This window comes from Salvia hispanica, chromosome 1, assembly GCF_023119035.1.
Source record: "Salvia hispanica cultivar TCC Black 2014 chromosome 1, UniMelb_Shisp_WGS_1.0, whole genome shotgun sequence".
In the NCBI taxonomy this organism is placed as follows: Eukaryota; Viridiplantae; Streptophyta; class Magnoliopsida; order Lamiales; family Lamiaceae; genus Salvia; species Salvia hispanica.
The window spans coordinates 8,755,502-8,827,590 of NC_062965.1; the positions used below are offsets into that span (position 1 = coordinate 8,755,502).

The 72,089-nt window shown below is 38.8% G+C and overlaps 5 protein-coding genes and 1 pseudogene across 6 annotated transcripts; 3 read left to right on the forward strand and 3 right to left on the reverse strand.

The window, feature by feature from the left end:
- The first annotated feature begins 5,717 nt into the window (after positions 1 to 5,717).
- LOC125186581 (DUF724 domain-containing protein 9-like) lies at positions 5,718 to 7,670 on the forward strand. The gene has a single exon (XM_048082975.1). The coding sequence runs from the start codon at positions 5,718 to 5,720 to the stop codon at positions 7,668 to 7,670; it is 1,953 nt and encodes a 650-aa protein (XP_047938932.1).
- A 926-nt stretch (positions 7,671 to 8,596) lies between these two features.
- On the reverse strand, positions 8,597 to 12,418 carry LOC125201618 (zinc finger CCCH domain-containing protein 58-like). Its single transcript, XM_048099802.1, has 7 exons — positions 12,119 to 12,418; positions 11,858 to 12,003; positions 11,388 to 11,453; positions 10,508 to 10,627; positions 10,059 to 10,391; positions 9,659 to 9,976; positions 8,597 to 9,467 (listed from the first exon to the last, which is right to left on the reverse strand). The coding sequence occupies exons 1-7, from the start codon at positions 12,210 to 12,212 to the stop codon at positions 9,069 to 9,071; spliced, it is 1,476 nt and encodes a 491-aa protein (XP_047955759.1). The 5' UTR covers positions 12,213 to 12,418; the 3' UTR covers positions 8,597 to 9,068.
- A 17,301-nt stretch (positions 12,419 to 29,719) lies between these two features.
- On the forward strand, positions 29,720 to 39,375 carry LOC125200821 (annotated as a pseudogene).
- Positions 39,376 to 39,947: 572 nt separating this feature from the next.
- On the reverse strand, positions 39,948 to 44,608 carry LOC125200819 (sucrose nonfermenting 4-like protein). 2 transcript variants are annotated; one of them, XM_048098598.1, is made up of 14 exons: positions 44,395 to 44,608; positions 44,162 to 44,307; positions 43,948 to 44,032; positions 43,393 to 43,584; positions 43,114 to 43,248; positions 42,976 to 43,035; positions 42,695 to 42,784; positions 42,279 to 42,413; positions 41,753 to 41,897; positions 41,473 to 41,646; positions 40,893 to 40,956; positions 40,732 to 40,801; positions 40,405 to 40,519; positions 39,948 to 40,254 (listed from the first exon to the last, which is right to left on the reverse strand). In XM_048098598.1, exons 2-14 carry the CDS (start codon positions 44,257 to 44,259, stop codon positions 40,160 to 40,162), a joined length of 1,458 nt encoding a protein of 485 aa, XP_047954555.1. In that variant the 5' UTR covers positions 44,260 to 44,307; positions 44,395 to 44,608; the 3' UTR covers positions 39,948 to 40,159. The 2 variants fall into 2 exon arrangements, with proteins under 2 accessions (XP_047954555.1, XP_047954554.1); XM_048098597.1 differs by having other exon boundaries at positions 44,162 to 44,608.
- Positions 44,609 to 52,921: 8,313 nt separating this feature from the next.
- Positions 52,922 to 54,156, forward strand: LOC125186590. The gene has a single exon (XM_048082985.1). It carries the CDS (start codon positions 52,927 to 52,929, stop codon positions 54,154 to 54,156), a length of 1,230 nt encoding a protein of 409 aa, XP_047938942.1. The 5' UTR covers positions 52,922 to 52,926.
- A 15,528-nt stretch (positions 54,157 to 69,684) lies between these two features.
- LOC125200699 (omega-hydroxypalmitate O-feruloyl transferase-like) lies at positions 69,685 to 71,808 on the reverse strand. The gene is made up of 2 exons (XM_048098440.1): positions 71,359 to 71,808; positions 69,685 to 70,672 (listed from the first exon to the last, which is right to left on the reverse strand). Exons 1-2 carry the CDS (start codon positions 71,806 to 71,808, stop codon positions 69,770 to 69,772), a joined length of 1,353 nt encoding a protein of 450 aa, XP_047954397.1. The 3' UTR covers positions 69,685 to 69,769.
- Between the last annotated feature and the right edge of the window lie 281 nt (positions 71,809 to 72,089).

Below are 72,089 nucleotides of genomic sequence, written 5' to 3' on the forward strand. Positions count from 1 at the left end.
TGGCTAATTTGAGCTTCAAACAGTCAATATTTAATTTTTACAAAAAAGATTCAATATCTTTTTAGTTGTATTCTCCATTGTTACATAAGAAAGTTCGAAATAAAAATGCAATTTGCTAATTTGATGGTGAAGAGTGGTGATTTTTTTTTTCTATGGCCCCGTTTGGCACACGAAATTGGAATTGAATTAGAATTGGAATTCTATGGAATTGAATTGGAATTCAATTCCAAATCTTATGTTTGGTAAAATGAGAATTGATATGAAATTGAATTGACATGTTTGATAAATATAAACATAGTGCACACACACTACACACATTTCACATATTTCACACACTACACACATTACACACACTTCACACACTACACACACTACACACACCTCACATACACCACACACACTACACACATTCCCACACTACACAAATTTCACACACTGCACACATTTCACAAATTTCACACACTTCACACACTTCGCACACTACACACATTTCACACACTATATACATTTCACACACATTTCACACACTACACACATTTCATATACTACACAAAATTCATACACTATACAAATTTCACACACAACACACGCTACACACATTTCTAGAATTTCAAACACTACACACATTTCACACACTACATACACTACACATATCTCACACACTAAACAAATTTCACACGTTTCACACACGTCACACACTACACAAATTTTACACATTTCACACACTGCACACACTGCACACCTTTCACACACTACACAAATTTCACATATTTCACACACTACACACACTGCACACTACACACACTTCATACACTACACAAATTTCACACACTACACAAATTTCACACACAACACACACTACACACATTTCTAGAATTTAAAACACTACACACATTTCACACACTACATACACTACACATATCTCACACACTAAACAAATTTCACACGTTTCACACGCGTCACACACTATACAAATTTTACACATTTCACACACTACACACACTCCACACATTTCACACACTACACAAATTTCACATATATCACACACTGCACACATTCCATACACTACACACACTTCACACACTTCATACACTTCACACACTTTGCACACTACACACACTTCATACACTACACACATTTCACAAACATCACACACTACACACATTTCACACACTACACACATTTCACACATTTCACACACTACACAAATTTCACACACTACACACATTTCACACATTTCACACACCACACATTTCACAAATTACACACACTACACACACTTCATACACTACACACATATCACACACTTCGCACACTGCACACATTTCACACACTACACAAATTTCACACACAACACAGAGTACACAAATTTCACACACTACACACATTTTTAGAATTTCACACACTACACACACTTCTCACATTTCATACACTACATATATTTCACACACTACACAAATTTTACACATTTCACACACTACACACATTTCACACACTACACACATTTGACACACTACACAAATTTCCCACACTACACACATTTCACAAATTACACACACTACACACACTTCATACACTACACACATTTCACACTTTGCACACATTGCACACAGTACACACATTTCACACACTTACACACACTACACACATTTCAAACACTACACATATTTCACACACTACACACTTTTAGAATTTCACACACTACACACACTTCTCACATTTCATACACTACAAAATTTGAACACATTTCACACACGTCACACACTACACAAATTTTACACATTTAACATACTACACACATTTCACACACTTCACACACTACACACATTTCATACACTACCCACATTTCACAAACCTCACGCGCTACAAAAATTTCACAAATTTCACATACTACACACACTACACACATTTCACACACTACACACAGAACACACTACACTACACACAGAACACACACTTCACACACTTCATACACAACACACACTTCGCACACTAAACACATTTCACACACGGTACACATTTCACACAATAACACACACTACACACATTTCATATCCTACACAAATTTCACACACTACACACGCTACACAAATTTCACACACAACACACACTACACACATTACTAGAATTTCACACACTACACACATTTCACACACTACACACACTTCATACACTACACATCTCACACACTAAAAAAATTTCACACATTTCACACACGTCACACTACACAAATTTTACACATTTCACCCACATTTCACACACTACACACATTTCACACATTTCACACACTACACAAATTTCCCACACTACACACATTTCACAAATTACACACACTACACACGCTTCATACACTACACACATTTCACACACTTCGCACACTGCACACATTTCACACAGTACACACATTTCACACACTTACACACACTACACACATTTCACATACTACACATATTTCACACACTACACACGTTTTTAGAATTTCACACACTACACACACTTCTCACATTTTATACACTACATATATTTCACAAACTACAAAAATTTTACACATTTCACACACGTCACACACTACACAAATTTTACACATTTCACACACTGCACACATTTCATACACTACCCACATTTCACAAACCTCACACACTACACAAATTTCACAAATTTCACATACTACACACACTACACACTACACACATTACACACATTTCACACACTACACACATTTCACACACTACAACACATAGAACACACACTTAACACACTTCACACACTTCATACATTACACACATTTCACACACTGCACACACTACACAAGTTTTGCATATTTGACACACTATACACACTATACACATTTCACACACTATACACACTATACACATTTCACACACTACACACAATTCACACACCACAAAAATTACACACACTATACACATTTCACAAATTTCACACACTACACACACTTCATACATTACACACATTTCACACACTTCGCACACTACACACATTTCACACACTATACACATTTCACACACTTACACACATTACACACACTGCACTAATTTCACACACAACACACACTACACAAATTTCACACACTATACACATTTCTAGAATTTCACACACTACACATATTTCACATACTACACGCACTCCACACACTTCATACCCTACACATATTTCACACACTACAACATATTTCACACACTACACAAATTTCACCCATTTCACACACTACACATATTTCACACACTTCACACACTACACACACTACCTACGCTTCACACACTACGCACACTTCACACACTTCACACACCACACACACTTCATACACTACACACATTTCACACACTTCACACACCACACACACTTCATACACCACACACATTTCACACACTTCACACACTACACAAATTTTACACATTTCACACACTACACACATTTCACACACTTCACACACTTCACACACTACGCATATTTCACACACTTCGCACATTATACACATTTCACACAGTACATACATTTCACACGCTACACACATTGGAAAGTGAGTTGAAGGAGAAAAATAATGTGTTAAAAGTGTCTTGGAGTATAGAAAAGTGGAGTCAGTTTAACTATACTTGGGATATGTTTATGTTTAAGTCACTTTTTAGCCATATATTCCTCACCTACCAAAGAGTCTACATTACAACCAAAATGAAAGACCTTTCGGACTTTTGAAGCTTAATCACATCTAGTAGAGAAGGGATTAGATTTTGAGCAAGCTTATGGTAGACTTTGCATGATGTATGATTTGAGTGCTAGATACTTTACCTTTATACACTTTGAGAGTGAGAGAAAGAACACTTCTCATCTTTGGAAGTTTGCCACATGTGAGTGCTTGAATTCAAGGTGTTCCACGAGTTAGTAATGAAAGTGCACTAATAAGTCTTGCTTGATTTGATTGCGTTAATTCATGCTTAATCTATTCTTTCATCTTTTGAGGCAATTATGACGTCTAGTCCTTGTGCATTCCGTGCGTCTATACTTGTGTCTTTATTGTTTTGTTCGAGGACAAACAAAATGTAAGTTTGAGGGAGTTGATACGCTCGGATTTTGCACGGTTTTAAGGCCATTATTTGGTCCGTTTTGAGTGTCTGTGTTGCATTACATGTCCATTATTTGCATATTTTGTCTATTTTGGTATTTTGACGTGTTTTGTGAAAAGTGTGCAACATAGAGCACAAAAGGGGCATAAAAAGGTGAATTTCTGGAAGATGGAACTGAAGGGACGCCCAGCGGCCCACTGGAACAAACGCAGCGGTCGCTGCAAAGACTCCAGAGGGATCTGACTCTCTCCAGCGGTCGCTAGACCCTTGCCAGCGACCGCTGGGAAAACGTGGCGCACGACAGCTGTGTTCAAACTCAATTTTTTGACGATCCTGAAATCCGATCAGGGTGTTCTATATGCCATTCTCTTCGTCTTTGAAAGAGATTTCCAATGGTATTTAGATCATCTCAATCAGAGTTCTGTGGAGAAAGTTATGATCATTCTACAAAAGTCGCGCAAAGCTGTCAAATGCTAGCGGGAATTTAGGCGGAAATTCGGAGAAGGAAATAAGATATTACCTTGTGAAGACAAATCTTTTCCTTACATTATAGGGAACGAAATTTACCTTCTCCAAACCTTTTTCATGCCTATAAATACCCATAACCTAATTCATATTATTCACCAATCTTAGAGCCTTAATTCCATCCCCTACCTTATACATAAATTCCTCCATCATCTACAAGGAGCATAGAATTCAATGGAGATCAAGCAAGAGCAAGATTAATTCTTCCGGGTTTTATCTATTTTTTGTTTTATTGAACATGTCTTATTTTGCTTATATTTATTTAGATTATCTGGATAGCTAAATTCATAGAATCCTAGGGGATGAGAGTAATTGACTCTATGTAGTTCTTTTTGATTTGTTTAATGTTCAGAACTCGTTTTACTTTAATTATTCCTTGGTTTATATTTAACTGCTTGATTGTTACTTTGATTATTGTTAATCTCTTATCGGTGATTTATGTAGTATGTGAAATATGTGTAGTGTGTGAAATGTGTAGTGCGGGAGATGTGTGAAATTTGTAGTGCGGGAGATGTGTGAAATTTGTGTGTTGTATGCAGTTTGTGAAATTTGTTAGTGTGTGAAGTGTGTGAAATTTGTGTAGTGTGTGTGAAATGTGTGTAGTGCATGAAATGTGTGTAATGGGTAGTGAAGCTATCTAATTTTATGACTATTTGAAATTCCAATTTTTTACTTTTGATTTGGAATCCAAATCATGGAATTGAAAATTTTAGAATTATAATTCAATTCCAATTCTATACTACATTTTTGTGATACATTGAGTAATAAAATTAACTTTGTCTGAAATAATTAGTGGAAAGTTTTAATTTAAAATTCTTTGTACAACTTTGAAACATTGATGAAACTTTTTATATATATAATATAATAGGAAGTAATGATGTTAGTAGGGACTTAACCAAATGTATTAATTTAAAATACTAATGTAACTTTTTATACTAAACATGTAAAATTAATAATTTTTATACTAAATTAAAACAATGATAAAATTTTTGTATGAAATATTTAATTACCCCAAAAACCCATCGGAATTTATTTCTCATCTTTCCATACGAAAGAAGTTCAACACCTCCTTATTTGTTCTTTTGCTTTATTCTCTAATAAAACCTAAAAATGGGAGAAGCACGCAGCGGCGGCCACCAATTTCCGGTGGGTTCCGTTGTTGAAGTGCTGGATAAAGAGGCAGGCGTGCGTTTAGTTTGCACTGTGGTCCCTCCGCCCAGAAACATCGAGCCCCAAAATGAGGGGAAGCTTTATGTCAGGTACAGATATCTCCCGGTGCGCAGAGGCTGCGCGGGACGCCTGCGCGAGTTCGTCCACGTGTCGTCCGTGCGCCCGACGCCCCCTCCGCACAAGCCGAGCAAGCGCTTCCAGCTGAACGACGTCGTCGAAGCGTACTACACTGGCGGCTGGTGGAAGGGCGTCGTCTCTTCCGTGTCGGACGGCGGCGAGAAGCTCGTGGTGACGTTTGAAAACCCGCCTGAGCAGCTCCGGTTTGCGCCGTCGAATCTGCGGCCGCTCTGGGATTGGGTCGATGGGGTTTGGACCTGGCCTCAGAGAAAGGGGGAAAATGGCGCCTTGAAGGTGGGAGAGAAGGTGGAAGTTTCGATTGATTTTGATTTGGATTTGGATTTGGGTTCGGATTTTGATTTTAGGGCTGCTTGGTTTCCCTCTGTGATTGTGAGGGATTTGGGGAATGGGGTTTATTCGGTGAAATTGAAGGATAAAAATGTTAAATGTGTTGGTATTAGGCCTTCCCCTCCGGTTCTAGATGATGGGGAATTTAGGGTTGGTGAGAAAGTGGATGCGTTCTTCGATTGTGGGTGGTGGACTGGATTTATTATTAAGAAGGTTAAGATGAATGAGTACATTGTGCTTTTTGAGGACACGGATAATGCTATGTTATTGAATCGCTCGGAATTGAGGCCGCATTTGGAATGGAAGGACGGGAAATGGCTCATTCATCATGATGGCGCCGCCTCTTCCACAACAAAGTCTAAAAGGAAAAGAAAATCGAGTTTTTCTTCTTTGAAAAGGCACAAGCCCCAAACTGAATATGATCGCGATGTGCAGCGATTGATCGATGAAGATTCTAGGGCTCCAAATGAAGAAACAAAGCACATAGATAAAGACGGTGATGATATTGAATATTATCGTGATGTGCTGCGATTGATCAATGAAGATTCTAGGGCTCCAAATGAAGAAACAAAGCACATTGATAAAGACGGTGATGATGTTGAATATGATCACGATGTGCAGCAATTGAACGGTGAAGATTCTATGGCTCCAAATGAAGAAACAGAGCACATTGATAAAGATGGTGATGATGTTGCATATGATCACGATGTGCAGCAATTGAACGGTGAAGATTCTATTTCTAGGGCTCCAAATGAAGAAACAGAGCACATTGATAAAGACGATGATGATCTTGCATATGATCACGATGTGCAGCAATTGAATGGTGAAGATTCTATTTCTAGGGCTCCAAATGAGGATAGTGTGCAGAAACTTCCGTTTGTGAAACGCAACGCTATTTGGAAATCCAAAGAGTGGACAGAGGTGCTGCAGAGGATGCCACATTTTGAGCCGCTGCGCGCCTTCAGGGAGAACCAGCGGGAGGGGTTGGCGATAGCGTGTATGGTGACCTTCACGAACGTGGTGGAGGCGAGCCACAGGTTGAAGTTAACAGACGCCAAGAGTGAGATGGACGACATCCAGGAGACGCTGGTGGACTTGGAAGACTATGGTTTTCACGTTGGGGAGGTGAGGGAGCGGGTGACCAAGTTGTTGATGGCCAAGGAGGAGGCGGAGAGGCTGGATGTTGAGGCTAAGGGGATCTTGAAGCAGATTGAGGCGCGGAGTGAGAGGAGGGAAAGGATTGAGGGGGAGATGCGGGAGATGAACATGCATATTGGGAGGCTGCAGGAGCGGCTTAAGGTGGCGGAGGTGGAGGAGGAGAAGGAAGTGGAGGAGATCGGGCATTTGCAGGCTAGGTTGGAGAAGAATCAGAAGCAGGTAGAGAGTTTGAGGTCTGATTTTGAAGCCTCTGTTAGCAATGGCGATTGATGATTTGAACTAAGTGTTGATGTGTTTTGTAACTGCTGTTAAGCTTTGTGTTTGTAGAGAGATGGAGATGAAATGAGGTGCAGATAATTGGATATATGCTGAAATGAAATCTATGGTTAAATTGTACTCCATATTTTAATTTTCATTATATTCTTGGAATCTCTAGAGGCCTATAACTATTCGAATTGATGCTTTCTTGAGAAGTAGGAGAGCAGCTGTAATTGATCCAAAATTGATGCTTTCTTTGATTGTACATCTTTGAGCATCTTCTTGAGTGCCAACAAAAACTGCTGGAACAGATGGGGTGCAGCCTCCATCTCCCTCCCATGCTTCTGCTTGTCTAGCTCGTAGACGAGCCGTTTTATGGCGTGGCACATGCAGCAGGTGCTCTTGCTGAAGATCACCACAGCATTCTTTGCACCCAGTTTTACCACATTTGTCTCCATAAACACTTAGTATGTTTTTGAAGTTAAAACTATTTCAAAATTTGACATTATATCTTGAGATTTTTTGGTTTGTTTGTTTGGTGGTGATGATGGTTTTGGTGCTAGTGTATATATAGAGGTGGGAAAAGTTTTGCGTGTGTTGATTTGTTTAATGCACATATTTGGATTTTGAGGAATTTGGAAAAGGTCAAAATTCCTTGATATCAAGCTCTGGATATGTAACACTCTACTAGCATTATTTCGTCCAAAACATCTTACTCCAAATAGCGTGTGAACATCTTGCTCGAGGCTTTATGATCAATTTTTGCTATACGAATTATTATTCGATATCTTTGTGTATATTCAATCCTTGAATATGTCCTTCCTCTTCCCCCTTCTTACATTCCATCCTTAGCTGTATCTCAGGCCTTGCTATGTGTAGTCGACAAAATGAAAACTATTTGGTATGCAAAATTAAACAACATCAAAAAACAAGATGAATAAAATAAACAACTTCTTCAATATTTATTAGTTGTGAATCATAATTTATTAAAGCATCCGGAGTTTATCATAACTACAGGTCTTACATAATAAAGGCAAGTATACAAATTTTCCCTGTAATTAATCTGATAAATATCAAATTCTTCCACCAAAAATCCCCACAAAAAAAGGGGGGATATCAAGATCACCCTCACGTTATTATTCATCCCAAATTGGTATGGTTCCTCCTAATAATGGAATGACAAAGAGGTGTGAGTACAACAGAATCCGGTGGAGAACGGGGGTATCACGTATTCTCTGGGAAACAAGTTCTCGAGAAAGCAGCACGAATAGACACATCATGCTCCAAATTTGAGCCATGACAAGAATTACCTAGAGGGAAGACCAGTTCGGTGGTTTTCCAAAACCGAACCATCTGTTTTATGGAAGATACTTGAACAGTATTATCGGGATAAAACATATTCAGTTTCATTCAACTTGAGATTTTAGCTTCGCCTTCTTGGTTAGAGCTACTACCACCAATTGAAGAGGTAATGCCCTGCTCAGAATGATGAATGCCAAATTCAGGAATCGCCCCGCTTCTAGAGAATGTTGAGCCAATTGAAGCGCTTGAGCTGTTCGCAGATGACAAATTTGATGAGGCATCTGTGCTGAAACCCGAGAGAAGTTCAGGCCTCAAGTCCAAGGAAGATGATGATGATGGGGCCAAAGTCGCGTTAGTAGATCCAACAGGGTAAGGCGCTACTGGCATATCAGTCAGAGAAGATGCAGATGTACTGTAACTCAAAGCTCTCATTGGGTGATCAAATTTGCACGAGGGCCCAAATTTGCATACTCCATTTTGAGCATAGTGGGAGCAAAGGGGTGCGCCCTAAGAACAAACCAAATAAATTTTGAGAAACATTATGTACAAGGACACAACAGAATGTAGTATTACCGAGATGCGACATGAAGCAAATAGTAGAATTGATAACAACACGTTGCAAGCAAATGGCTGGTCTTATTATTCTATAAGCATACGCTATAATCAATTCTGAGATGCGAGGAGGATCAAACACTTACAGGGCGCATTGGAAGGCCCATGGGACTGAGTAGAACAAATGATTTTTGTGTACTCCACTCTGGTGGATGATGATATTTACACGTCAAGCCAAATTTACAATCCCCAGTCCTCAAATAATACTGGCATTCTGGTTGACCGGGCCTGTCAGGAAAAGTATGTTCCTTCTGGCTGCTGCTGGAGGGACCAGCCAAAGAAGTACCGGAAAGATGTGCCCCCATGTATGTAGTTGTTGAAGGAGGTAACTGTGGTATCCCATAAACTGGGCCTGCACCGATGGTAGGTTGAGTACTTTGCAGGGCGCCAGGGCTAACTTGTGCCTATATCATTTATATCTACAATTTAGTAAAAGACCACGACATATCTACAAGAATCTGTAAAACAGAAGTCAAAGGGACGTACCGAATATGGATTCCAGCCAGGAACTGGAACACCGCCAGGCGTGAGGAGCACAGGAGCATAACTTCCAGGAACATATGATCCTGGAAGCATGGTTGGCCTAGGAACAGGCCAGTTTCCATGAAGAACCCCATATTGTTGAGAAGATTGAACTGAAGGAGACTGCACAGTTGGATACAGTGTAGGTGTAGGCATAATTGCTGGACCAGCCAAAGGCCTGGGGCCAGCACTAGGGGTGGGCATCTGTATCCCAGCTGGCTGTGGATGATGAAATTTACATGTTACACCAAACTTGCATTGCCCGGTTTTAATATAATATAAGCATTCCTTTTCTCCCTGCAACGAAGAACACCCTATGAGACAACTGAGTGATTTGAGACAGACGTTTAAGTGAACTATAAAAAGAATACAGTAAACAGCGTAAACAAGCATTGCAGTTATTGAACAGAGACCTGTCGCAATGGATAACCATAAAAATTGAGTGTGAGTGGAGATGAAGATCCAGCTCCATGCTTTGGGTGGTGATATTTGCAAGATGCACCAAATTTACACATTCCCGTCCGCATGTAGTACTACAATCATGACCTCAATAGATAGCATAAAGTTTAAAGATCAAGAATTATACAAATTAGCAATAATTGGTGATAATAATGAGAGTTCTTAGAAACAATTAGATGATGTGCTCTTTTTGCTTAAAATGGTGGGTTAAGATTCATCATAGAGTAGCTGTAATGCCATGAAGAATAGAGTTTGCGCTTCTGTGAGTTAGCATGCCGTGTCAGTATATGATATTTTAGAATAGACTCCAGCAAGCAATATCTGACAATAAGCAGCCCCAGCACCATGGATCACTGGTAAACTAAAAACGTTTCATCGAGAACTAGGAAAAAGGTGAATCACATTAGGAGCAAGATCTAGCACATGCACATGTGGTACTTTCAACAAGATTCGATCCTGTACACTAGAGCTCAACATATTTAAACAGACAGAAGCAGCAAGATTTAGTTAATATGGAGTACATGATACATAGACTTACTGAACTTTACATCATTCAGTAATCAACGAGTTCCACAAACCACATCAGACATACAAGACAAAATGGACAACCACCAAAAACTTGCCTTTTTCCATAAGCCAAGAAGCAGGTGAGATTATGATTGGCCTGTAGTGTAGTTACTATATCCATTTTCCACTTTCCACAAAATCAAGTACTAACTATTAATGTCATGAGAAATAATACACAAAAATTAGATGCTAAGCACATTGTACTGCTGAGCATAAAATGTGCACAGATTCATCAGGGCAGAGTCAAGATTATATGCAATTGTATACCTGACAGACAGGTTCACCATGGCGTTCCGGGTACTCACCTCCAGTAGCCCTTAAATCACCCATTACCTAGAGTCATGTGAAAAGAAAAATCTTAGTTTATGCATGTTTACAAAGTGATATTATCACCCAACATCATAAACAATTTCCTCTGCCAATTTAATCAAAACGGCAAGATTCAACTTGGCCCTAGTTTCTATAACCACGAATGCAGCTCAATAAATGGCTGTTCATTCGATGTGATCATCAAATTTCTTCCAAAGATTCTGTTTCCATTGCATCAAACCACTGAACCAACCAACTCCCAAAAGAGGAACAAGAAATCGCATATCCCCATTGATACTAGTCTGATATCTACGAATAAATGAATAAACAAGCCACCGAATTCCCCTCTTTAACATCATGATCAAACCAGTCGTGCATCAAAAAAGGTTTAAAATCCAACTCCAAGGCTAACAATTGAGGGCTTTTACCGCACTACGGTCACGCGGATGATTGAACCGGCAGCGATTGCCATAGCCACAGATTCCAGTTCTTAAGTAATAGATACAATCGGGCTCATCGGGCCTCTCAGGGTAAGATTCGGAACCGTCACCGAGGCCTAATCTCCACATAGGCTCTGCATTAACAAAATCAAACCTCAAATCAATCAGCATTATCCAAACTCGGAGCTAAAGTGAGTAAATTCCACACAAATTTAAGCGAAATTCAAACGAAATTCACATGTAACTCGCCTTCCAGCCCGATTTCGCCCCCCGGCCTCGTCCATTCCGCCGCAGGATCCACCGACCTCGGCTCCATTGCCTGCGTCTCGCTATACCTATCCATGTACACACACTCTCTCTCTCTCTCGAACTGACTAAATTATATACACTGTATAATGATTTATACTGAAGCAGTACACCATGTACTTGTATACATACGATATATATAACGTAATTTTGTACACAAAAGCTAGGCTTGATGTGTGATGGTGTGAAACGGAGGTTGTTTGATGAAGAAGAGGGGTTTGGTGGTTTTAGAGAGAGAGTGAGAGAATGACGAGAGAGAGAATGGGTTTATTTTTCAACACAGCACCCTTTTATATCTTCACACTCGTGTAATTAATTTTTTTATTCAGATGTAGAAACTCATATTCTATTCTTCTATTTTATTTTTTTTTGCTCATTGTTTCGTGGTAGTGTTAGTTTTCTTAGGCGTGAGAGAGTTGCCTTGTGTCGGTGGAGCTAAATGTTGAATATAATTATATGAACTGTGTTAAGCGAACGGCATAAAGTGGATTCAAATGTTAGGCAAAATAATATAAACTGGACTAAGCGAACGGCATAAAGTGGCTTAAAATGTTAATACAGTACACCTTGCTTCCTCCAAATATAGTGCAATTAATGGATAATAAGAGTTTTATGGTAATACTATTAAGAGGCGGCTAGCCGATTCGCGGCGTTGGCCGATCGGCTAGCCGAATCATTGCAATCGGCCAGCGTCGAATCGGCTAGAAAATCGGCGTGGGCTAGCAGGTCGAGGGGCGCTGGCCGCCATTGTGGCGTGCCGATCGGCCAGCGATCGGCCAGCGCCTATTTTCTTTTTCGCTTTTTTTTTTTTTTTTTTTTGAAAACCTATATATACGCGATTTTAGTTTCATTTTCATTTGCACCACTTGTTTTAACGAGTTTTCTCTCTCTCTAACTTTCTGCACAAGAGCATCATCGAGGGATGAGTCACGCGGGTGGTAGTGGTGGGGATGCTGAGGAGTACGAACGGCAAATGAACGAGGCTATGGAGGCCTACATGAACCGCGAGATGGAGCGGTACATGCGAAGGGTGGAACAGCAGGCGGTCCCTCGCCCTCCACCGGTTGTCCACCGCCGAGCAGTGATTGATCGGGATCACGTAGCTGCACATCAGCGGCTATATGACGACTACTTCGCTCCGAACCCGCGGTTTCCCGGCAACCATGTTCGGGCGGCGTTTTAGAATGCGCGAGGGAGTTGTTTATGCGTATCGTTGACGCTTTGGAGCGTCGATATCTTTATTTCCGTTTCAGGCACGATGCGGCTGGTAGACCCGGCCACACCCCTATCCAAAAGTGCACGGGCGGCAATCAGACAGTTGGCCTACGGAGGCGCGGCGGACATGTGGGATGAGTACCTCCACATCGGTGAGACGACTTCTCTGCAATGTCTGAAGTATTTCTGTCGGGGCGTGATAAACATTTTCGGTGAGCAGTACCTTCGAAGCCCTACTCCTCAAGATTGTCGGAATTTGATGCAGATGCACGGGGAGCAACATGGGTTTCCCGGGGTGTTAGGAAGCATAGATTGTATGCATTGAGAGTGGAAGAACTGTCCGACTGCCTGGAAGGGGGCCTACACGACCGGCTACAAGGGAAAGAATCCCACGATGATCCTCGAGGCCGTAGCTGATTACCGGCTGTGGATCTGGCATGCGTATTTTGGGGTAGCCGGGTCGAACAACGACCTCAACGTCCTCAACTCGTCGCCCCTCTTCAACGAGAAGTGTCAGGGCATCGGTCCAGCCGTCTCATTTGTGGCCAACGGCAACCGGCATGATATGGGCTACTACTTGGCGGATGGGATATACCCTAGGTGGCCCGTCTTTGTGAAGACGATCAGGCACGCAAGTGATGAAAGGAAGGCCTACTTTGTGGAACGACAGGAGTCGGCGCGCAAGGATGTGGAGCGCGCATTTGGTGTGCTCCGGTCTCGATGGGCGGCAATTAAGGGTCCAACGCGTTTGTGAGATGTCAAATGCGTTTCCCACATAATGTACGCTTGCATTATCATGCACAACATGATCGTCGAAGACGAAGGCGTACAACTGACTAGTTGGGCCAATGACGATGAAGCCGGCCCAAGCCACGGAACGGCCACCCCTAGCGTACGACGTGGGGTACCTCTCGATGAAGTCGGCCGCCTCAAGGAATTTGCCGACATGCGCCAAGTGGATGCTCATATTCAACTCCAAAAGGATATAATTGAAGAATTGTGGGCACGGAGGACTGCACGGCGATAGTTTTTTTTCTTTATTATGTAATTTTTTTTTTTATCTATGTACCTTTTTTAATGCAATTAATGAATTTTCTCATATATGTCTCGTAAATTTAATTCCGTAATTTAATCGTAATTTTAATTCCGTAAATGTAGTATTTTTGAATTATTTTTATTGCGGCTGGCCTATGGCTGGCCTATATCTGATGTGGCAGGTGGATTTTTAGTGCTGCTGACGTGGCAGGGAGAGAGAGTGGCTGGCCTATGGCTGACCGATTTATATTGTGGAGGCTCTAAATAAAGTATTAGAGAAAGACGTGAAGTGGTTAAAAACTGTTAGTAATAAAGTAGAATACAAAAATATTTAAAAGTTAGGAGTAACATAAATCGAAAGTAACTTTTCATAAATATTTACAAGTTAGTAATAAAAATTGATAGTAACTTTTTATTTTTACTAATGAATCAAATTTTAATGGACATACAAAAATAAAAATATAGAACTACTTTTCATTTATAAAGGGAACGTTTTTGTAATTTGAGAGTATGATTTAAGTCTTATAGAGAAGAACGGGTGGGGATAGACGCAAGAGGCGTCAGTTTCCAGCGGCAGGATTGTTGTTCTATGTTGCAGTTTGGGTTTCAGGAGTTTGAAAAAAACAATATCTTACATAGAAAAAAAAAAAAAGACTAAGAAACTAAATTTTGATTTTTTATTTCTTGAATGAATTGATAATGACAAAGTTTCTATAGGAAAATTAAAATATAAAGCACTAAACGGCATAATACAATCCAAATAAAGAAAAAGAAATTACACAAAAATAAACTAAAATTGAAATACTAATTAAAACTTTAAACCGTATTGTAAAAGATAAGCCGAGTCGATGAGTCATCTTTCCACAAGATGAGATATACCTCGGTGGTGCTCTCGGACTAACGTGTCGTCCCCAAAGATAAAACGGCTTTGTCTCTGAAGTAGCAGTCTCTGAAGTAGCAGCATCACTAGCAACAGAGCTCCGACGAACTGAAAGATGGCGAGGGCAGAGCTTCGACAGAAGAAAAATGCTTAGAGGGACAGAGAGAGTTTTTGCTATAAGTGTAGAGATTTCAAGTGTATCTCGAAATGTCTTAGTGTAGAGAATGCAAGACTATGCATCTCTTTTATAGGCAATGGGGAGATATAGAGTCAATTCTGCCATTAAGGCGGATTGGTAACAGTAGGCAGTTAATATATTACTCCCTCCGTCCAGCAATAGTAGTCCCATTTCTCCAAGGCACGGGTTTTAAGAAAATTTTGGAGTGTGTAATAAATGGTGTATTATAGTGGAATTTGGGACCCAACTCAAATGTGTTAAACATTTTTGCTTCATCTTGCATTCAAGATTGAAAAAGAAGCTGCCAAATTTTTTTTTTCTGCATTGCATACCATTTCAATGAACAAACACATAATGGAATTTTTAATTTCAAGCTGCCAATATATTCATGGACATAAATTAAAAACTGAATTTAAAAAAATCCTCAACTTAAACAAAATGTTTTCCATTACTATCAAAATGAGTGGAAATCTGCTCCAAATCTGAACCAAAATTTCAAATCAACCACCATCCATGGCATAGCTTTCAGATCTGTTATTTTCCATCCGAAATCCGAATCTTAACCCATAGAAGGGGGTTAGGGTTTCAGAGTGTACTGGAGAAGAGGAGGAGGCGGCATTTGGGAGGAGGAGGAGGAGGAGGCGACGGCGGCAATTGGGAGGAGGAGGAGGAGGAGGAGGCGGCGGCGACGGTGGCGATTGGGAGGAGAAGGCGGCGGCGGCGATTAGGAGGAGGAGGAGGAGGCGGCGGCGATTGGGATAGTGAGACGAGAGTGAGAGAGAATGAGGGAGAGAATGATGGTGAGAGAGTGAAATTAAAGTTGGGTGGGGGGATGTTTTTTTATGGCAATTGTGTAAATTAGTGAGAAGGAGGAGGGTAATTAAATTGTCCAAATATGGTAAGTAGAACCGGGACTCCTATTCCCGGACGTCCCAAAACAGAAAAACGGGACTTCTATTGCTGGACGGAGGGAGTATTTCTCACTCACTGGGAATTGGTTTAGATAAAATGCATATACCACAATCATATACTCGAAGCATAGATCGATTATAAATAATTTGAAATCTAAAATATTTTGTCACTTGTACAACCTGGTCAATTTGTGTTGACCGGACTACGATTCTGAAAGGAGGCAGGTTTGTCATACACTTCAGTTTTGTGCACGCGTGGTGCGTTAACTTGGTCAGGAGGGTGCCTAGCTAGACCTAGTCTCGTCGTTGATTATGACTTAAACTAGGCCATAACTTAATGTGACATGCGAAAATAGACAAACATTACCTATTTGTGCACCTGAAATGAAAAGTGGCATACTGAAATTTACTAAAACTAATCTAATCAAAAGGTAAAAGAAACAAGGGACCACTACCCTAACTAACTACCTAGTTGATGCACTTTTTATTAGCACTAAAAATACCTGCAAGTATACACGGTAGATTTAATATAGCTAAAGGTCAGTATTGGGATATCGAACACGGGGAATATAATTGCAACTGGCTATCATGTACTAAACGTCAAATACTATCTAGAGAAACAAGAGTTTCGGTGTGAAATTTATAAAACTAGACATAAAGTAAAACAATAAAAGCAAAGAAGATAGAATTAGGAAAATAGAGGAATTTCAAGGATAATGATTTCACTAACTCTTAAGTTATTCTAATTAGTTCTATGTTCATCCGACTCAAATTTTACCACGATCTCTCCCTATCATGCATCAATACTCATGTCACAATTATTGTCTGAACATATAAGATAAACCAATCAAAGCTATCACCGATCAAAGATTGGCAATAATCAAGGTAACGGCCAATTAGTCGAACAAAAGTACAAGAAAAATCAAGTGGAAACGAGTTCTGAACATTAAACATAAAAAGAACTATATAAAAGTCAAATACTATCAAACCTCAAAATTCTATTGTTTAGCAATCCATAGCCAGATGAACTAAAACAATAATTAAAGTACGAGACATGAAATAAACAAACAAAACCCAAGGATGAATCTTGAAGTCTCCATGCTCCTCTTGCCTTGCTTCAATCTCCAAGAATGATGGAAGAATTAGGTTATGGAGTAGAGAAGGAGGATGGAGGGGGAGGCTATGGAAGGGTTGAATTCTATGAATGAGGTTACCCCATATAAGCTTGAGAAGGATTTAAATTTAGTAATAAGTTTCCTCCAAATATTAGGAAAGATGTAATTTTCGTTCCCCATAGTAGAAGGAAAAGATTTGGCTTCACAAGGTAATATCTTCTTTCATTCTTCAAATTTCCGCCTAGACTGCAGCTGGCAGCTTTGCGCGACTTTGGTAGAATGGCCATAACTTTCTCCACAGAACTCCGATTGAGGTGATTCTTATATCATCTTGAATCTGTTTTCAATACGAAGAGAATGGTGTGTAGAACGCTCCGATCGGATTTCAGGATCGCCGGTAAATTGAGTTTGAAGACAGCTGTCGCGCGCCGCATTTTTGTGGCGGGCTGCCACACCTTGGCCGGCGGTCGCCGCGCGTTGTCCAGAAGCTTCTGACTCCTTGCGGCGGTCGCCACGCACTTCCCGGCGGTCGCCGGGTGTGTCTTTGTCTCCGCTAAGTGTTGTGATTTTTAGGGTACAATTTAAGTACACAAAACAAGTAATAAATCCCTAAAAATACTACCTCTGCAAGTATACAGACGTGCAATGCAGTATAAAAGGTGTCGAACCCACAGGGAGGAGATTAATTGCTAAAACTAGTTAATCCTACTAAAAAGCAGTAAAATAGTTTAATTTTGGGTTTTTTGATCTAGAGGCGAGTGAAGGACGAAACGAGAAGGAAAAAATACAAGAGAATCACGATAAAGAGGGAAGACTACTTCTAGCTTGTTTCGGGTTGCTTGTTCACATGAATCCTAAAGTCTAATTACTTTCCATTATTTATCGGGATCGTGTTGATTTTACGCTCTCACGCAGCTGATCACTGATCGTGCAATTTTACACCTAGGATAAGCTGCTCACGTCTCCTAGGCTCTACTCACCAACCCATCACTCCTACAGTCGCATAGTAAGCTCGCGATTGGCTTCTAAGAACGTTCAACACACAAGATCCACCCAGGACTATCCCCTGATCAGTTTTAGCCTAGGGTTCCTTATCTATGTTAGCTCCCTACTCCAAGTTAAAGAGACATTGAAGTTAAGGCCATTACCGGATTAAGTTTCCTAGAAAAATCCAACACGGATTGAAATAAAGACATAGATAAGAACCAAAATATGGAAATCAATCAAAACACAATCATATATTCATATTTACAAGCTTCCCTAACTAACTAGGAGTAATCCCTAAAATCTAACCACTCATGGTGGGCAACAATACAAAAAAACAAGTAAATGCTATCATATGGGCAAGATTAGAGCAGAATTAGCCTCAAGCTTCTTCTTCTTCCTCCCAAAAATGAACTCCAAGCCTCTTTCTCTCTCTAAGAATCGCCTCTAGCCGCCAAAAGATGCATTAGAAGTCGTGCCCTAGCTATTTAAATAGTTAGGGCCCGAAAAACAGGCCCAGTAGCATTTTCCCGGTCGGGCAATCTGCACCTTGAAAAACGCCTAATCGGGCGTTTTTTCATACTCTCGATCAGGTCGCGCGTTTTGACGCCCGGTCGCGCGTTTTGCACAGGTCGCGTGTTTGCACTACATTGCGCAGTTTTCGTAAAAAAGCCGTATCTTCTTCATCCGGACTCCGATTGAGGCGTGCGAGGTATCCACGCGAAGCTCTTTCGAAAGTGAATGGGATGGTGGACTTGTAGAACCATTTTAAGTTAATCTTGCAGGACTGATTACTGATCAGATTCAGACCTTTGTTTTCTTCCCCCTCTCTCTTATGGATTGGTCTTTTGTCCTACAATATATCAAAATGAGTCTATTTTTCACCTAAAAATGTGTGTTAAGACAATACAATAAAGGACTACAATTTGATTCACATCACTAAGCACGGTCGCCGGAAGTGTTGCGGCGGTCGCCGGACGCCACCTGAAGCTCTCCAGATTTCCTACTTCGCGTTTTAACTCCCTTTTTTTGTTCAAATATGCACATTTCTCACAAAACATGTCAAAATACCAAAATAGATAAAATATGCAAATAATGGACATGTAATGCAACTTTGATATTAAAAACGGACCACAAAATGGCCTTAAAATAGTGCAAAATGCGAGCGTATCACTAGTGCAGAAAAGCTGAAAAGTAACAAGGACGAAAAGCATAAAGCATATTTTGGTCCCATGTCTGATTTGGACATTTTCTACTTCATCAAGCTAAACTTAATAAAATCGAACAACTTTCATGGCTGAATCTCGAAGCTCGGAAACGTAAAAAAAATGCAAGATCTAACTCGGGAACACAACGGAACTAGATTCTCTCATATCTGAACAAACTGACTAACAGACAAGGATTTTCTTAACAGATAGCTAGAGATCATGCAACTAAACCGAGGAAGACATGCAAATACGTGAAAACAGTAGATCTATTTATAACAAGGCATAAACAAAAAGAGCAGGTAAATCTAAACCAAGATCGACTCAACATAAACCAAAGAAAGCATGTCTTGACTGCTGCTGCGTCGACTAAAATGGAAATGGCATGGCTGGATTCCTACTATTTATAGGGCAGTTATTGGAATCATGGATTAAATGTGTCCGGTCAATGGACTTTAACCAAATAAATGTGATGAGACATTTAATTTTTTTTTTAAATTAAATAATACAGCATCGATCTACGTTCCACTTAGATGATCGTAGTATATTCACTTTTTCAAATCCGATTCCCGGTGAGTGAGAAATAGTGGATTAAAGTTGGACACGATTGAGCTTTATTTAAAGCTTGGAGTCTTGAGTGTAGGGAGCAATCAACTAGTGTTAGTTGTCCCACATTGGAAGTGAGAGCCTCCTTTTGAGGTGTATAAATTAAGTAATCTACTACACTTAATAACTTCTAGTGGATCAAGTCTTTTTGGACCGTCATGATCAAGCTGGCGGACTCCAGGTGACCTGATCAAGCTGGCAAAGTCTAGCGATGTGATCAGGCTGGAGCTGGCACAGACCAGTGAACTGATCAAGCTTATTGCAGACTTGATCAAGTTGATACTTACTTCAGGATGTACATGTCCAGATACATCCGGGATTCAAAATCCGTAACATTTTGTAACCCCCGACGGTTACAGACTCTGTCTTTATGATCCATGATGACAACCATCAAGGTTGTTGACCTCTGCATGTGGATTGAGCCTATAAATAGGCTAGTCATTCTAGCATTGAGAACAACGAACACTAGAATTCACAAGCATTTGCATCATAAGCTCTCTCCTCTCTCTGCATTGTTTTTATGTCAAGAGCTCTGCACTCTCCTCCATCCAGTTTGCCGGAGCTTTGTTGATTGCGGTGCTGCTTCATCAGAGACGTAAGCCGTTTCATCTTTTGGAACGACACGCCAATCCGAGAGCACTATCGGAGCGTATCTCGTTTTGCGGAAAGAGGCCTCCTCGACTCGGCTTGTTTCCACTATTTTACGGTTTATTGTTTCAATTTCTACGTTGTAATTTCGTTTTAGTTTAGTTTCCTTTATTCTTTATTTTGGATTGTATTACGCCCGACTAGTGTTTATCTCTTATAATCCCAGAATCCCCAACAATCGTAAGAAGAGATACGACTTGCCTTTGAAGGGATTTGGACCTATAAACTGAAACTAAAACTTTCGAAACTTAACACCTTTGCTGGAGATGTCGACTGAATCCAACACTGTTGCTGCCACCACTCCGGCCACCACCATCACTGCCACCCCTTCCACCATGTCGACCACTGCTCTGGTCAACACGTCGTCGATTCCGACGATGATTCCAACCCTTGGGTTCACCTCGTCATCAACAAACTCATGGGGGTTCTCGAACCCCTTCCTCACTGGTGGATCCACCTCGAGTGGATCTGTTGGTTCCACTTTTAGTGGATCCTTTAGCGGATCGAGTGCGAGGCCTTCGGGTCTCACACGAGTGTTGGGACCTTCGGGTCCGGTACGACCATGGCGGGCTCTGCACCCAACAAGAATGGTGGGGGCTCTATGCCCAACCACAATGTTGGCTCCTTCGGGGGCAACGGAATTGGTTCCTATCATGGACCAAGCGCGGCACCATTGACACCAAGAATGATGCCACCTGCCGAAAAGCCACCAAAGTTGGAGGATCTGACTTCAAAAGGTGGTACCAAAAGATGTTGTTCTACTTGACAACATTGGGCGTCGCCAACTTCATCACGGAAAACGAGCCGCCCACGCCAATAGATCAAGAAACGAGGCTTGAGATCATGGCAGACTATGAAGCTTGGCGCAAATGAGATTATCTTTGTAAAAATTTCATTCTAAGCGCATTAGATGATAGCTTGTACAATGTATTCTCTGCTGTAACCACATCAAAAGAGATGTGTGAAAGTCTAGAAAAGAAGTACAGTATCGACAATGCTGCAGGTACTGAACATGTTGTAGTATCCAAATTTATGGACTACAAAATGGTCGACTCTCGACCAGGTCATGGAACAAGTTCAAGAGTTCCAAATGATCATCCACAGACTCGTGGCTGAAGGGATGACCTTGCCCGGCAACTTTGTACGGTGCATACTTATTGAGAAGCTTCCTCCTAGTTGGAAGGACTTCATACACTACCTCAAGCACAACCGAATAAGGATGACTCTTGAAGACTTGATCGTGAAACTGCGCATTGAAGCGGATGTGCACAGAATTGATCAAAAGGCTAAAGGTCCACTTGAGGACAAAGCCAACTTGTTGGAGCGGGACGGTCCCTCCAACAAACGCCCTCGCCCAAGTCGTCCCAATGAGAAGGACAAGGGGAAGGAAAAGCAGCCTTCAGAGAAATTTCAAGGCGAGTGCTACAAGTGTGGCAAAATTCCCCACTTTGACAAAGACTGCCGCAGCAAGATGAATAAGCCGACAGCACACGTAGTTGAGAAGAAGTTCAAGGACTGGGATGAAGATGACCTCATTGTCGTGGTCACTGAAGAGGTTAACCGTGTTGATAACAAGGGAGGCTGGTACATCGACATCGCCGCTACTGCTCATGTCTGCCTCCTACACTGCTGTTGAAGGGCGAAAGATCAATATGGGGAATCAAGCATCGTCCAAAGTCCTCGGCATTGGAAACGTGATTCTCGTGATGACGTCTGGTGTCACAATAACTTTGAATGATGTGATGCATGTCCCGGACATCCGCATGGACCTTGTGTCAGGATCAATACTAGTTAATAAGGGGTTTAAACTTGTATTTGAGTCTGATAGGTTTGCATTGTACTCCCTCCGTCCCATGCTACTCGCACTTTTAATTTTAGGCCGTAAATTTGAGATTGATTTTTTTGTGTAATTAAATTAGAATTTTAAGTGTAATGAGACGTCACTTAATAAAGGACCTCTTAACTTAAACTAACATATTTATTAAATGCATTAATTCTAACTTAAACTATAAATAATGTAAGGAGTTTGTGACGTGCCGAAAAGTAAAAGTGCAAGTAACATGGGACGAAGGGAGTATAAGTTTGGGAAATCCCTCAAAAAAGGTTATGTAACGAATGTACGTGATTTAAGGATAGTGCAAACTAGAGGTGGTAAAAAGTACTTTATCACTTTTATAGATGATTGTATGAGATATTGCTACGTTTATCTTTTAAGAAGTAAAGATGAAGCAATTGAAGCATTCAAAAATTATAAGAACGAGGTTGAGAAGTAACTTGGTTGTAAAATCAAAGCGATTCGAAGTGATAGAGGAGGCGAGTATGTAGCCCCTTTTGAGGAATTATGCAACGCAAGTGGTATAATTCATCAAACAACTGCTCCACATTCACCACAATCTAATGGTGTTGCAGAACGCAAAAATCAAACTCTAAAAGAGATGATGAATGCGTTGCTACTAAGTTTAGGATTACCCCATAACATGTGGGGGGAGGCTATCATGACACCCAACTATATCCTAAACAAAATCTCACTCAAAGGAAAGGACATCACTCCTTATGAGTTGTGGAAATGAATGAAACCATCCTACAAATACCTCAAAGTGTGGGGTGTTTGGCGAAGGTGATGTTTCCCCCGCCCAAAGAAGTTACAACTGACCCTAAAACAGTTGATTGTATCTTCATGCACTAAACAGTAGTGCATATAGATTTGTTGTTCACGAGTCTGAAATATCGACTATAACAGTAGGAACAACAATGGAGTCAAGGAATGCAGCATTTCTCGAAAATACATTTCCTTGCAAGGACAAAAAAGAAGTTACAATCAATTTTGAGAAGAGAATTGAAGATGATGCCACTAGTTCTAAAACAATGGATGAAGCCACTAGTTCTAAATCAGCAGATGAAGAGCCTAAATCGCGTAAATGAGTGAGGCCTGATCCAAGTGATGCAGTCTTAAGACTTGGTAGTAGAGTCAGAACACCAAAAACATTTGGTCCTGACTACATTGCTTTTATGTTGGATAAAGAACCAACGTCAATAAACGTAGCCTTTGATGGCCCAGACGGGTTACATTGGTGAGAAACTGTTCAAAGCGAAATTGACTCAATTTTGCTAAACGCCACTTGGGTGTTGGTTGATCTACCCGAAGGTGCTAAACCTTTAGGGTGCAAATGGGTACTTAAAAGAAAATTTAAGGCCGATGGAACAGTGGATAAATATAAAGCCCGACTGGTGGTATAGGGTTTTAAACAAAAGGAAGGACATGACTTCTTCGATACCTATTCACCTGTAACGAGGATTACATCTATCCGAGTGCTTCTCATGATTGCTGCATTGCACAATCTTGATATTCATCAAATGGATGTTAAGACTGCGTTTCTAAATGGTGAACTAGAAGATGAAATCTATATGGAACAATCCGAAGGGTTTGTAGTACATGGACAAGAGAAAAAGGTATGCAAACTGGTAAAGTCCCAAGCCACTCGTCTTCTACACCAGCTTTATCTAAAGCTATGAATTCTGATTTCATTATTGATTGGACTATACATGTGTGTTTTGTGGATTTCCACAAGACAGTACCACCTTTGATTGTAAAAACATATCCACTAGTAGAAAGTGAGTGTTTGTTGTCGGATATCCAATTTGCATCACAGTACCCTTCAAGTACCAGGGGTATCTCGAGAGGTGTAGCTCATAGTTTTGAGAATACTTCAAGTACCTCAAAACGCATACAAGAGCCTTCCAATGCTCTTTGCTTGGATTGCTCGTGTAATGACTCAACTTGTTCACTGCACGGGCAATATCAGGTCGAATGCAATTAGTCAAATATATAATATATCCAATGACCAGTGCATAATTTCCTTGATACGAGTACAAACTATCAATGATGAATTGAAGAAGCTCTATGATACGAGCATAAACTATCAATGAAAAGTGAAAGATTCCTGAATACAGCATAAAATACTTATCAAAGTGAAGATCGTGCAAGAAGTGTCGAAAAAAATCAATACTTAACTTGAGAGGGGGGTATTGGAAAGATAGAGGTGTCTCAAGTATGTCGGGAAGAGAAAGCGTGGAGTCCCAACTTGTTGGAAAGAGGAGATAGCATTTATAATGTAGAGTTCCAATAAGTATAGTTCCTAGGTATATTTATATCTAGAGACCTATAAATAGCTACGTACTATGTATCAACAACAACAATTCAAGCTTAATACTCACTCAATCCCTAAAGAGTATGGACAATGGGTCCGGGATGAGTTTTAAGAAATAGGGGGTAAAGTAAGAGAGGGAAAAAGAAAGGATAGTGAAAATAATGTTAGTGGAGAGTGGGGTCCACATTATTGTAATGGTGTAAGTTGTTAATGGTAATGGTATAAATTGTAAATAAAAAGATGTGTATGGGTAATATGTTGTTTGACTTTTTAAAATTAGAAAGTTCATACTTTTCAGGGACAGATGAAAAAGAAAATAGTTAATACTCTTTGGGGACCGAGGGAGTGCAATGTAGTCCTTAGAGCTTTTGAGTATCTTTTATTTTCTACATTTTACTTTTCAACAGATTTTAGGAGGAGTTATTAGATATGGTAAGTAGAGAGAAAAAAGGTAGTTCAATATTCCAGTGAAGAAAGATGAGAGAATGATTTATTTCCAAATTAAAAAGCGGATATGAGACATGTCACGACCGCACTTTGCTAAGGATTTCAAAGCCGGGAAACCGTGACTAGGGGTGGGAAATAAGAAGAGGGGAACAGAAAGGGGGGATAAAACAATGACTGAATATTCACTTAGAAATAAGGGGGAAAACAATTTCTAATTAACTTTTAATCATAAGAACTTTAATGAAAATCTTACTACTCAATAATTATTTATCAGAGTATAGAAGGACGATACGCAGCGGAATGAACGCGGTCACATGTACGGAGACATGCACCGCCGAGAGCCTCTACTTAAAATAAAAGGAAAATCATAACTCTGCTCAGCATTCTCCACCGTCACTGCTCAACCTGCACATTTAGAAATATATGCAGGGCTGAGTATAAAAATACTTAGTGAACACATTGCCGAAATATACATACATAAAATGAAAATATTGTCATGCAATCACAGTAACACTCGAGGGTTTTCTCTTAAAAGCCCCGAGCTTACTAAATTCTTTGGGAGCTAAAATTCAACTGATCAGTCTAAGTTCTTTCTGTACTTTTGCCATATCTGAACACCAAGTACCGTGGAGATGGTGCTCTCCCACGGTCACTTACATCTTTCTCCAGTCGGGGAGGTGGCCACCTCCCATCGGCCTCCACTTATATCATCTTTGTGCCGTGGAAGGTGGCCACCTTCCAACGGTCACTTGTGTACACTAATCCGAGTAGGGACACCACCCTCACTCGGATCCGAATTCGATTCTTATGTTCCAACCAAACAGATAGGCTTCATACACATAAAATAAATCATTTATGGCAAGACAACATCATTTGCATAACTAAATATCATCTCAAAATATTTGATATTTTATCCACATTAGTATGTAGGATAGAAAAGTTCACCTCGTTCGTTTAATTTCCTTAACTTGATTTTCTCGTTTCGACCTTAACTTGCGGAGATAGCCTTTTTGAAAACATCACAATATAACATACTCCCTCCATCCCTGTTTCTCTTTTCTCTTCTCAATTTGATGTCTCGAATCCGGAGCTACAAATTCCAAATTTAGAAGTACAGATCATGACTCCAACTTCTTCTCTCTCTCGGTCTCTCTCCTAATTCACATCTCTCTCTCTTTCTCACAGAAAATACAAGTCAGAAACAAAACAAAACCAACTCCCATCTCTCTCATCCCAAAAACTTTCCCCCGGCGAAAATTGGCGCCGCCTCACGTCCTTCCGTCGAAGACCAGCCGCTGCTTCTTCCACCGCCGCGGCGCTACTGCCTCTGGCCGTCGTCTTCGTTTCACACGCCGAGCCGCCGCAAGTTCCATCGCAGCCGCAGCCGCAGCCACACCTCCGTCGCTACTCTTTTCTCCCGGCAGGTAAGTCCTCTCCTTCAAATTCTTATTCTAATCCTAATTCTCTTAATCGATGTTGATTTGTTTCTTGGGGATTAGATTTTCAGTTGAGACAAAGACTAAACTTAAAAGATTGAAACTTTGTTCAGAGCACACGATGATTCAGAATTATCCTAAATAAATGCAAGGAATTCATTGCTAAGAATTGACCGATGATTACCTTCTTAGACGGCCGAAAACTCTCTTCTCTAACTCAGTTCTTTCTCTATATTTTTTCTTCAAGGTTTATGAATGGTGGAACACGTGTGATGTGGTAGAACATGTATATATATATTGGTTGTTGCTGATCTAAATCCTGGTGACTCACGGCATATCGTGGCCAGATTTCCTTGTAACAGCTTTGAGTTGAGGAGTATCACATGCGTTTAAATCTTGATTGGGCTTCTCCAAAATTGGACTCAGAATAAAATATGTTTTGGGCTCATAACAACTGGGTTTCAAATTGGGCTGGCATTAATAATTGTTTGGCCCAATAGTAAAATCCTACTCTTGGCTAAAGAAACAAAGGCGAAAAATTTTCAGATGCACAAACGACGTCTTTCGATGACAAATAAAAAAAGTAGAAAAAATTTGGGGTATTACAAGACAAACTAAAAATGAAAGATTGACATCTTGAATGGAACGGAGAGAGTATGATTTGAAAAGTTCTAAAGTCCAAAATGATCCCAACAAATTCTACTCCCTCCGTCCCACCTAAGATGACATACTTTCCTTTTTAGTTTGTCATAACTCCCAACCAAGATGACACATTTCTATTTTTGATAACTTTTCCTCTCCAATTAATACATTCAACCACCTTTTTCTTTCTACTATTAAATACTCCCTCCGTCCCCGATTAAGAGTCACACTTTTTCGTTTCGGTCCGTCTCCAATTAAGAGTCACACTTCATTTTTACCATAAATAGTAAGTGGTCTCACATTCCACTAACTCAATTCACTCACATTTTATTATAAAACCAATATAAAAAATGGGTTCTACTTTCCACTAACTTTTTCAATCAACTTTTCGTTACATTTCTTAAAACTCGTGCCCGGTCAAAGTGTGACTCTTAATCGGGGACGGAGGGAGTATTCAACTCTCTTTCTCTCTCCATTTAATACGCACACCCACTCCATCTATCTTCAATTAACCACATTAACCAACAACTCCTAAAATTCGTTTTCGACTAAGAAATGTGTCATTTTAGCTGGGATGGAAGGGGTACCTTCTAACTTAGATCCTCAACTATAAGGTCATGACATTTTTTATGAATAAGGTGTCTCTAAATGCATAGTTAAACCTAACTAAAAAATATTGGGTTCTTATTTCACAAAAAAAATTCCTCACTATATAATATTTTAAACACTATATTTTCATAGTTTAACCTTCACCCAAAAATTGTATGCCCAAATATTTTTGACAATGGAATTCAAAACAAATTCAAAGAACGATTGCTAAATGCCTTAAATCAAGGGGAACCCTCTATAGGGGTTGTTCAATTGATTGATGCGTTCCTGCAAATTGCCCCAAACGTTTTTGTGAAAATTAGACGGAGTAATCGCGTTGTAAAGCTAACCTCATTTTGTCGGACCTGATGTCGAAGGCTGGCTTATTCATTGGCATGCAGGGGTCGTTGATTTACACTCCAACTGCTTTGATTTTTCGTCGCTGAGAGGTAGGGGTAGTTCCGGAAATGTGAAATACTTTCACACAAAGATAGTAACACGACACTCACTTTGCCACGCCTAGGATGGGAATGAGATGTAGAGAAATTATTGTTAGCTAACAAGGATTAGAGTCAGATCGTTGGAATTTTACTGGGTCTGTGTGAAGAACATTGAAGACAATCTAACACAATATGGAGGACGAAACAATGTTTTTTTATACATTTTCATACTGTTTACAAACAACCAAACGGATATTAAGTAGAAATATCAAGCATTATATTTTCAAGAATCATAAAAATGACTCAAATAATGTGAGACGGATAGAGTATAATTTAACTAGCTATGGATATGAAATGATAAGAAAACAGATGAATTGGTGTCGGTGCTTAATGTCCGATCAAAGTAACATGTATCAACTTCCTCACTTGAGCTAGGCATCATTGTCTATGGCTATTCCTAGACATGCCCACGGTTCATGAACCGGCGGTTCCGGTTTTAGGAAATGTGGAACCAGAACCGAACCGTGAGGCTATTTCACGGTTTCGGTTTCGGTTCAAAAACCGGCGGTTCCGATTTTGAACCGCCGATTTTCAGACGATTTTTTACGGTTTTCACGGTTTTGAACTGCCGGTTTCCGGCGGTTTTAGGCGGTTTGGGCTCGGTTTCACGGTTTTTCGGCGGTTTTGGTTCTGGAATTTTGGAACCTGAACCGAACCACGGTTCCAAAAGTGACGGTTTCGGTTCGATTTAAATCTCACGGTTCCAGTTCGGAACTGGAACCGCCGGTTACGGTTTCACGGTTAACTGCCTGAACCGAAAACCTTGGGCATCTCTAGCTATTCCCAACTAAATTGAAATTTCCAAACCAATCGTTCATGAATTCAAAACTATGTAGGTTGAAACAGAGGAAACCCAAACTAAGAGGGCTCATTTCAGATAATGATAGAGTATATGGACTCGACTGAAATTTAACGCCTCCTTTGAAAATCAAGAATCTGAAATCAGAAGAATTTCGCGGTTATTAACTCCCCCAAATTTATACTCCATTATTCAAACCTTCCTCTCTCTCGCTCTAAAACACACTCCTTTTCTCTCTCTAAACCCCGCAAACTGTCGTTATCCTCTTCATCTTATGGTGAATTGAATTTATTGTAGAGGTAAATGAAGTGAAAAGGCGCATTGAATTTGAGCTTTGAGCAGTTTTCGGTTTTGAAGTATTGTTTGGTGTTACTTTTTTTCTACTGAATTTGGCTCGATTTTCGTCGATCAATTGTGTGGTTTTGTCAAAGATGTTTAAAAATTTCCTTCTTTGATTCCTTTTTCGTTTTCTTCGGTGGAATTGGTCTGTTCTACATCTGACTGAATTTGATCAATTAGTTGATAACCCATCTTACTCCATGTGATTTTGCTGAAAAATTGTAAAGCCACTTTTTTCTGTGAGGATTTGAAGAATGCTTAATTTTGAGACCTCTTAGCTGCGTTTTTCTCAATGAGCTATGATGCGTGTCTGCGTGTCATGTTCGGAGAGTGTGTGTGCAGCTTCAGTTCTGTTGAATGCTAAATTGGAGCTTATATCTACAACACCTTTGAAATATAAAGAGTGGAAGGCGTGGTGATTTTTCCTTCGTGTTATTCTAATAAATTGATTACCTAGCTCTGTGAAGATTATGTCAGTCACGCATGAAGTTCAGTATTGATGGTTAGATATAGGTTTTTCCATTGAAATTGTATGTCAGACTTTGCTTTCTTTGGTCCCACTAATGGTGTGTTCTTCCGTTGTTCTCAGTCTGCTATTCTATGGTTGTTAACTTGTAATGGAACACTATCAGTGTAATTTTTTTTGGTGCCTTAAGCACTCTTGCATTTTTTTAGTACTCCAATGGCATGACGAAGAATGATAATTTGAGGGAAAGTACAATGCATACATGTTAGTATATTAATAACTAATAAGTACAGTGAATGTAAAAAACTTAAGATTAATAGTTGATCATATTAAATTTTTGTGATTGATTATAATTTTTGTTGCACATGTGCATTAGTACTTAGCTGGTATGGGTCCATCCAAAAAATCTAGAAGTGTGAATAGGCGGCATGCTCAAGAAGATTCTCCCAGCAAAGATGATGATAGTGCCAAAAGAAACAGTAGCCGGGTGAGACTTGTAATTGAGTTTCCTGTTGCAATCAAAATTGTCCGAATGATCCAACGGTTATCTTCATGTCAGTTATGTTGTTTTTGCAATCTCATGTATATTTCCCACGAGGGAATAATCAGATATAGAAATTTATGTTATGAACTTTCTCCTCATATATACACATTCTCAAATTGCTGTTGAAATTTACACACTGTATTATTAACCTTATGGAGATAGGAGACTACTTTGGGTCCCATTTTTCTCCATCTGTTCGGACAGAGTTGCCAGAAGTTAGATTGAAAGAAAGTCCATTTGCATATGTTCAGACTACTGCTTTCAATAAACAGATTTTATGTCTAGTGAAAAAAACGTCCGAGATTTTTGGATATTATCAACTACAGTTATTATGGACATGATTCTTGTTGTGCTGTTCTTTGTTCTTGCAGATCTATTGTTCTGACCACTGAAGAGCTATCCCGTTTTTATATTGCTTACCGCAAGTATAATAAAGACTGGAAAAAGATTAGCCTTTGTATTGGACCATTGATGATGATGAGTGAGTTTCTAAAAATAAAAACATCACTCTCTACTTTATTCTCCCTCTACTTAACACACTAGACAACACTGCATAAAATCTCATGATGAAAAAAATGCATTCACTTTAAATGGGATGGAGGCAATATTAATTTGTTAATAATATTTGTGCTTTATTGTAATGTGGTTGCTATATACCAGAAATGGGGTGCATTATATTGCTAACTATTTTAATTGCTAACTCTACTAACTCTGCTAACTCATCAATGCTGTGTATTAAAAATGTCAACACATTATATTAAAGTCCAACAAAATTACTGCGTTGATGAATTAGCAAGTTAGCAACTAAGAAAGTTAGCAATTGATCACACCCCTACCAGAAATATAATAACAAAGAAAGAAAAGGAAATAACTAGAAAATTTGGTTATTCGTGAGTCATGACGCAAACTAGTTATGGTCTGTTTTAATTTATGACTTTCAATTTGATTGCTGTGGCTGGTTTTTGCTGTCTTACATGAACAGACTGCAAGTGCTGTGAGCAATCGCTCTCCAGAGATGGTGGAGGCCCTTTACACAATGAACAGGGTAAATTTGGTTTTTGATTTGTGTTGCCTACAGTGATTAATACACTGCATATCCTTTGACAAGAAATCTCATCTGAACAAAGTTGATACTTGATAGCCTATCGTCACTACTCATAAATTTGTACATGTGCAACTCAACTGTTAGTGGTTATGACCGGACAGTATATTCTGTAAAGGTCATGACGATGTCACTTCTTATTTATCTCATTAATTGATGCTGTAAATTTCCTTCAGTAGAATGAAATAACGTATGAAACCTAAACTAATTGGCGGATCTTCACCTATGAAGGATCACTTGCTATTTAGTTGAAAATTTCAGTTTGGTCCACTTTCTCTGCACTGTTACAGAACTACTTTATCAGTAAAGGGGCTATGTTAGACCAAACTGGACTGTTTGATACCAATAATAAATTAGTAAAAAATTGACACCCAAAAAATTCATAGATGATGCCATGGAGGCCTGTGCTTCAACAACACAAGTTTTGTAACCATTCTGAGCTCTTCAATCTCAGGCATACTTATCTCTTCCGCATGGAACTGCTTCTTCAGATGGGTTGATTGCTATGATGACTGATCATTACTGCAATTTGGTGAGACTACTTTAATTCTGTTAGCTAGCTGAACCTCTACAAACAAAATAGGACTGTCAAATTTGATATTGGGAAGTGGTGACCAGTTCTTTGTTAAGATAAATGTTTGTGAAAACCATTGTACTAGTAGTCAGATTGTTGAGATAGTTTTTTGGTGCATCACTATCCATGTCTGTCCTTTTCCTGTATGTCTTCATGTGCATGTTTTTTTTATCGTTTTTATTTATATAAAAGTGGCATTTCATTAGCAGGAAATGGCTTGAATAATGATAGCAGAAAGTGGCATCCTACTTGAATTTCAATGCAACTGTAGCCAAGTGCCTACCTGTTTAGAGTTTGAATTACGAGACAAGAATTTTTGTTAAACTCACAAATCTTATTCTTTCATGTATGCCTAAAATATTTTTGTTTGTCATTTAGTATTACTCCCTTCGTCCCGCAAGAATATGCACTTTTGGTTGAACACTAGTTTTAATGCCCCATTGATAAAGTAAGAGAGAAGTAGAAAGAAAAAGTAATTAAGGTATTGTTAGTGGAGAATGGGTCCCACCTCATTAGAGAGAGAGTTTCCAAATTTGAAAGTGCATATTCTTGTGGGACAGACAAAAAAAGAAAGAGTGCATATTCTTGTGGGACGGAGGGAGTAATAAGTTTCTTGCTATCTAATTAATGCTTTCTTTTTATGCCTCTACTAAGTTGAGTTGATCTTGGCTTGACAGGCAGGAAGTGACAGTGACCTGGAAAGCAATGATGGGACATCATCTAGAAAGACTCAGAAGCGTGCCCATGGCAATGTCCAGCCTACTGCATCTAAATTATCTAATGATCAATTTGTTTCACATTCCCTAGTCACTGTACCAGATTATGGTTTCCAATCATTGTTGAAGAAGAAACGAACTGGAGGTAAAGCATTGTTTTATGTAGTCTCGGAATACGTGTGGTTATGCAGCATTCACAAATTTTCTTAGCCCTGCTGGATTTTGTTTGCTCTGCATTTCTTGGCTGGATGGACCAGGAAGTTACTTCTAAGATCATGTAGGTGTCAGAGAAGGATCGATACGAGTACTAAAACACCAAATTGCATGATCTATGTTTCATATTCCTGAATATATGCATTCCTAAACTGGATTATTAATTTGTGTGTCGATATTCTTGTTTGTACATAATATTCCCAGATATCCCCCCTGCTGACCATAAATTTTTTACCTAGTTATATATTTGAGTTTTCTGCAGGAAGCTGGCCTTGTCCTGTCGGGAAAAGGACACCAAGGTTGCCCATTTCATTTCCAAATGAGAAGTTTAATGCGGAAAGTAGTGTTTCTACCGGAAGGCCTGGCTTGAAGCTAAAGGCCGATGCCAATGATGATGAAGTAGCTCAGGAGATAGCTATTGCTTTGGCAGAGGCATCACAAAAAGTTGGCTCTTCCAAGGTTTCACGGACACCAAGTAAAATAGCTGAAAGTGTTTTGTCATCACCTTTTAGATGTGTCCAGAGAAAGGTAGTGGTTTGACTTTATGTTCAGAAAAATGTACTCCCTCCGTTCCTTGTTAATAGAGGCATTTCTTTTCGGCACAGAGTTTAAGATTAATGTGTTAAATGGATAATGAAAAAAGTAAGAGAGATGAAGAGAGAATAAAGTAAAAGGGAGAATCACTTTTTGCCAAAAATAGAAATGACTCAATTAACTTGAAATTTCCCAAAATAGAAAAATGACTCTATTAACATGGAACGGAGGGAGTATAGTTTATACCCAACTCATTTGCCCACACTTGGTAACAGCATTCTCTAGTAGAAATGACCAGCAACCAGAATGCTGCCTTGGATAAAGAAGAATTAGAAGGTAGCACAGAGGCTGACACTGAATCTGTGAAAGAGAAGACAAGGAAACTCAGAGGCAAGAATTATGAAATCGGTAATAATAGTGAGCCTCTCTTGGAGACATCGAGGAAGAATGTAGTGGAACAGAAGAAGGTCAGGAGTTTGGAGCACTGAGAAACAACTTTCATGAAGAGGTTACCGATACCAAGATTTCGAGGTCCTCTGTGCAGAGTCAGAGAAAGAAGAGCAAAAAGGTTCTCTTTGGAAGAGGTACACAAGTATCATTCATCTCTGAAATATCATCTTGTATGTCACTCTGAAAATGTGGCCATGGAGTATTTGCCCCTTTCCAAATTTTGCAATTTACAAATGTTGAAATATGTACTATAAGGCTTCGATGTTGTTGGAACATATATATATATAGTTTAGAACTAGTGGTTTTTGTTTATGGTCTGCAGTTTATTAACAGATTTAGTTCTTTTTTTTTTTTAGGGAGGGGGGGTCTTGCACCAACTATAATGATCTAGTATTTCCTGTGTGATATAAGAGAATCTTCTGTATTGGTTGATCAATGCACAGACCAAACGGTTTGTTAATTATGGACATGTTGAATATCTCACTTTTCAAGAGGCTAGAGATCTCATTGTATAGCATTATTTGGCCTTCATCTTAAGGGATAGTAGTTCAACAGCGTATGCTGTTTTATTAGCATCAGCTGCAGCTTAATCTACTCTCCTTCCTGTTTAGATGATGCTCCAGCATTCGATGCCCTACAAACACTGGCTGATTTGTCACTGATGATGCCAACAGGAGATGAAGATGGTAAGTTATCCAACACTCACTTTTTCCTCTTCTGAATAAATAATAGCTGAATAAATGATGTTTCCTCAATTGTTTGGACCTATTGATGATATTGTTCCAGAAATTACCTGGGATCCGATCTTCAAAATTTCTTACCTCATTAAGCTCTTATATTGTTGTAAAGAGGTGAAACTTGTGTTATTTCCAATCAATTGGAGTCGGGGTTATATTTGCCTGACTTGTAAGCAACATAATGCTTTTTATAATACACTGTTCATTTTCTTGATTTAGAAAAGCATTTTGAGTAGTCAGTTGATGATTGTACCATCATCAAATGATACCATTTTATGTTCCCGCACATTAGCATTTCCTCAGAGTTATTACTTGTCCCACTCGCAGATATTCAAGTTTCTCATTCATTGGATTCAAGGCTGCAATTTAAAGATGAAGGTCATGATCCACTTGACGAGTTGCTGTCGACAGGATCTCTGCCAGTGAACCAGAAAAAAGAAATGTGTAGATACTCAGGGGTAAGAATGAAAGGGCATAAGCCACTCTCAAGTTCCAAAGTTGCACCCAGTAGAGCATCAAAACCTGGGAAAGCTTCAGTTACTAGTTCTGTCCTTAAAGAAGATCGGGATCTTCAACTATATAACACCAAAACACCAAGAAGGAAACATAAGATGCAAGCATCTAAGGTGGGCAGTTTTTTCACAGTTTTCTGGAGTACATTGATGCTACTGGTCTTATTGATTGGAATGTTTTCTTCTTAATTAAGATATCATAAATGCTAACAATGGAGAATCTGAAACCATGGGTGTTTCTTCTGAAAATTTTTTGGTATTCATAGATGCTACCGATCTTAATAGTTTGACTCTTTTTCCCTATTGAAATAATGCACTCCCTCCATCCCTTTGTAGCTAAGTTGTATTCCTTTTAGGGTTGCCCCACTGCAGCTGAGTCAAATCTTTTTTTTGGTAAAAGTAACACATCTCATATCTCTTACTTTATTCTTTCTTCATTTCTCTTACTTTATCTTTTTCCTACTTTATTCTCTATTCCCTTAACCGACTTAACAAAATTTTCTTAAATCTCGTGCCCAAAAGAAATGCCTCTACTACAGAGGGACGGAGGGATTAGTTATTGTGCATTATGTACTGCATTGATTTTCAGCAGGGTATGCATCTGTGAAAAAAAAATTCTCTGGTTGAGAGCTTTCTGATTTATGGCATTTATTATCATTAGGATGGAGATCCTGGGAAGAAACTAATGAATAGAAATAAGAAATCTTCTCAAAGTGTCTCACCACATTTACTAAGAAATTCAGAGAATTCTTCCAGTGCTGATACACAAAAAGAAGCAAGTGAGCCAGCACAATTTGCACAGCTTCCTTTTGTTAATCAGGTCAACTTACTAACTAAAGTCAGGAGCAGACGTAAAATGGACCTCAAGAAACCACAAAAATGTCTTGATAACATCTCAAACGCGCAAAGTGAGCTGTCTATTGCTTCAATCGATGGCAGAGCACATAATTCAAAGGTTTGGTGCTCCCCCACTTTTTTCAATATGTTAGTTGAATAGGCCAAATCTCAACATTCTTTTATTGTATCGTGTCATGCAGAAAAATATGTCCATTTGCTTGTCAAATCCTCATCTGAGAAGATGGTGCATTTATGAATGGTTCTACAGTGCCATTGATTATCCTTGGTTTGCAAAGAGAGAGTTTGTTGAATATTTGTATCACGTTGGATTGGGCCACGTTCCAAGATTAACTCATGTAGAGTGGGGTGTCATTAGAAGGTATACGTCTTCTTTTGACAAGTTCAATCTTTTTGCGATTCACCATATTACCTGATAATAATGTTAATAATGTTGATTTGAAGCAGTTCTCTTGGTAAACCACGGCGATTTTCAGAGCTGTTCCTAAAGGAAGAGAAGGAGAAGCTTAATCAGTACCGGGATTCCGTTCGAACACATTACACAGTATCGGTTGGACAACGTATCACTGCCATCCATCCAAAAACCAGGGAGCTCCATGATGGAAGTGTGCTGACTGTGGATCATTCTAGGTGCCGGGTCCAATTTGACCGTCATGAGCTAGGAGTTGAATTTGTCATGGTAATTTACATCCTCGCTTGTGGTTTTCTACTCATAGATTTTATTTTATGTGGATGATTCTGCAATTGAAAATTGTTTAAATGCTGTGTTACATGCGGCCATACACCCATCATTTAATTTCAGGACTGGAGCCAGCAGTGTTTGTGCTACTGTTTACATTTTCCGTTTATGTAAATAATTATTGGCTTCTCAAGCGTTATGTGCCTCAGTCTTCCTAATTGCTTATTTCTCAATCTAAGTACTTGATGCTATGTTGTGGTAGGACATCGACTGCATGCCTTTGAACCCTCTCGAGAATCTGCCTACAGCATTGGTTGGGAAGCAGCCAATTTCTGCTGATAAGTTTTTTGAAAATTTCAAAGAGCTAAAGGTTTGCGGTCGAATACAAGAGTACATAAAACTTTTCCCTGGTGACAAGGTTGATGCCTCTGACGATATCTCCCGCTTTTCACACTGCATGTTTCCAATTTCCAAATAGCATTTGTTTGAAACCTTTCAATATAATCATTCTACTATTTCTTATACGCAGTCTTGATTGCATTGATTCATTTTGTGGTAGGTACAACCAAAGTATTACATTCATAGTAAAAGTATCTGAAGTTAAAATTGTTTTGATCAGGTCTCATGCCCAAATACTAATCTGCAAATGAGGATTGGATCTGCTGAAACTCTCAATCACCAACAAGCAGCATATTCGCAATCCAGGCGAAGGAAGCTGATGTTCAAGCTCTCGCTGATGTGACTCGTGCACTTGAGAAAAAGGTTTCACCATTCACTAGCTGATGTTTCACGCTTATAAAGCTGCTTTATAATCAAATTCTACTGTAGGCTTTAATATTGGTTAGATTTTTTGAAAAAAATCAGCGTCCTCTCCATCGCCTGTCATTGGTGGATGTTCATTTGTTGAAATTCTAACTGCGTGTCAAAATTTTGTTGCATCAATTGGCATAATCTCACTTTCTTTTACGTGTAGGAAGCTGTTGTTCTAGAGTTGAGGCGCATGAACGATGATGTATCCAGAGATCAGATTGACAGTCATAGCTCCTTGCGGGACTCTGAGCCGTTTAAAAAACAATATGCTGCAGTACTTGTACAGTTGAATGAAGCCAATGAACAGGTATAGATGCCTCCACACAGGAAACTGAAGAGAGTATTTTAGTAATATTATTATTGAGTTTTTGTAATCATTTTTTTTTACTTGGAGCAGGTTTCTTCTGCTATATATTGCTTGAGACAGAGGAATACATATCAAAGAAGCATGCCACTTTTGTGGCTCGGGCAAGGCACCAATTCTGCTGATCCTGGCATCGAATTTTCTCTTGACCGTTCTGCATGTCATACTAACGAATTGGGACCCCACGTGATTGAGATCATCGATAGTTCGAGAACAAAAGCATGTGTAATGGTGGATGCAGCTATGCAGGTACCTATAGAAAAATGCATCTAACTCAATTACTTATGTAAGAACAGTAATATATTGTCATAAATACACTCCTGCAATAATGCTATGCGACGAAGACAACCCCAGAAGCCATTTATTTTCCAGAATTTCATCATGTGCTCCACTTTCTTTATAAAAAAATTTATATGTATATATTTCTGTAGGCGATGGCATCTCTTAAGTACAAGGAGGGCTCCACTGAGAAGATTGAGGAAACTATTGATTATGTTAACGGTCGGCTTCCCTCTGATGATTCCAGCGTGCCTATGGTAAGGATTACGTGAGTTGAATATTTAGCCTGTGATTCTGCCTAAAACTGGGATCCATTAATAAATGTGAGATTTCTTGCAGGAATCTAATTCTAAAGCACCCGACACAGAATATCAAATTCCTGTCGATCTGATCTCCAAATGCGTCACAACTTTGCTTATGATTCAGGTAAATTGATACGAAGGAACACACGCATAAGCACTAACCAGCAGGATTAATTCAAATTCTTTAGTGCACCTGAATGTTCCCATTTTGTGTGGTCACAGAAGTGTACGCAACGGCAGTTCCCTCCATCAGATGTGGCACAGATTCTGGACTCTGCCGTAACAAGCTTGCAGCCACGCAGCTCGCAGAATCTTCCTGTTTACACTGAAATACAGAAGTGCATGGGCATCATCAGGAACCAAATAATGGCATTGATACCGATATAACACAGCGATCGCGATCCGACTCTGCTGATAGTGTAAATAATTCGTTTTCTTGATCATCTTATCTTTCATTTTTTGTCAACATTGAATGAAGAAAATGGAGTAATAGCCATTTGATTGACTAGTTTTTTTCCTCAAGGTACTGGCCGTTGGATTGAGATGCTATTTGCAGTTTTCGCTAAAGTTATTTTTGGGCTTGAATTAGGCCCTATAATTAATAATCTTTTAATGAGTTTTCTTTGTATAGCTAAAACGTTGCGACTTTCATAAAGTAATAACAAGAGCTACGCAGTCACATGCTTTCCAAAACATTTGGTAATACAAGAAGTAGAAAGTTTGGTCATTAAAATCAAATTGATTGCATTTTTTCCAAATACTAAATTAATTGTCAAGTTAATTTAACTTATAAATTTGTTTATGAACAATAAGAGACAAGCACCAGAATTCATCGGCCTTAGTCAGATACATGTTAGAATTTTTTTTCATTTTTCCTTTCAATTATAGCAGAAAAAAAGGGTAACAGAGATAAGAGGCCAAATAATGGCAAGAATTATAAATAAATAAAAGAAAAGAAAAGAAAAGAAAATTCATCCACCCTCCTCCCATTTCATTTCTTATTTTCTCCAATTTCAATAGTAGAACTTTTTGCCTATTTCTAAAAAAATTGAGATGCTAGAGACATGGAGCAACTACATTCACTTACATTTCTCATCTTTTCAGCCTATCAACTTTAAAATCAGGCAAGAATGAGAGCGGAAACATCGATTGTATACACTGTTGAATGTGCTTAATGGCCCATGAGAAATCTGAATGCGTCGCCCAACGAAACAATACCTTCAACATGCTTGCTTCCAGCTTCAACCACAACCAGACGCCTCACTCCTGAGAAGAAAAGCATGCAAAATGGGAATCGGAGGAAAAGGTAACACGTTGTGTGTATATCAGTGTATATATATAAGTAGTGTCAAAAGGGAATGGAAAATGATCAGGTGCAAGAAAACGTCTTAAAACAAACTAGCAGGAATCTATAACCTGGCTGGGATAACCTCTCCAAGACTTTATGGAGAGGATCTGTACGTAAACACATAAAACATCTTTGAATGTTGGAGCCGTATACTGAAAATGGGTCATCTCTGTACTGCAACGCCTGCAATTCGGAGATGAAGAAAAATAAGAAATCAAGAAGAAGCAATATACTCTAAGTTATGAGTATCATTCCATAGAATGAGTTTTCAAACTAACATAAAAACTGCAATTTCTACTGTGGCGTGGCACTGGACTGTCACACTGACACCATGCAACTAATATTCACAGATACAGCGATTTTAGCATGAAAGCGAACTCGATAGATGTGTTTACCTGATGAATAGTAGTTTCTTCGAGATTAATGTGTGTGTAGATTTTGTCTCTGGCCAAACTAGTTATGTCACTGCAAAAATGATGACTAATTAATATAATTCCAAATGGGGAAATAGATTCACCTGTGATTAGACAAACAGCAGTATACGCATGTTACTAACCTTCGAGAATATACATCCAATAAAGAGTCATTATCATCAACGATTGGGATTGAACTAACTTGTGCTGCAAAGGAATGAGTCTGAAATCATGTATATGCAGAATATAACATAAGTCTGAAATAACTAGGGACCATCTATTCAGATCCCAGGAGGGGCGTAGCCAGGATTCATTGAAGGGGGGGCAAAAATATACTAGTATCTAGGAAAAATTTATGTATTTGAGGAAGGGCGTTTAGTGTGGTTGGAGTGTATCATAAATATGTTTGAATTAGTTTCCTTTTCTCGTCAAACTGATTTTTTTTCTGCAGAACCATATAAAATAAGTAATGCCTCCAAGTTGAAATTATTGAACTACAAGGTCAGTCAATTTTTTTTTCATAAATTCATGCTATACCAAAATAAAATAAAACCATCATATGGAACAACTCAGTAACTTTGAGCTACATCCAAGAAAGTAAAAGACAATTTAGTGAAAAATTGGGTCGCTGTTTCGCTACAAAAAGTAGACTGCATAGAGACAAAGATGAAACAGAAATGTGACTACTCCAAAGTCTCCCATTTCTAGTATGTATCTGGATACCTTGAATTAAGAAATTTAATGCTGCACCAAGAGTGGCACTGGGTCTCAACATTGCTAATGGCCTGCGATTTGGCTCTCCAATCTTAGGAACCCAAGTTCCCAAAGGAATTGAACAAATTGGCAATTGAAGTACTGGCAATGAACCAGGCGAATGCCTGAAAAACCGGCATATACCTGCAAAGCAACATGTTTAATTACTAATACCCACAAGGAGCTAAATATTGTCTGGAAAATAGTTCAAACACACTGAAACCGTTAGTGACTGGTCCACAATACTGACATTTTAGTATCCCGGAAAGTGAAGCAAGGTGTAATAGATTTTTGTTCGGGGAATCTGCTGAAGGAGAATGAATAATGGGAACTGTTGCTACACCACTTTGCAAAATCTTCAGAGCAACTTCGTTTAAGGAGTCATCAGGCCCAGCCTGGAAAACTTCCAGTGTATATAAGAGAACATATTTTTGTTTACAAGTCAACAATATAAAGCTTTTACGGAAGTATCTAATATATAAGGAAATAAATGACAATAAGAAATAAATTAAATCGTACCAAAACAAGAACAAACAAAAGGTCCAACAGGTCCAACCAGGGTTATATCATATGGTGGAAAACATCAACAAAATAAGGGTATATTGGGCAGTTATTATACTTATTGTTTGATCAGCAGTATGCCAGTATCAAATATGCAGAAGGATATCTGTATAAAAGATCATCTATCTATCAATCCTGTGCATAGAAAATAAAATGATCGGCCCAACGTACACAATATTCATGCTGGCATTTAGCGCCTCAATATGAACACTTACTTGTACAAGTTGTCTTGGAACTATTGCTCCTTGGCCATTAATTTGATTATTCAGATAAATCTTTGCTTCTTTCCAAGCAGATATGGTATGCGTTTCGAGCTCTTCCTCAGTCAAATTTGACCCATGCCTACCAAGCTGCTAGCACATATAGAAAATATCAGAATGAGATCTTTGAGTTTTCACAGTGCATTGCCAGTCAAATATGAGAGAAAGATCTATCGACAGCGTTCTGCATGAAGGACAGACTAACTTTAAAATGCCGATTCTGTATTAAGGTTAGATCGACATTATATAACCACGAAAAATCAGGTTACAAAAGTGGAAATGCACAAGGAGTCAAGGAGGAGGAGAACAGCTATGGTAAAGGAGTATATTAGGAAAGATAATTCTGTATGAAACATGGCAGAATGCTCTACCTCTTTCATAATCAAGATAAAATCCATTGCACTAAGAACTCCAACAAACTTCCCCTTTGAAAAGTCCCACAAGGGTGCCATAGAGATCCCCTGAAATGAATATTTTTCATTCTTAAGAGTTCGTAACTTTACCAGAAGAAAGTTGGTCAAACAAAGCACCAAGAACAGACAGCGGAGACAACCAAGACACCATCTTGCCAGAGGTATGTTAGTCATAGTGCCCTGGTCTGGTAGGCAATAACTTTAACATTAAAGAACAGACACTTAACAAATAAAGGTACCTGTTCATGCAATATATGAAATGCTTGCTTTACAGGGAGTTCAACATCCAAAGCAATAACCTGAAAAACAGACTGAGTAAATCAAAGAGATAAAAAAGGAAGAGCAAGAGAGACAATGTTGGGACAGATCATCCAGACCTTCCCAGATTCAGGGAGCAACTCATATGCCTTGTGAGCTGACAAGAATACAGCTATACGATGACGAGAAACATCTATGTCAGCCTCTGACATTGTAGGGAAGGGCTCGGGAGGTGTACTATCTGACAGCCGAACCTGTAATAAAGATGAACAATAAGATAGACTTACATCCACTGTGACTGAATAAGAAAATATCATCACATTAACTTCTTTAATAAGTGCAATGTTAAAATTAGAGGTTTGGCAGAGGAAGTAAAGATGAGCACAGGAATACCATACCACGCGTTGGAAGCCCTCACTATCAACATCCATGCTTGAACCATGACCAGAAGGAGGCGCTTGTGGGCTCAGCATTGGAGTAAGGTAATCAGCTTCTGTAGATAAGAGGATAGTGTTCACTGTTCCAATGTTACTATTGACAGAAGGCTGGTGCTCATCATGTCTCCATTCACCATCAACCACAAATTTGTACTACAGAAAAAGAAGCAGTTTTTGAACTGAAACGGTACATAACTCCACAAGCTAAATTTATGAAAATTGGATACAAAAAGCAGATGGCAAATTTATCCTAGCTATGAATCAGTAGAGGTAAACAATTTGATTACGCAATTCAGTAATTTATGACACAGAACATATCAAAATAGTAACATAACCAAACGCACATGCCATACACAGATACCATATTCATGGGAAACACCAAATTAGTTGCTTATCAACAGTCATTTAACAATAATATGGCTATTTACAGTCAAATTTGGAACTAAATTTGCCTTCTTGGTTGACACTTGGGGCATTTCTTCACCCTAGGAAGCTCCAAGTACATAAACAACCAACCTGGTGACAACCGGGTGGAAGATTGCAAATCGTTTGAAACACTGTAGGACACCCCTCAACCGGGGTCATTGGCCATTGTGTCCACCTTTTAAATAACAATAACAATAACAATAACAATAACAAAAGTAAAAGTTAGCATAAGCACAGCTTAAATCAAAAGCTGATCCTAGAAAGAACAAAGTAGACAACAAAAATCAATAGCAAATCGACTAACCCGGTAAAAGAGCCACTAATATACACAATTCTCCCACCATAACGCCACACAAACCGCGTCGGAATCAACACCATTGCACTTTCGCGGGAATAATCCATATCAAGATTTTAAATTTCCACTTCCCAAGGAAAAATCCGTGATCATAACTAAACAGCATCAACGAAATAAAGCGATGATTGCGAAAACCCGTAACCCATCAGGTAAAAACACGCAGAATTTGAATGAATATTTACCTAAATTACTTCCAAAACCATAATTTGATGGAAACACTCAGCTTCTTAAATCTATAGATGCTAATAATCAAAACCCTAAAGAAGAGGAACAATTGGGCGGAAATTGCGAAGCAGTGAACATCAAGATAGAAATTTTTCGACAAGACGAGCGAGCTGAGGGTGTTTAGACATTGAATTCAATTAGCATATTGGGAGAGAGAATAATTTTCTCACCCTAAATTATTCCATTTTTGAATATTTTTATTTGGAAAACGGAAATATATACTCCTTCGTTTTACTAACACGTACTCCTTCCGTCCCAGATAATTCGTCCTAGTTTTCCATTTCGATCCGTCTCATATAATTTGTCCCATTTCACTTTTACCGTTTTTGGTAGTGGATCTCATATTCCACTAACTCATTCATACTCACATTTTATTATAAAACTAATATATAAAGGTAGGACCCACATTCCACTAACTTTTTCAACCCACTTTTCATTACAATTCTTAAAACTCGTGTCCAGTCAAAGTGACCCGAATTATCCGGGACGGAGGGAGTAATTCCTTTTAGATGTCTCACTCTAAATAACATATTTATAAATATAAAAATATCTTCCTCTCTACTTATTTTCTTTTTTAATTTATTATCTCCACTTCAAAAATCATACCCCCTCCGTCCCTAAAAATTTGTAATCTATTTCTTTTTTCATCCGTCCCTAAAAATTTGTCACCTTTCACTTTTATCATTTTGGTAGTGGACCTCATATTCCACAAACTCATTCTCACTCACATTTTATTATAAAACTAATATATAAAAGTAGGACCCACATGCCACCAACTTTTTTAACCCACTTTCTATTACATTTCTTAAAACCCGTGCCGGATCAAATGGTGACAAATTATGGGGGACGGAAGGAGTACGTGGAATGATAAAAGCTCCATCTAAGATGAGACGGTAAACCCCTTCCCTCTTGTGACTGTGAGAATTTGATAATAGAAGAAAGTTAGGGAGAAAATAGATAAATACAATGACATGAAATCGGGACGACGACGTCAACGTTGAAGTGGAGTGACAAAAATTTCGTTATAGGGCATGAGAATGTTTTAGTCCGAAAGAACCTCAGTCGTGATTATATTAAATGTTAGAGTTATCTAGGGATATTTTTTTGATTAGGGGTCTGTGGTGCCACAACCCCAAAAGCTAGGGACTAATGAGGCAGTCAACTCTTTTAAATAATATCTCAAGACACCCTACTCTAGACGCTATGGCATGCAAGTCTGTTTGTAAGCCATGGCTCGGTGCTGTTGAAACACATTCAGAGTCATACGATATCATTGAGTTTGTAGAAACAAAGACAACGCTATTTATAAGCGCTCAAAAAAACCCTAGGGATTCAAAAGGAAATAAAACGAAAAGTAGAAAATTAAAATTAAACAAAAAAAAACTGTAAATTATCTTCCCTTTAAACGATGTCATATGGCCAAAATCAATCGTTCATTGTCGATGAAGAATTTCTATGCTCGATTCACAAGCACCGTGTGAATTTCTATGTATCGTGCGAATTTCAAGTCATTCTGACACAAATATTTTTGATGCGTTTACGGCATCCCCGACGTCTACTGCTAGAACTGCATCACTATGCACACTGGAACACCTTTATGTATCCTTCTCCATTTCGGTAATAGCATGTAATCTTCTTCTAATTCACTATTTTTTTTTCTTTTTTCACAAAAAATTATTTAATTTAAAATAATAATATTTCATATTTTTGCAATGGCAATATGGGATCCAAAAGTGCATGCTCGACCCATATGACAGAGTCTTTGTTATCAGGATTGTAATAGCGAGTATATAAGCATTTTTTATAATAGTCATTAGAATAGTTGGGAAAATGAAACTCGAACTATAGATTTAGAGACTTACGAGTAGTTTTCCTAAAGATTCTACTAACCTATGGATTGTAAATATATTCAACGTTTTTTAGATTTTTAATTTCAATTCAATTTTTTATGTAGAAATTAATTATGATCTTACATTTCCTTTAGGGTTTTGGCATAGATCTTTTTAATTAATTAATTAATTATAATCTTTTTAATTTCAATTCAATTTTCTATATAGAAATTAATTATGATCTTACATTTCCTTTTGGTTTTTGGCATAGATCTTTTTTCCGGCAATTCTTCCCACTGTGACAAAAGATCACTAATTTACTCTATGTCAAGTTAGGATTTTATTTATTTATTTACTGTGTAATAATTAATGAATGCACGTGGTTTACCTAAATTTGATTGTGGCATGCAAAAATGACTCCTTCAATTTTGGACACTACATTCAACAATCAATCACTAGAACATGATTTCAAAGCTTTTGTCGGCATAAAGTAAGTGGGATAAAACATAGAAATTATAATTAGTTACCATTAAAAAATATGTACTCAATTTCCAGTTTTTTTTTTCACTACAATAATACTCTATTTTATTTATTTGTGAACAGCCCAATCACGTGTATGATGGAGGTCATATTCGATTTTGATAATCTACTTGGTAAGTTCAATACATCATTAGTATTAAAAGTTGAAATTAGTATTACTAATATTTAATTTTATCTATTTATTTGCCAGTATATAGTAATAGTATATCATTAGCATTTATGGAAAATCAAATTAATTGTTATAGGATGACATGTCTTTATATGGTTGTGGTTCCCATTCTACCTTTACTAATGAGTATATTGTTTATTTTCTCAAATTTTTTTTAATTTTTGGAATAGAAATGATGACAAGTACTAATGTTGTAGTACTCCGTATTATGTTTATAATAATACAGATAATGTTGTTTGTGGGAGTAAAACTGAAAATAATAGAGGCAAAAATAGCTCCATCTCATCTCGACTCTTCTTTATACAACAATCTCTTCTAGTTCAAAAGCCCCTAGCTCGTCATATCTCTTCTTCAATTCATTCTCTTTATGTAAATATAGATTAAGGTTTCTTAGTTATGTATTATTAGGGGTTGATTAACACTTTAAATTAAACTTAGTTATCTATAATTAACTTTAATTCTTATTTTACGGCAGAACAACTTGAGATGTCCTTTATCTGTGTCACAATATATAATCTCCTCCTAGTTCCCTAAATTTTTTTCTTTTCTCATGAGAAATTATTTAATTGAAATAATAATATTTTATACTTTTGCAGTGGCGATTTGAATTATATGATGCAGTTCCGCCGAAACAAGCCGAAAACATTTTAAGTTAGAATGACATGAAATTCGCACGATATTTGCAAATCGAGTTGAGTAGTCATATAATAGATATAAGGCTAAACTCTAATAATTTATAATTTATGCATATTAATTCGCATTGCGTCTATGAAAGTATGACTTGAAATTCACACAGTGAATTGAAATTTGCACGATGACTTAAATTCGCTTGATAACTTTGAAATTTGCACGCGCGATATCATATGTACAAACAAATTATCAAATGTGGACTATAGTAGTATTAGTTAACACGATAAGCTAACACAGTACTCCCTCCGTCCCTAAAAAGTACTACTCCCTCTGTCCCCTGAGGGTATGAACTACTTCCCTGTCCCATTAGAAATGAAACGTTTTCCTTTTTAGTTTGTCCCATTAAAAATGAAACGTTTCTAAAAATGGAAACAATACCCTCTCTACTTTTCTTCTATCTTACTTTACTCTCTACTTTTTCTTCTATCTTACTTTACTTTCTCTTCATTAACTCACAAATCAACACTACCTAAAATTACGTGCCAAAAAGCAAATGTTGCATATTTAATGGGATGGAAGGAGTATTTTTAAGGGACAGGGAAGTATTTTGTTTTATTTATAATTATTTATTAGAGAAAAAAATAGTGAATTTGGGCTCGGTTTTACCATGGAGTGCACTATTTAGGCCCACGAGATTTACTTGTGATATTTGAATATTGTTTGGGCTGAAAAAAAAAGAAGCCCATTGATTTGACTGTATCCATATGAAGCAGTTAGGCATGGATATTCAGATTTTGGATTTAATGTTGCCAAATTCGAATCAATCTAAAGATTTGAGTTTTGAGACTCCATAAATTCAAACAGGTTCAAATTATTCATTAATTTGACACTGGAAAATTTATAAATAAATATAAACTGAATCGAAAAAAATTTAATTTAAAAAAAAATCAAAACTAAAAATTTAGTTATGGCACTATATATTAAGCAAATAATATTTAAATAAAATAATATTTCAATAAAGTATTTATTCAAAATATGATTTAATAAAATGTTGTAAAAATAGTTTGAAATTTTAATTTTTTTAAAAAAATCTTTCTAAACCAAAAATGCGAACAAATTATACAACATCAGTTTGATTTGATTATCGATATTTTGCTTACCCCTAATAAAAATAAATATAAAAATAAAATCATCTATATATATGTGAGTAAATTTTATATAATATGCAATGATAATTTTGTAAATATTATCAAGATTAATTAAATTTCACAATCCAGCACAAATATTTCAAATGGGTATATTTTAAAAACAGGTAAATCTTTTAGAATATTTTTAAGAAAACAAGAAAACTGCAAGCTAGTGGCATTTCAAAAAAAATATATAATCATAAAGCATATGTTGACATACTTAGATGTTAAAGTCCAAAAATGTCCTTCATACCTGGGGTGCAATTTTTTATGCACAATTGTGATGAATTGTGAAAAAGTACTATGAATCTGATTACACCGTAGTCCATGAACTATGCATGATATTTTATAAAGTTTAGGAACTGTTTAAGTGTAAAACGCAAGATTCAGGAACCATTGGCATAGTTCACTCTAAATTGTAAGATATAGATATAGAGCGACACATATTTTAATAAAGATTTATTCAATAATAACCTAAATTTAATATGTACACCTAATTTCAGTTTCATTAGTAATAAACTAACAATTCATATTATTAAAAATATCAACATGAAATAATTATTCTACAAATTTACAATTTTATACTAAGAATATGTAAAAAAAAATATCATCAATATTAGAAATGAATTATATCAATATATTATGGGGCCAAAAATAATACTCCTAAGAACAAATTTTAGCCCAAACGTATATACAATTTCATTGTTTGATGAAGGAGACATCTGCGCCGCTGCTTCTTTATCTCGTTACTCTCTTCCTCCTTATCGTTGATATCTGCTCGCCTCAATTCCTCTTTCGTTTGTGGACTATCATCTCATTTCTCTACCATCTGCAGCACCAATAAAGAAACTTTAAATCAAAATAAGTACTAACTAAACTTTAGTCAAAATTTGGAAGAAAGTAATCAAACAACGTATATTGTTCGTCTAAGCGAGCTCTCTGATTAAGGTAGTAGTCATAATTACATTGGAATTTATAGAAGATCTGGTAGCTTTGATTTTCTTTTTAGACTTTTTGTGATCACACATTATCATTTACTAATAAATGTGTTACAATTTATTTTTTACCTTTCAAATTATAAATAAATGTGTTACGATTTATTTTTTAATATTAGCCGACATAACTCCACGTAGGGATGTCAATTGGGCACCCATCCGAGTTCACGACAACCCACTCAGGTTGTTAAGCTATTTGAGTGCGGGCTATTCGTGTTGAGAAATTTTCAGATTTTAAATTTTCAACCCTAACCACAATCCACTGGGCTATTTAGACCAAAAGGCTTTCAAAAAAAAGCTTTAGTGATTAAAATTTTCTTCTACAAAATTAATTCTAAAAAATTTCTCCTATTTGTCTTCGAATCATATAATATCTTCTAATTTTCATGTCTTTCTTCAATAATAGTTGGAGGGGAGTCTTTCTTCTTGATCACTACAACTTAAACAATGATAAATTAAAAGTAGAATTACTTCTAACTAAAGCTTGTGTTTGTGTTGTTATTTAGGTATTGTTCATAATAAATTCTTTATGAAAATTAGAAATCTTATCTTACATGCATGACTGTTAAGATGATGAATACATTTGAATTTTGATAGGCTAATTCTCAATTTTGTCTTGATTGGCTTTGGCGGTGGCGGATGACAGGACGGCGAAAGTAAAGGTCAAGGTAGAACTTGGAAGTTGGTGTGGAACCGGGTGGAAAGGTATGGAATGAAGATGGAAGAAGACTAAAAATTTGCGGTGCATGAAGTCCAAAAATACAAGAAAAACCCTAAAACTAGCATTTTTAATTAAAAACTACCAACCGTCAAGCCAACCCGCAACCTGGCCAGGGCCAACCAGTTTAACCCGTCAAGCCAATCCTAATGGTTAACCCGTTTATCACGGTTTTATATTCTAGTTGCAAAATTATAGCACTAACCTGATAATTTTATCGGGCTATTCGGGCCGACCTACAGATTCAGCTAGGATTCACATCCTAACTCTGATATTAATCAAACTAGTGTGAACCCCGCGCTATGCACGACCAAAAATATTTATTTTATTAATTTGGGATTGTAAATAAAATAAGAAACAACATAATTACATAAAAAAAAAAAAATACTACATACTATGTCCTTAACAACATACACACTTCAATACTAAAATACTATTAATATGAAATAGACATAAAATATTTATATATTACTAAAAAATATTAGAAGGACAATGATACCGCCATAAAAAGAGAAGAGATAAACAACCTTTATTATACAATAATACGAATAGCAAAATGAAGAAAAAGAAATAGTGAGTACAAATCCAACCAAACACACCATCAGAGCGCCACAACTTTTCTCTCATGCTTATTTCTCTCCCAATCTACTGTTGACCTTATATTCCTCCTTAATCTCCAAAATGATGATTTTTTCATTTGCGCAAAAATAATGTGATAACTTGTGTTCTTCATCTTCTTAATTTGCTTTCTCTCGACATTTCGTTAACTTTGAGTGTTTTCCTAATTTAGACTATGAAAGTGACGAAATTTACAACGAATATGAAAAACATATCGATACAAATATTATAAAAAATATCTATTATAGCTAAACTAAAAAAAAAAGAAAAAACTAAAAAAGAAAAAACAAACTAACACTAAGAAAAAGTTCATATATATGAACTAACATCACTCAAACAGAGAATGATCAACAAAATAGGATTTAAAAGTGTTTTTTTTATTTCACCTTCTCTCACATGAGTATCTCTCCACGGCCTATGTCTCGGGCTTCAGGTCGTCGCCTTTCACTCTCTCTCTCACAGGATTATATATCCACCGTCTTTGTACTCCTTCTCCATTGACATAGTTATGCTGAATTCCAGTTTTCAGTTTCCTTCCTATAGTAAGACCACTGTGTTAGTAACATAATAATCATACAAAAAAGTGGATAGAATAGATTGAACAAAAATATGCTACAATTGATAAAAGAGTAAGAATCCTGCTGATCTTTTATGCAATGGGTGAAAGCAAGAAGGAAATGCAAATGCGTATATTTATAGACAAAAAATATAAAACAAAATATTTGAAACCCACCCATTAGTAGCCATAAATTATTTGACCGTTACTTTACATTTATATAGAGTAAATATTCATATTAAAATCTTGCATTTTTGTAGTTTACTATTTTTTTAAAAAAACTTAAAAGTTCGCACGTTAATTATGATAAATAATTTTTTATAAAAAAGTTAAAAACTGAATAATTAATTTAAAATTGATTAATGGAGTCTAGGGCTTTATAAGTAACGTTTTTCCTTGCAGCACCAATTTGATACCAAGAATTAATGCACATAATTATTTTTATCGTTACTTATCATTGAACAAATATATTAATACTCTTAAAAGTCAATGTCTATAGAAATAAAAGGAAAAAAATTAAAAATACATTTCATTTTATAACAAAAACATTTCTTATAAAGCCATGACTGCACCAATCAATTTTTTAAATTAATTTATAATAATAGAATATAAATAATTATAAATAGCATTTAATATAGTTAACAATATAGTCATTAAATATGCACATTTTATTGCTTTATATGTTTCATAATTTATTTGACATTTGAATATAATACCTGCAAAATTTAGATATCTATTAATCATAATATAATTTTGCAATCATGGATAACGGCTTAATTTATACCAACAACTCCAAAAACTCATGTAACTGCTCAATTTATACCAATTACTCCATAAATATCCATATTATTCCATAACTTATAAATATTGCAGAATAACATCAAAACTTATAAATATTTTAAAAGAAGACCAAAACTCGTCTTTTATATATATATAGATATAGATATAGATATATTCAAACTGCCGCTACGAATTACATCTATATATCACATGTAGAAATTTAAATAAAAATAGTTGTAATCAAGTAATAAATTTTGTCTGGCCATTTTAGCTTTATTGCATATTTGTGCTTTACGTATGAAACTGCCCCTATATGTACAAATTCATTAATAAAAATTAATTTTAATTAACTTATAAAATTTCACCTTTCAAGTTCAAGTTCTGATGATTCAAATACCATTGCACTCAATCAATGGGAAGAACGAGTTTCTCAACAAAATCATCAAATTTATACAATTGTTGAGAATATGTTATCTAACATTCCCAATCTAACTGCAGGGGTCCAAGCTTCTAGAGTAAGAAAAAGGTATTGTGAAAGGCAACGCGAGATTGGTGCTGAGCGTTTGATCAATGACTATTTTGGTCCCAACCCGACGTACGGACCAGAGGTGTTCCGACGCCGATTTCGCATGCACAAATCCGTATTCCTTCGGATAGTAGAAGCTGTGACTGCTAACGATGAGTATTTTCAGGAGAGACGCGATGCTACTGGGAGACAAAGTTTGTCCTCTTTACAGAAGTGTACAGGAGCTATGCGGGTGTTGGCGTATGGGACATCATCCGATGTCGTCGATGAATATTTGCGGATGAGTTCAACGGCGACAAGAGATTCTCTAATGCATTTTGTTGATGGTGTTATTTCATGTTTTGGTGCCACATATCTTAGAAGACCTAATGAACAAGATATGGCCAAACTTCTATATGTAGCAGATCAACGTGGTTTCCCAGGCATGATAGGGAGTATAGACTGCATGCATTGGCAGTGGAAAAATTGTCCTAACGCATGGGCTGGACAATATACAGGGAGAAGTGGAAAACCAACGATCATTTTGGAAGCTGTGGCATCATACGACTTATGGATATGGCATGCATTCTTTGGGACTCCAGGTTCGTGCAATGATATTAATGTACTCCATCGGTCTCCTGTTTTTGATGATGTCTTAGAAGGTCGAGCACCATATGTTAATTATGTAGTGAATGGTCATCAATATAATAGGGCATACTATCTTACTGATGGCATATATCCTGCATGGGCTACATTTGTCAAATCAATCACTTCCCCACAAACTCAAAAGCATAAGTTGTTTGCTCAACACCAAGAGTCCATTAGAAAAGATGTTGAGCGAGCATTTGGAGTCCTACAAGCACGTTTCGCATTTTTGCGACGGCCGTGTCTTGTATGGGATAAGATTTTGATGGGAAAAATTATGATGGCTTGTATCATCATGCATAATATGATAGTAGAAGATGAACGTGATACATATCAAAATTATTATGATGCCACTGAGTTTATTGAAAATACGCATACAAGAGTACATGAAGAAAATGTTGAAGCCTTTTGCTATTCCACTCAACGGATCGGGAGCTTGTCATCATATATGACTAATCGAGCTCAACTCCGCAATAGAGAAGCTCATATTGCTCTTCGAGAAGATTTGATTGAGCACATTTGGAATAAATTTGGCACAAACAATTAAATATGTACTAATGTTTATCTTGTTTAAGCTACTTTTTTTTCCCACTCTTATTTGTATTTTGGTTTGTTTATTTCTATGATCATATTATATTTTTTAATGTGTGTAATTTATTATTATATTGTGCTTTAATTATTTGAATATCTAATATTTTTTGTTTTAAATTTGAATCATATACTTTTTTATTATAATTTGTAGACATTATTTAATATATTTAAATTAATTATAAATCAAAATATTAATATAAAATATATGAAAAAGAAAATATTGGGTTGGGTTGGGTTGGGGTCACTGATGGAAGTAAAAAAGTTGATGGGGGTTGAATTGAGTGAGGGTTGTGTATGTGGAGGATAGAGAAATGAATATTTTATTAAAAAGTTGATTGGGGTTGAGTTGGATGAGTGTCACGGATGGAGATAGTCTTAATGGCATTCTTGTATATTGACAGAAAATAACAAATCAATGATGTCAATAAAATATTCCATCCGATTAGAAGTTTCATTTCTTTCCTCCATAGGTTTAAAAAAAATGAATTGATACGAGTTCTATTTCTTTATCATTTAATTTTAGAGCTAACTACCAAAGGGTCGACTTTGTCGTTTACCGTCCCTGGACATATATACTTTGATGTTCGCACATTTTTGGTTCTTTGGTACATTTTTCAACTATTTTCGAACACTAATGGCCCCAAGTCAACTTGCCCGAGTTCGGCAGTTAGGCTATCCGGGCAAGCTTCGACGCCGGGCAAGTTGCGAGCAGGTCGAAGCTATGACAATCCACTGCCAACTGTAATTGACAGTTCATGCTCAGAGAATATTTGACCAATTCCGTAATAATGCCGTGTCATCGACCAATAAGATTATTTTTGGTTGAAGAAGAGAGTGATAAATACAATTAATAGTAACAATAATTGAAATTAAAAAAATATAAATACACAAATTAATACTCCCTCCGTCTCTTATTTTTTGTCCACTTTTTCATTTTCGTCCGCCCCAAATTTATTGTCCACTTTTACTTTTTACCATAAATAGTAAGTAGACTTACATTCCGCTCACATTTATTATATAAATAAGAGTATAATCCTCTTTTAGTCCTTTACATATGACCGATTTATGATTTTGGTCCATAACATTCACTTTTCAAAAAGTAAGTCCGAAACAAATGAAAAACAATATCGTTTGCATCCTTTTTTGACGGCACCGTCAATTCTCGACGGTCAACCGTCAATTAGCGAAAAATTGACCGGATTAGCTTATTTTAATTACTGTAGCTAATTTTATATTTTTTTTATTTTCGGCTTTTACATTTTTAAACCCTAAATTAAAATAAATGAAAATACTATAATAATAAACACAAAATCCAAAACTCATTTCATTAAAATTTCCCCCCCTTTTTTCTCCCGCTCATTCTTCTTCTTCCTCCCCAAGAACCCTAATTCTTTTTCTCCATCTCTGCAACAACCAAACACCTTCAAACATGGCCCGTTCGACGTGTAGTCGGAACTCCGTCTCCGTCTCCGTCGACCGCGACCGTGACTTCGGAGACTTCCGATTTAGCTACGTTTTCTGCTATTGTAAGACGATGGTGGCGCTCCGTATTGTCATCGGACAAGGCAAACCGTTGAGGGGGAAGCTTTACTTCACTTGTGAGACGAAGGAATGCGGTTTCTTCAAGTGGTGCGAGCCGAATCGTGATGTCGAAATTACGAGCCAAATCGGGCCTCTTCTTCGTCATCCTCGGTCGATGGTGCCGTTTTTGACGAGCTGGCTTTGAATTTGACCAAAATTACGAAAAAAATCCTGAAATTAATCAATGTTTTGAGCTTTGTTGTTCTTTGTTTTGTTGTTGTTGCAACACTTATGTGTATATTCAAGTAATTTGATGTAGTATTTGTGAATCCTCTTTGAATGTTGTAGTAGATTTGAATTTGTTGTTGTGTTGCTCGTATTTGAATTATGTAGTGATGTTCTGAATCACCAGAAAGCCCTAATTGGAGAATCCTAAAGCATAAGTCAAAGTAGTCCTTCCTATAAATTTTTTACTTCCATTTGGTCCTGAACATTTAAGCACACCAAATTCAGAGTTACATGTACAAAATTTGTGAGTGATGTTGGTTTCATACGCATCAAACAACAGATCACAAAATAAGCCGTTTAAACCTGATAATGTCATAAGGTAATTTCATAAGCCATTTACAACTTGATACATGCTAAAAAAACAACCGTAGTTACTTGTTACATCCAAAAAAAAATATTGTCATAAGGCAATGTATCAACCTTAACACTATCAACCCCCCAAAAGCATCAAATCCACAAAACCATCAACACCAAATATTCATTGTATTTGTTACACAACACGACACGATTTTTAAAGTCAAACGCCAACATCAAACACCCTTCTTCTTGCTGGGTGGTTTCTTCTTCGCGGGAACAGAGGCAGCAGAGGTAGCAGCATTTGAGGAGCCAGGTTCTTCAAACATATCCGCAACCGCACTTGAACAACTTGCCCTATTGTGGCCGGGTTGGTTGCACAATGTACAAGTCTGCTGTTCTTGATCACGATTACGCTCCCTCCTAACCGTCGACCCTACAAATAGTTTAGAAAAGAAGTGTCATTGATTAGGGTTTACATTTGAATGAAAATAGTTCAAAAAAAAGTTATACCTTTCGATTTGTCCAATTGAATGCCTTGGGGACATCTCCTTTTGTTGTGTCCTTTTTTACCACAAAGCCGACACTTGTACTCTGGCATCAGCCCCTTCCTCGACATTTTTTGGCGTCCATCCTCTCCATCTTGGACTGTGACAACTTGACAGGCTATCCTTGTTGCCTTTGCTTTGAATTTGCTTCTTGCAGCTAGCTCTTCAGCCGTCTTTTGCCTTGCTCCCTTCGGACGCCCGGGCAATCGGGTAAGGTCTAGTGGAACGATATCGGGATGAGGAGTCCTTGGCCACATATCTGGTCCATGTACCGGGTAGATGATGGGCGCATACACCAATTGCAACGTCTCCGCGGAGTAGCATTTAGCTACAAAGGAGTCCACATCCTCCCCAGTCATCTGAATAGTAGCAATCGCGTGTTGGCACGGTAACCCGGTCAACATCCAACGCCTGCAGCTGCAAGTCCGATCCCGTATATCGACCACGAACTGCTCATTGAATTTGGTGTTCACCTGATACACCCATTCACCAGCCTCTCTTACCATACAATCGCCAACCTTTTCCTTTATCTTCTCAATCTTTTTCCTTATCTTGGGCCCGACACAATCCTCCAACTTTGCAGCCATCTTCCGTTGGGAGGTGAACCTGTCCATCAAATACATTCCGATGCATTCCAGCATGCCATAAAATGCTTCTCCCGCGCAAACAATAGGACTTTGTTGTAACATTCTGAAATGTTGTTTACTAGAATGCCACACTGGGCCTCAAACTTAAAGAAAGCTCGACTCCAGCTCTCTTTGGCAGTGTGCACGATAAGCCACGTGTGTGCAGCGATGTTCAGCTGTTTCACCTCCTCCATCACCTTCCCGAAGGCGTATTCATTTGTTGAACGGGCTGCTTCCCAAATCTTGTCTTTTAGCGTTGGAGATGGGAACATCTTTTTGAAGTTGTTGTGCATATGCCACACACAAAAGCGGTGTTCGGCTCTATGGCAGCAGCTTCGGACAGCATTGATAAGCCTCTACCCATGACGAAGAAACAAGATTAGCTAATAGTTAACCAACAAAATTAAAAAACTTTACAAATTTACAATGTAATTGTGTACCTTCTGTCTATTGGAGATGAATGTCCACTTGCTCGAATCCTTGATGTCCAGATCCTTAACCAACAAACTTAAAAACCAACTCCAAGTATCCGTATTCTCAATGGCTACAACACCATAGGCGACGGGAAAGATTTGATCATTCGGATCTAATCCAATGGCAGTGAGGAGTATGCCCTTCCCTTGTCCTTTAAGATGGCAACCATCCACTCCTATAATACGCCTGCAATGCTGCTTGAAGGAAGTCTTACAAGCTTCATAAGATATGTAGATTCCATTGAACTTGTCAGTTCCATCCGATAGGCGCCTAGTTGCTAGGACAACGGTACTTGATAAGTCGTATTCTAAGCCTTGGTTACTGGTCAGGATGTCGTGAAATGCATGTATTATCTGCAAAACAGTTGCTCAAGTGTGCAGGATTAAGGGATCCAAGTCAGTAGGAGACGATTCAGGTGACGCAAGTGAAAAGAGCGCTAGAAGGGTGCAATACTGACCAGGATGCATGCCAGAGAAAAGGCTCGAGATGGAGAAGAAAGATAGTTGGGATGATCATTAACAAGGGCAGGAAAGTCAAATCGTGAAGGAAGTCTACCCTAAAAGTAAGGGCAAGCCTCCCTATAAAAGAAGCCACTTGGAGAGAGAAAAGGGGTTCGGTTCGAAGTTCGGCTCTCATACACACTTAGTAGAATTCTCTCTAGAAGATCAGTCCTTCAGCATCATCCACTTTCTCGTTCCTCGCCACAGCTATGGTCACTTGACGTCCAAAAGTCTGCCGGAGATTCATCATTCTACCGTTCCAGCCAGTTTGCCGTAGTAGTATAGCAGTATCATCGCCCGGAGTGGCAAAACAATCGTTATTTTGCTTTCTAGTTTAATCTTTACCTGTTTTCGTCATTGGATTTGTTGCAAACATTTATCGTTGTTTCCTTTTGAAGTACTTTGTGAAGATCCAAACGTTTAAGTTATGAAGTTTCTATTTCGTATGTCGCTTTGGTTCGAGTTTGCTTCATTCTGCCTAGGAAAGTTAGATCTAGTCGTTGCTTTTAATTTCTAAGTGTTTTCTTATCTGGAGTTGTTAATCTGAGGTGGTAGTTATGTTTCAGTCTAATTTTCGTGCATGAGTCTTTCGTTCTGCATTATAATCATCACCTTGCATGTTAGTCACTAGAGGTAAAACTGCAGTCCGCCGTCCATCTTAAGTTTGAGTATTTTAATTTTATAGATCTTGAGTTTGAAGTCATGAATATGAGTTTAGTTATGGTGTTTGTATTCATATGATTTCTGTTAATGCTTGGTGAAGAAGAAAACGTCAAAATCAACTTTAGTTTGGACCACTTTACTTTTAAGTTACTTTTGTTTTTGTTCCCTACTTTTCAGTTGTACCTTCCAGACCTGTCAGAAAGCCAACCAGCCACCAGATATACCTTGTTGTCTAAATTTCCTCTTTTAGTAACTGTCTACTTTTCATATACCTCTGAGACACATTGTCCCCTATTTTCACGAACACAACCACATGCCTGTTATTTTCACGCCTACTAGTCAGTAGAGTACCACCTTTATTTCTTGCCTAGGTAAAATCTCAACCCAAGCGTGGTAGCTAACCAAAAAACACCCAGGAATGTCACCACAGTATCCGAATGTGTCCATCCTTGTGGGATTCGACCCTTACCTCCATTATACTAATCAGTAAAAGTGGGTTGAGGAATATTTGTTTGATACCAGGTCCCGGTTATCGTGCCAACGACTCAGCTGGGTCGGGAATCTCATCCTGATCAGTTGGATACACTTGCAATTACATACGCTGACCGAGAGAAAACCTGCGCTTTCAAAATAGCGCCGTTGCCGAGGATGGATGGCGTTCATACCTGTTAGTGTGTGTGATACATTTAGTATAGATGAGGGAATGAAATGGCCATTGGATGTTGAGAATTTGTATGCTATAGATGTTATTAACCCCTTGGTCCAAGAATATCTTGAGACAGAATTGATACAGGAACAAATTGACAACTCGGAGTTGAGCCATTTAATCGACCGAGAAGTTGTAGGGTGGTGTGCAGCAATGAACACAACGGAATTGACAGATGAGGAACTAACAGAGGCCATCATGGAGTTTTGCAGAAATCCCGAGTCAGCTAGATCAAGGGGATCAGCCCATGTGGCTAGTCTGGAGAATTCTCTTGGGTCTGGGAAGGAAACATTACCTGATATTGCAGAAAAAAATCTCTTGCCCCAGGAAACGAATGACACGAGGAAGGAACTGAAGACACTCCCACCAGGCCTCAAGTATGCTTACTTGGAAGAGAATGAGGCATTCCCAGTGATAGTCAACAGTAACTTGACTAAGGAGCAGGAGAAGGAATTGTTGGAAGTGATCAGGCGGAACAAGAAAGCAATAGGGTGGACCCTCTCTGATTTAGTAGGAATCAGCCATGATCTCTGTATGCACCACATCCGTTTAGAAGAAGGTGTGAAGGCTCACCGAGACGCACAACGGAAACTGAATCCGAACATGCGAGAGGAAGTTCTGAAGGAGGTGTTGAAATTGCTCTCTCTAGGGATCATCTACTCCATTCCGGACAGTGAGTGGGTCAGTCCTGTCCATATGGTGCCCAAAAAGTCTGGAATACAGGTTGTCAAGAATGACAAGAACGAGTTGGTGCCCACTAGGCTGGTGACGGGGTGGAGGATGTGCATCGACTACAGGAAGCTGAATGAGGCCACGAAGAAGGATCACTTTCCCCTACCTTTCATTGATCAGATGTTAGAAAGATTGGCTGGCAAACAGTATTTTTGCTTCCTTGATGGATACAGTGGCTATTTCCAGATCTACGTTAACCCAGAGGACCAAGGGAAGACCACGTTCACGTGCCCTTTTGGTACGTATTCATACCGAAGAATGTCGTTTGGGTTGTGTAACGCACCAGGAACGTTCCAGCGGTGTATGATGAGTATTTTTCGGATTTTCTTGAAGTATGCATTGAGATATTCATGGATGATTTTACCGTATATGGGAATTCATTCGACACTTGTTTGGCCAGCCTTGACCTAGTATTAAAAAGATGCCAGGAGAAGCACCTAGTTTTGAATTTCGAAAAATGCCACTTCATGGTGACTGAAGGTATTGTCCTGGGTCACGTGGTTTCCGAAAGAGAAATACAGGTAGACAAGGCAAAGGTAGATGTGATATCAAAGTTACCTTACCCCACGAACCAAAAAGAAGTTAGAGGCTTCCTGGGTCACGCGGGATTTTGTAGGAGGTTTATCAAGGATTTCGCAAAAATCGCGCAACCGCTCACTCATTTGTTGCACAACGATGTGGAATTCGTCTTTGACTAAGGATGCAAGAAGGCCTTTCAATTGCTCAAGGACAGACTCGTGTCAGCACCAATAATCAGGGCACCAGACTGGAATCACCCCTTTGAGATAATGTGCGACGCGAGTGATTTCGCTGTGGGAGCTGTCCTAGGGCAGAAGATAGACGGAAGAAGCTATGTGATCTTCTATGCATCAAAGAATCTAAATCAAGCTCAGAAGAACTATGATACCACGGAGAAGGAAATGTTGGTTGTCGTATACTCGTTCGAAAAATTCCGACCTTATCTTCTTGGGTCGAGGGTTATAGTCTTCACAGATCACGCAGCAATAAAGTACCTACTAGCTAAGAAGGAGTCTAAGGCGAAGTTAATCCATTGGGTTTTACTTTTGCAGGAGTTTGATTGGGAGGTAAGAGACAAAAGAGGAACAGAGAATAGAGTAGCCGATCACTTGAGCAGAATTCATCAAGGGGAAACGGAAGAGGCCATACCCAATGCTTTTCCTGAAGAGCATTTGTATTACCTAGGGAAATTCCCTAGACAGATCAGTTGGGAGGCAGTTTTGGCATTAACCGGTCTAGGAGAATCCGACAAAGGGAAGTGAACACTTAACGCAGAACCATGGTTTGCTGACTTAGCAAACTACTTTGTCACGGGAGAAGTGCCAAGTTCAGACGAAGTTTCCCGGGCCCAGAAGATGAAAATTAAAAGTGAAGCCAAATATTACTTTTGGGATGATCCTTACTTATGGAAGATGTGCTCAGATCAAGTGATCAGACGCTGCATTCCCGAATGGGAACAAAAAGATGTGCTGAATCATTGCCACACTCTGGCATGTGGAGGTCACTTTGGACCAAGGAAGACAGCGAGGAAAGTATTAGATAGTGGGTTCTACTGACCGACGCTTAACAAAGATGCCTTCGAGTTTTGTCAGTATTGCGAGAGGTGCCAACAGACAGGGGGAATTTCAAGGAGGGACGAGATGCCCCAGGTCCCGGTGATTGTCTGTGAAATTTTTGACATATGGGGGATGGACTTCATGGGACCATTTCCATCATCCTGTGGGAACACATATATATTGGTTGCAGTAGACTATGTGTCTAAATGGTTAGAAGCTAAGGCCACCACGGCATGTGAATCAAAGGAGGTGGCAAAATTTCTGAAGGACAATATCTTCAACAGATACGGAGTTCCTCAAGCCATCATCTTAGATCAAGGAACACACTTCTGTAATCGCACTATCGAGGCTCTGATGAAGAAATATGGTGTTCACCATAGGGTATCTACCCCGTACCACCCTCAGTCTAACGGCCAAGCAGAAATTTCTAATCGCGAGATCAAGGTAATATTGGAGAAGACAGTTAATCCATCAAGGAAAGACTGGAGTAAGAGGCTCGGTGATGCATTGTGGGCCTACAGAACTGCTTTCAAGACTCCTATCGGAATGTCGCCTTATAGGCTGGTGTTTGGCAAAATGTGCCACCTGCCCGTGGGTATAGAGCACAAGGCGTACTGGGCAGTCAAGGAGATGAGTATGAAGCCTTCGGCTTGTGAAGAAGAAAGGAAGTTACAATTTCAAGAACTGGAGGAACTGAGGCTGGAGTCTTATGAGTCTGCTATGTGGTATAAGGAAAGGACAAAGTTATGGCATGACAAGAATCTCCGGGTCAAGGAACTCCATGTGGGACAGAAGGTGCTCCTTTTCCAATCCCGGCTCAAGCTGATGCCAGGGAAGTTGAAGTCTAAGTGGATCGGTCCATATATCATTGTCGGCCTCCGTGCAAATGGAGCAGTAGAGATCCAGGGAAGTGCCTCTAACTCTGTCCCTTTTCTTGTTAATGGTCACAGGGTGAAGGTCTATAGGGATAATTCTGAGTTGTGTGTAGTGGAGGAAGTGCCACTACGCGCACTCCCTATTATCACCTAGTCGGACAAGGAGGTATTCTCGATGAATTCCTGGGTCAGGTAAATTGGTTGACATTTTTAAATATACACACTGAACCAGGGAATCTCGGGAATACTTATAAGGAATGTGTAAATAGTTTAATTGCGTTTTAAAATTTCAAGTAAAAATCCAAAAAAAAATGAGAAAGTCTAAATTTTCAAAAAAATATTTTTCGAAGCACCGAATTCCTTGGGAAAATTGCTTTGTCGCTCATAATCTCCGACCCAGGAATTTGATGTTTCATTTCTTTTGTTCTACATTGCTAGGAGGAGGAAGAGCCTTGCAGATAGGAGAAAAGGCGGTTGCCTTTTGAAATTTGAATCCCGTTTTTCGAGGAACGTACGGTTGCTTGCATCATATGGAAACTGTTCGTCTGCCACTCTGAAAAAGCTAGAGATATTTGATTCTCAATCAGAATCAATCATCCACTCTCTATCTACTCTCATAACTCTCTCTCTCTAAATAATTTCCCCAAATTCGTTTCAAACCCTAACCCTGTCTACCAAAGAATTTCGAATTGCAGGTGACAATGAAGAAAGCGCAAGGCACCACCGTAAAGAAGGGAGTCCTAACCACCAGACCACCATCCGGCGAGTCGTCCGGACAATCGCCGTTCCAACCGACGCTTTCGGCACTCGATATCCGATCAGAATGGAATCTGACTTCTGTGCAAAGTTCCTCTACCGTCAAGAGTCCCGATGAGGAGGCATTTTTGAAGGAACTAGAAGAGAAGTTTGGAAGCAAAGAAGAGGCCGAGAAACTGTTCTCCCGTTTCTCGATGTTTCGCCAGCAACCGCCAACTATCCCTGAAGAATCAAAGGCGCAACCACCGAGTTCAAGCCCAGGGGTTTCCAAAACCCTAGATCAGTCGCATGCAATTGGGCCAAACCCAAACAGCGAACTCGAGGAGGAAGAAGTCAGCGGATTTGCAGACGAAATCGACAAAATGGCAGTGGATTATTCGGTGGATGTACTCGCGAGGGAAGGTAATGATTCTGCCATACCATTAGTGGAGGGGGAAACCCCGGTGGGTGAATTTGTGAGGGGGAAACCCCAGTTTCTGAAGATGTGGAAGGGGAAACCCCGTTTAATCTTGAGGGGGCGACCCCGAACTTGCTTGTTGAGGGGGAAACCCCAGTTGTGTCTGAGGGGGAAATCCCTAAAAATTATGAGGAGGAGACTCCGTTTAAATCTATGGGGGAAACCCCAGTTACGTGCACTGAGGGAGAAATCCCTAAAATTTCTGGAGGGGACGAGGTCCCCGTTGATATTGAAGGACAGAGGCCCAAAGCCTCTGGACCTAGTGATGGAAGTAGCGAGACCGAGGAAGAGATCGAGGAAGAAGAGGAGATCCCCAAATTCGAGCGAGAAGAAGTCTGGATCACGAAGAAAGTCTTAGGAGCTATGTCTAAGTTCAATGACTCGAAAAGGGCACAGACGTACAAGGATCGTAGCGCAGCTGGGAAATTGGCCAAGTCAGGGAAAAGATACGATAGGGCTGCATTGAAGGAGATAGAGTCTGACGAAGAATTCCTTGGCCACATTACGGGAATAGGCTTTGAATGGCTCCTGAACCACAGTGAGCAGGAGGTGCCAGTTGAAGTGGCCCGCGAATTCTTCTCTACCTTCAAGTTCAAGGCTACTACCGATCCGGATGCGAACTCCATCTCTTTCCGCCTCTTCACCATCGAGCATACCATGAGCGTGAGGGAGTGGTCTTTGAGGATGGGGTTGTTCAGCAACGCCGAGGATGATGAGGACATTTGGGACGACAGAGTATACGGCCCACCGAAGGACACACCCGGATTCTCACCACAGACTGCTTGGGAGTACTTAACACATGCCAGGAGCGGAAATTTTAAGACCAACATATCAAAAGGGGTCCACCTCACCGACTATCTTCTCCGTTTCGCCCAGGTATTCATAGGGTACAATTTGATGGCCACAGCTAGCTCCAGTATCACCACCACTGAGCTATACTTCACTTGGTGCATGGCTAAACGCATCAAGGTTCACCTTGGATATTGGTTGGCCCAAGCTTGCCACCAAATGACTGCCAACCCCTCTCGCCACATGTACACCTGCCACCTTCTAGGCGCCTACATCGAGCGCAACTTCATCATGAAGTTTGGGAAGGCAGAGCCGATGGTTCCAATGTGTGAGGCCCCGGAGTTATTTAGCCTGGAGTGCTTTTTCAACAAAGGTCTCCTACACATGGAAGGGAATGACTTATGTTTCTACAACATAGGGGCCAACGTGGACAAAATGAAGCGTGAGCCAGAGCTGGTAGAAGACATGGTGAATGAGGACGTGGCAGAAATGCGGAAGGAGATGGCTGTGGTGAGAGGAGATATAGGTGAAGCAAGAAGACGCTGCAAGAGATCAAGGGGAGTTTGAACACCCTGGCTGGACGCTCATCTGCCCAGAATGAAAAGATGACCCAAGCGGTCAAGCTTAAGCAGAAAATGGCAGTATGGATGGGAGAGATGTTTCCTGACATCAAAGCGAAGCGGCAACCCGGCTCCGGAAGTTCCTCCCAGCAGCAGCTTCCACCACACCCCAAGCCTTTGGTAGCCTCGCATGTGTCCCCGGCCTTAACGTTTGTCCCTGTGATGAAGCCCATTTCTAGACCCCCCGTGATTACAGAAGAAGAAGCGCCGGCATCTCCGGCAAAGAAGAAAGTGAAAGTGAACCTCCCCAACGTTCCACCAAAGTCCGGCTCCCAAGGGAGCCGGACTCAGAATTGATTTCCCCCCATTGACCAAGTAAACTTACATTTCAGTTTTTTTTAGTCTCTGTTTTTGTTATTTGTGCTGAGCATGTTTAACTGTTATAGTGTGTTCTCCCACTTAGCCCAATCTTTGGTCTAAGTGTGAGAAGTTATATGTTTCGTAAGCATGTTTTCCTGTGAGTAGGTGTTCATCTCCCACTTAGCCCAATTCTTGGTCTAAGTGTGAGAAGTTTTGTACGTATGCAGCATGTTTGTTTTCTGTTTTATTTCATTGTCCTTTCTCTCCCACTTAGCCCGTTGTTCGGTCTAAGTGTGAGAAGTTATGTGTTTTATTTTGATTATGTGCACCAACTCCCTCATGTCCCCCCTTCACTGGGATAGCTTGGGAACAAGCTGGAGTGAAGTGGGAGGAGGGTGAGCGAGTTAGTGCAGTATGTGCTCAGCATGTGATAGAGTTCTTAGGTCTAGGAGTTTCTAGTTTTCTTTTTAGGTTATGTGTTTAAGCATGAATTAACAAAGATAATAAGGCAAGATTCCCTTAGGGAGAGTAATTGAAGATAGGATGCGCTACAACTTTGAGGCCTCTTTCCTTAGTTAAGCTAAAATCGGTTTGGATGAAGCAAGAACGATAGAAGGTGCCTTAGCCGACCTTATTGTGAAGCCCCACTATTCATGTGAGTTATAAGCGTTAAACATTGAGTGCTAACATAATAAAAGGGGCTGCTACCTGATGCTTAGGGAGAAGAATCTAGAAGGAGGAATAAAAAAAAAAAAAAAAACCGGAGGTACAAGCTGGACAAAGTCCAGAGGAGGAGAATATAAAAAAAAAATGATAAATCTAGAGGAATAAGCTGGACAAAATCCAGGAAAGAGGAGGTATAAGCTGGACGAAGTCCAGGCAAAATCATTGGGAAGGAGGATAGAAGGATAAATTTTCATAACCCGAAGCATCAGTAGCAGGAACTAACTATGAGCGATAGATCCTAACATCCCTGGTGAGGAATGAGTGATCGAGCGAATCCAACAATTAGCAAGCTAATGGCTATCTGGACGAGCTGACAAACCGACTAGGTGGAAGAAGGGAAGGGGAAGATTTGGAGAGTGTAGACTATTGGATTGACCTTAAACTTATGGGGACAACTGCCCAAAAATCTGAACTAATTCATGCCTATGTGTTTAATTAGTGTTAGTGTCTTTGTTTTCTTTTTCTTTCATGTTAATGTCTAGGTCTAGGAGTTTACTTGGGTCAAGGAATAACCATGCATCGAAATTCGCCTTATTTCTCTTTTTCTTGTCTTTATACTTGAGGACAAGTACGGTTTAAGTGTGAGCAGTTTGATAAGGCTAATTTCATGCATTGGTTATAGGGATTAAACCTGTGATTTCTTGGGTCTAACGAACCTTTTTGAGCCAGGTGTTTAGAGAAATTTCCAGCCCCAGGAAGAAGATAGAGATCACCTGGTGAAGGAAGCTGGCAAGGAAAATTAAGCAGAAGAATGAAGAGCCACTAGACCGAGGAGCATCGATTGAAGGGCAAAATGGGAATCACAAGAACAGTCTAGAAGCTCTACCCTCTATAAAAGGAGCATGCAACCAACATGAGAGACACACCTTTTTCAGCTCTTAGCTTAGTTTTCTACTTTTCTACACACTCATCTGGGGGGAATTTTCTGGGGGTTCACGTTTCATAGATAGTTTGGGTGCAACACCGTCTCTACGGAGGCGAAGAAACAATTACCTTTATTTTCTGTCTGCTTTTGGGTACTCGCCGAGTCTTCGTTGTTCGAAGCTGCTTTTGTGTGGTTTCTATCGTTGGATATTTAGTATTTTGCAATGGATATTTCTGTTTATGTTTCGTTTATCTTGTTGTGTCGTTTTGGGTTCTGAGTTGTTGATCTCTGTTGATTGATCTGAGTTTGAAGCTGGTTTGTGAGAAATCTGTGTTGATCAGTGAATCCTACGTAGATCAGTGTAAATTTGAAGTGGAGATGATGTTTGGTTGTTGTGGATGGCTTGGCTCCAGAGTGGATTAAGCGTTCCGTGACTGGATCTGTTTGTTTGAATGGTTCATTTCGTTGTTTAAGTTTTGCATTCTTGTTTTACTTCGTCTAGTAGCCGTAGATCTACCTTAGTTTGAATTGTTTTTCGATGTTGTTGCTTTAATTTCTGTTGCTTCATTCGATTTACGTTCTATCTCTGTTTTTTTTACTGGATGTTTTATGCTAAATGTTGAAGAAGATGATGTCGCTGTTAGTTGGTCCTTTAGTTAGTTATTTTGCAGCTTTTCGATCGTACTCTACTTTTTCAGAAAATGGTCCCCACCGTCAGTTGTTTTCTTAGGTCTGGGTAATTTAGGGAATAGTTTTCTTAGGTCTAGTAATTGTCTCATTTTTTTTTTCCAGTTATATGCATGATTTCTGTTTCTGCCTAGATCTAGTTGTTAGAATAACATACTTCAACTACCAAGTCTAGTTTAATTTCCTCGACCAAAAAAATGCGTGGCAGCAGCCAACCCAAAAATAGTTCCCGAGTCTTTGAACCTGTTTATTGCGCATTCATCTCTGTGGGATCGATCCCTACTTCCCCGTGCTAATTTTAGTATACGTGGTTGAGGGTTTTTGAAGAGATATTCTGTGTGTCCGATCGAGATCTTTCGACGATCCGTGAGTTCCTAGACCCTGTGATCTAGTGGATTCGCTGGACCTAGGAAGCTTGATATTCCTTACTGTGCAGATAATTCGGTCACTTTGATCGGGCACGAGTTTTAAGAATTGTAATGAAAAGTGGGTTGAAAAAGTTAGTGGAATGTGAGTCCTACCTTTATATATTAGTTTTTATAATAAAATGTGAGTAGAAATGAGTTAGTGGAATATGAGATCCTCTAATAAAAATGGTAAAAGTGAAATGGGACAAATTATGTGGGACGGACCGAAATGAAAAACTGGGACGAATTATCCGGGACGGAGGGAGTATTCAGAGAATAAAGTAAGAGAGATGAAAAATAGAGATGGTGTAGTTTTCATTTTAGGAAACATTTTATTTTTAATGGAACAACCCAAAAAGGAAAACGTTTCATTTCTAATGGGACGGGTAAAGTATATATAAAAGCTAACACTATATCTCTCTGTCTCGACCTAATTGAGACATTTCTATTTTGGCATAGGAATTTTGATATAGGTGTTTAGTCGATTAAATTATTAATAGCAAAGTAAGAGAAAAAATAAACTAAGAAAGAGAAAAAGAAAGAGAAAGAGAGAAAAAAATAAAAGTGAAAATAAAGTAAAAGAGAAAGGAAGAATAAAGTATGAGGGATGAAAAGGTAAGAGAAATTAAAAGATAATGTACGTGACGAAATGTCTCACTTAGGTTGAGACGTACCAAAAATAAAACGTCTCACTTAGGCCGGGACTAGGAAGTACTCCCTCTGTTGATAGTAGATGTCACACTTTCCTTTTTAGTTTGTCCCACAAAAGATGTCACATTTCTTCTTTTGGAAAAAGTTCCCTTTCACATCAATTATAAAATTATATTTTCTCTCATCACTTGACACACAAAATAACATCTCCTAAGATCTGGCGTCATCTTCCAAGTGTGACATCTGCTATGGAACAGACGGAAGACCGTAGAATGAAAATTGTAACAAACCCATTTCCCCGTACTACACTTGAACAGAAGACATTGCTTTTTTAGCATCACAGAACACAAATTGGGAAACTACGACCTGCATAAATTATTCAGAGTTGATCAAAGAAGATTGGAGAAGAGTTGAATTTGTTTGATCATAAAATATAAAATACTCTAGATTTGTAGTATTTGGAATCTATGTTAAAGGGCACATTATTTAATAAGTTTATTAAAACGATAACTAAATCTGATAGACACATGAGAGAAAGGTGTCCATCTTGTCCTTGTCCAACCCAATCCACACATTAATCCCTTGACCATCTTGTCCTTGTCCCAACAGCACCACAAACTCATCATTCCCACTCACAATCGGCCCCGCATGCTTCGGCCTCCCAAACCCTATATCCACCTCCCCAAACGGCAGCTTCCACCATGCCGACACATAGAACCCGCCGCCCCCCGTCGCCGGAATCCCTTTATACACCTCCAGCCAGTCGATCACCGACCTTATATACTCCGGCGTCACCCTCTCCCTCCCTCTCCTCACCATCTCCACCCCGAACCACGCCGGCCTCCCCACCAAATCCCCCACCCTCGCGCTTGCAAACGCCGTGATCACCGCGTTCCCCGCGAAACTCCCAGGCAGCGGCGGCGACACCCTCTCCCTCACATCCACTGCGAAGAGGACCATCGATTCCCGATCCCGGTCCTCATCATTGAAGTAAGCCATGGTCCTCGCCCGCCATATGTGGGCCACGATGGCCTCGAACGTCGAGCACTTGATCTCGGCCTTGTCCTTGAGCAGCTTGAGCATCTCCGAGGTGAAGCGCAGCACTCTGTGGGTGTACTTGTCAGAGAAGATTAATGGAGATGGAGAATTCCGCGCTTGGGAGGTGAAAGATGAAGCTAGAGATGATGTTTTGCCGAGCTGGATGTATTCCTTGTGTGGGAAATCGATTTGGGGTGGTGTTCTTGATTTGATGCAACTGCGCTCGTTGTTGATTGATTTCTTTTTTATTTCTTCTGCATCTCCTCTGCAGATTGAGCCAAGATCTTGGAACATTTGGCTCGCTGATTTCCCATCCAGAATTGCATGGTTTGTTACAAACCCTAGTGCGAACCCACCACATGCAAATTTTGTCACCTGCACTCCAAAACCAGATTGTATCATCATTTACACTCGGATATTAGTTGTAATATCCGAGTGTAAATAACTGTAAACATTGGCCGAATTTTGATATTTTCCACAAATTTTAGTAATCACAAACATTAAGATTAAGATTAATCCCATGACGGGTTATTCTTCAAACCTGACAGTTCTACGAGGCATATCTTATTCTATTAGACACATATTAGTCAACGTTGAATTCAAGAATTAGGGTATCAAAATGACATCGTTTCATGTATGATTCAGACTGAAAATCTGCCGAAATTTTTAAATTGGACATTTTCAAAAGTTTATTACTTATTTTATAAAGAGAGAAATAGTACTCTACTCTCATCCGTCCCTTAAATTTTGTCACATTTTGACCGGGCACGAGTTTTAAGAAATTTAATGGAAAGTGAGTTGAAAAAGTTAGTAGAGAGTGAGTCCTATTTTTATATATTAGTTTTATAGTAAAATGTGAATTGGAATGAGTTAGTGGAATATGAGGTCCATTACCAAAAATGGTAAAAGTGTAATGAGACAAATTTTGTGGGACGAGCGTAAATGAAAAAATGTGACAAAATTTAAGGGACTGAGTGAGTACTACTCTAAATTAAAATAGCACTACCTGTGGATCTCCATGTGTAGTCATTTATAATGAAGTGAAAATGAATTAAGCTTGCCTGAACAGTGAAAATTGCAGTTTCCGGTAAGCTTTTATAAAGGCCGGGTCGATGAACGAAGCGATGGAAGGTTGGGTTGGGATGAGAGAGGTTGCCAAGATCCTCGAGAGAGAATCTTGATTCTGCGCTCACAAACAAGACTCCCGTGTTGTTGCAGATGAGTTCTAGCCTCTTGCTCTCGTCGTTGAAGCTCAGCCTCCCGGCCATGAAATAGTATGGGATGAGCAACACATTCTCCACAGCTTTTCTCACCATTTCAGCAACTCCAGCAGTGGATGAACATGGCGGAGCTTCATAGAAGAAGACAGTTTCCACTGGAAAAGTTACTGCCTGATCGATATTCGATAGGAAGATCGTCTCAGTTGGGGTGGGATTGTTTGGTGAGAAGACTGAAATTGCCTCTTGTTTCACTACATCTTCGTCTATCAAAGAGATGATGTTGTTAGACATACTGAAAAGTAATGGTTTGCATGATGTAGGGTTGGACGTCTGAATTTATATATAGGGTGCTTGTGTGTGTGAGTGAGTGAGAGAGAGATTTTGTTGGAAATAAGAGTAATGTGTTGATGGGCGGGTGAGAAGAGTATGAACGAGGTTTTTGTGGTGTTTTATTGGCTGAAATGGAGAAAAATATTGTAGTGGAAATGAGTTCGTGAATCGAAAATGTAGAGGCATGAAATGCTCATTTCTTTTGATTGCATTTCTCTTTATTGAACTACGTCGTCCAATGA

Bases quoted from the DNA above. Each gene is read 5' to 3' on its own strand.
- LOC125186581 (XM_048082975.1), top strand. From the start codon at position 5,718: ATGGGAGAAGCACGCAGCGGCGGCCACCAATTTCCGGTGGGTTCCGTT.
- LOC125201618 (XM_048099802.1), bottom strand. From the start codon at position 12,212: ATGGATAGGTATAGCGAGACGCAGGCAATGGAGCCGAGGTCGGTGGAT. The intron at 10,628-11,387 runs GTATACAATTGC...TCATGATTGTAG, and splicing joins ATGGTGAACCTGTCTGTCAG to TACTACATGCGGACGGGAAT. The intron at 9,977-10,058 runs GTACGTCCCTTT...TAAATGATATAG, and splicing joins CTGGCTGGAATCCATATTCG to GCACAAGTTAGCCCTGGCGC.
- LOC125200819 (XM_048098598.1), bottom strand. From the start codon at position 44,259: ATGGATTATTCCCGCGAAAGTGCAATGGTGTTGATTCCGACGCGGTTT. The intron at 43,036-43,113 runs GTCTGGATGATC...TCTGTTTTTCAG, and splicing joins TGCTCCCTGAATCTGGGAAG to GTTATTGCTTTGGATGTTGA. The intron at 41,647-41,752 runs GTCAGTATTGTG...GTTGCTTTGCAG, and splicing joins ACTTTCCGGGATACTAAAAT to GTATATGCCGGTTTTTCAGG.
- LOC125186590 (XM_048082985.1), top strand. From the start codon at position 52,927: ATGTTATCTAACATTCCCAATCTAACTGCAGGGGTCCAAGCTTCTAGA.
- LOC125200699 (XM_048098440.1), bottom strand. From the start codon at position 71,808: ATGTCTAACAACATCATCTCTTTGATAGACGAAGATGTAGTGAAACAA. The intron at 70,673-71,358 runs GCAAGCTTAATT...TTTGGAGTGCAG, and splicing joins CTGCAATTTTCACTGTTCAG to GTGACAAAATTTGCATGTGG.